At 34.1% G+C, this 72,089-nt stretch overlaps 5 protein-coding genes, 1 long non-coding RNA gene, 1 other non-coding gene and 1 pseudogene across 7 annotated transcripts; 3 read left to right on the top strand and 5 right to left on the bottom strand.

Annotated features, from left to right (window-relative positions):
* Positions 1-13,462: 13,462 nt before the first annotated feature.
* On the bottom strand, positions 13,463-13,535 carry TRNAE-CUC (transfer RNA glutamic acid (anticodon CUC)). Its single transcript has one exon. It is a non-coding gene; the product is annotated as a tRNA-Glu (tRNA).
* Positions 13,536-14,705: 1,170 nt separating this feature from the next.
* Positions 14,706-19,341, bottom strand: LOC108319117 (RING-H2 finger protein ATL74). The gene is made up of 2 exons (XM_017550141.2): positions 18,998-19,341; positions 14,706-14,789 (listed from the first exon to the last, which is right to left on the bottom strand). The coding sequence occupies exons 1-2, from the start codon at positions 19,300-19,302 to the stop codon at positions 14,783-14,785; spliced, it is 312 nt and encodes a 103-aa protein (XP_017405630.2). The 5' UTR covers positions 19,303-19,341; the 3' UTR covers positions 14,706-14,782.
* A 7,223-nt stretch (positions 19,342-26,564) lies between these two features.
* LOC128194904 (uncharacterized) lies at positions 26,565-28,350 on the bottom strand. The gene is made up of 2 exons (XR_008246351.1): positions 28,108-28,350; positions 26,565-26,938 (listed from the first exon to the last, which is right to left on the bottom strand). It is a non-coding gene; the product is annotated as an uncharacterized LOC128194904 (long non-coding RNA).
* Positions 28,351-28,370: 20 nt separating this feature from the next.
* Positions 28,371-32,162, top strand: LOC108319120 (lysM domain-containing GPI-anchored protein 2). The gene is made up of 5 exons (XM_017550151.2): positions 28,371-28,512; positions 28,614-29,670; positions 31,208-31,328; positions 31,452-31,642; positions 31,800-32,162. Exons 2-5 carry the CDS (start codon positions 28,998-29,000, stop codon positions 31,928-31,930), a joined length of 1,116 nt encoding a protein of 371 aa, XP_017405640.1. The 5' UTR covers positions 28,371-28,512; positions 28,614-28,997; the 3' UTR covers positions 31,931-32,162.
* Positions 32,163-46,825: 14,663 nt separating this feature from the next.
* Positions 46,826-47,790, top strand: LOC108319096 (uncharacterized; annotated as a pseudogene).
* A 527-nt stretch (positions 47,791-48,317) lies between these two features.
* LOC108319114 (polygalacturonase QRT3) lies at positions 48,318-50,881 on the bottom strand. The gene is made up of 3 exons (XM_017550139.1): positions 50,601-50,881; positions 50,273-50,497; positions 48,318-49,339 (listed from the first exon to the last, which is right to left on the bottom strand). Exons 1-3 carry the CDS (start codon positions 50,781-50,783, stop codon positions 48,338-48,340), a joined length of 1,410 nt encoding a protein of 469 aa, XP_017405628.1. The 5' UTR covers positions 50,784-50,881; the 3' UTR covers positions 48,318-48,337.
* A 2,816-nt stretch (positions 50,882-53,697) lies between these two features.
* LOC108319097 (cellulose synthase A catalytic subunit 4 [UDP-forming]) lies at positions 53,698-59,122 on the bottom strand. The gene is made up of 12 exons (XM_052871934.1): positions 59,076-59,122; positions 58,772-58,970; positions 58,569-58,657; positions 58,120-58,186; positions 57,861-58,008; positions 56,947-57,559; positions 56,531-56,668; positions 56,157-56,282; positions 55,858-56,070; positions 55,239-55,760; positions 54,772-55,122; positions 53,698-54,529 (listed from the first exon to the last, which is right to left on the bottom strand). The coding sequence occupies exons 1-12, from the start codon at positions 59,115-59,117 to the stop codon at positions 53,948-53,950; spliced, it is 3,090 nt and encodes a 1,029-aa protein (XP_052727894.1). The 5' UTR covers positions 59,118-59,122; the 3' UTR covers positions 53,698-53,947.
* A 6,229-nt stretch (positions 59,123-65,351) lies between these two features.
* On the top strand, positions 65,352-71,868 carry LOC108319088 (UDP-D-xylose:L-fucose alpha-1,3-D-xylosyltransferase MGP4). Its single transcript, XM_017550109.2, has 4 exons — positions 65,352-66,026; positions 67,247-67,408; positions 70,235-70,450; positions 71,306-71,868. The coding sequence occupies exons 1-4, from the start codon at positions 65,541-65,543 to the stop codon at positions 71,513-71,515; spliced, it is 1,074 nt and encodes a 357-aa protein (XP_017405598.1). The 5' UTR covers positions 65,352-65,540; the 3' UTR covers positions 71,516-71,868.
* Positions 71,869-72,089: the final 221 nt, after the last annotated feature.

Raw genomic sequence — 72,089 nt, 5'->3', positions numbered from 1 at the left:
TCATTTCACTACTTTAGACTTATTAGGATGTTAACATTACTTAAAGTTACTCTTCTTTAGGTTAATTGCTAATTTGTCACCCTTTAAGTGAACTGTTTAGGTTGAAACTACTCAAACTTTGAGTTTTAGGTACTTGTTTTGCTTATGAGTAGTTTCCTACCTTCATTTGACTACTTTAGACTTATTAGAATATTAACATTAGTTAAAATTAGTGTACTTTAGGGTATTAAGCATGACAAGCCAACGAAAGCAAAGAAGCTAAAAAGGATAGAAAAATAGGTGACTTTCACTATTTCAGTTTGTTCATGCTAAGCATTTTAATTCTAAATTACTTATGTGCAATGACACTTCCTTTAGTCAATTTGATCACTGTTCCAGTCCTTGATTCATGCAGACTTGATTTTGGTGGTGTTGTAAATGCAAATTCTGCATAATATGGGTTATTAGGTGTCAATTTTCGTGCTGATGTGATTCTGTGTTATTTGGCAGTTTAAACAAGTCCTAAATGTTGTTTTAAACTTGTTAGAACATTCAAATTGAATCCAGATTCATCTATGTGCAAAATAGCATATTCAAACCTCATTTTTTAGTGAAATTGGGAAGTAGAAGGGTGAATATGCTATAAAGTTTGGTTTTGAACCCAATTAGAGTTCAAACAAGTTTAAATTGGTGAATTAAAGTTGCTGAATGTATTACTAGATTGTTAGAATCACTTGTGCACGAATTCACTTTTAAAACCACCAATCTTGGGTCAATTCTTTTGGTGGAGAGCTGAAAAACAGAAACTAATTTGCTATTTTGTCATGCAAATGCAATTTGGATTGTAGCAAGACTTGGTTTATTGCTTTGAAGTGAAAATAAATGATCAAAAGAAGTAATGCAAGGTGTTAAAAGGTTTTAGAACCGTGCAATACAGTTTAGAGCAATCAAAAATCAAAAACACCAAAACTGATTTTCATTGAGGCATTTCATCAAACAATTTCTGATTTTCATCAAACAGTTTCGAAAACACCTGGTTTCAATCTGCATTTCAATTTTCTTACTTTCCTAATCTATTCTAGAACCATTATTAAGATCTAATTGTGTGCTTCCTTCATTTCTACACCCTTTTTCATTACTTCAAAGATCTTTGGCTTCGTAAGTGTCAATTTTAAAACCAATTTTTGGTGAAAAATTTGTTGCAGTTAACTAATCTCTTTGGTGATTGTTTTGGATGATTTCAATGATGTTGTGAAGTCCAATTAGAGCACTCAAGTTGCAGAATCCTTCCCCTACCAAGGTAGCATCTTAAGAAGTGGAGAGGAATGTGAATTTTAGAATTCAAGTGTGCTGTCCAGAATGCAAAAGTGTGAAAATTGGCAACTCCTATAGCCAAATTTTGAGATACAAGCCAAATAGTTGAGTGATGGTGAGATTGAGTGCATATCATCCAAAAGAAATTTGTTAGTGGAGTGAAAATGCCCTGAAACAGTTCAGAAAATGGATTTGAGTGGATGCACGTGAAGTTAAAATAGCTTTGGCCGAGAGAATTCTGCATTATATTTCAATTGTTGAAAAATCCATTTTTGCAAATCTGAGTGCATTAAACAGTAGAGAGAACACTCATTTTTGTGAGCTTTGTGTGGCTAACTTGGCCTCATATCTTTGGCAATAAGAGAGAGAGAGTTATGTGGAGAGTATTTAAATGAATAACAGCCTTTCTGATTTGAAAAGCCAAAATTGTTTACACTAATTTTGAGTGTTGAATTAACTTTGATAAGGTGGTCCATAACCATGCTGCTAGGATCACATGTATCTTGCTTTACACAAGGAATTTGGACCAAAAACAAAACCGTAGCAGCAGTGGGAAGTAGAATAGCTTTTGTTTTCTTTGGATTTGTTTTTGTGTAATCTAATTTGTGATAAGCTAGATTTCTTTTAGTTTCATTTTAAGTTGTAAAAGGCCTTTTAAAAAGTCCAAGTATTTGGAAGAGTCCTTGGTGCTCTTTCAACTCTTGGCAACTTTATTACTTTAAATTAGCATAGCTAGACATGTGAGTGTGTCTTGTTAGCCAAAGCTACAAGCCAAAGGGTCATCTAAACCTAAAGCTTCTTTTGTGTTGTTTTCACACAACCAATTTGGAAACACTCCTTGCAATGTACAAGTAGTGAAATCTATGCTAGTCAAGTTTCTTTGATGTAGAAGAAACTTGGGAAGTGGAACATAATTCATCTCAGTTATTGAAGGCAAATTGCTTTGATGCTAGTCAAGTTGCTTTAATGTAGAAGACATTACTAAACTGAAAAGGGTAATCTAAACGTACACATTATATGATCTTACAAACATGGTAAGAAGTCTCATGGCTAATTCTAACTTATTAGAACCAATGGAAGAGGTAATTGTACATGCTTTATTTTTTCAAATGCATCATTCACAAATTAAAGTACCTGTTGAATATAGTGAAAAACTATATTTAAATTAATCCCTCTTGTGTTAACACACATAGGGTTCTCTATTTATAATAGAAGAAATATGGGCTAAGCCCAAAATACAAATGAGAAATAATAACAAACTAACTAAAAAATAAAAGATATAATATATCTAACACTCCCCCTCAAGCTGGAGCATACAGATTGTATGAACTAAGCTTGGAATAGATGAACTCAGTGTTGAACTAGATGATTTGTCTTCAAGAGTGTGAGGCAAACATAGATGGACTAACAGCAGCTTGTGAAACTTCAACTTCAAAAGTGGATGAAGGAGAGCAGTGGTGGACAATGACAAACTGCAAGGACTGATTCCCAATCAATGATGGATGAGTGACGGGATCAACAGTAGTAGCTAAAAGCTAAGAGCTACAAAACTGCAGGGACTACACTAAATCATCATCAATGATGGATGGGTGACATGATCAACAGTAGTAGCTGAAATCTACAAAACTGCAGGGACTACACCCATATATATGTGACTTGCAGTGTCTTGGAAACGTACTCCCCCTTAGTGTGAAGGGCGGAAATGTGGAATATCACAGTTGCTGGACCACTAAAATAGAAACAAAATACTAAGCTATAATGCTGAAATAAAGGCATCAAAGATCCAAAGACATGTTGGAGGTCCAAAATTCTTTGCTGGACAACTCCCAAGTGTGATACTTAGCAGTGTATCACAAGAAGATTGGGCTAAACTCTAACCCAAGAAGAACTGACGCAGTTGCGTCTATCTGAGGCGGTAGCGACTGCAGTGGCGGTTGACTGCTATAAAACTGTAGGGACTAAATTGCCATCACTGACTGATGGGGCCTGTAGTGGCTGGAAGCGACAAAACTACATGGACTGCCATCACTAACTGACGAGGTGATGGGGGCCTACAGTTGTTGGAAGCATACGGCGCCTGGACAACGGCATACGGCGCGGACAGCGGCATCAGTAGTTGAGACGAAGCAAGGAATCGCAGAAGCGAGAGGAAGGTCCGACGATGTGGAACGTGCGACGAGATGAAGATGCTATGAAGACAGACGAAGATGGCAGCAATGGCTGTTATGGAGGGTCAGAACAGAGAGAGGAAACTCCGGCGAGACAACCAGCAGCGTCGCGGTTTGATGCCGACGCTGGGAAGGCGGCGCGTGACAAACACGTGCCCGAGATCTGACGGAGAAGAAGCGGCGCGTGGAGGCGCGTGAAGAGGAGTCTGGTCTTGTCTCCGGCGGGGTTGGCCGTCGCTCGAGGAGACGCTTCAGATCTGCTAGTCACCGGTCGAAACTGTGACGGCGGCCGGTGACCGGCGACGGACTGGCCGGAAAGAAGCGCTGCGTGGCGGCGCGTGACTGAGAACTGGCTCTCGAAACCGGCGTGGTTGGCCGTCGCTCGAAGAGACGGTCCAGATCCGCAGGTCACCCGTCGAATCTGTGACGGTGGCCGGCGGCGGTAGCGGCGGCGACGGTGGCCGGAGTTAGCAGTGACGGCAGTGGAAAGTGGCGGCGACAGCAGTGGCACACTGGGTCTGGACTGGTGCTGACTGTGGCAGAGATTTAAGAAGAAAAATGAACTGCCCACTGAAATTTTAGGGGCTGCCGGCGGCCATGGCGGCCGGCCGCCGGCCGCCGGCAGACAGTAGAGACCACCAAAAGAGGATCAGAGAACTTGATCTGATACCATGTTGAATATAGTGAAAAACTATATATTAGATTGATCTCCCTTGTGTTAAATACACATAGGGTTCTCTATTTATAATAGAAGAAATATGGGCTAAGCCCAAAATACAAATGAGAAATAATAACAAACTAACTAAAAGATAAAAGATATAATATATCTAACAGTACCAAAACAAACCTCTTACATATTTGACAATCAATTTCAAACCATTCACAACAAAGTTTGACAAACCTCAATGTTTACAATATCATAAAACTCCAATCAACATAACTTAACATTCAAACTCAACATTCACAACATTTTAGAACAAGATAACATTCATGAAACAAGAATGAAAATAATAGGACATAACACATACAATCATGCAATTTCAGTTTAGGTCACCATACCTTCGCCTTTGCTTTCCTTTCCTGCTCAAGTCTTCTTTGTAGACTCTCTTCCTTCCCTTCTAGCCACAATTATAACTCCTTTAAAAACTCACCCTAACACAGCAAATAGAAGTGTATTTAGGTTTATTCATTTTTCATTCCATTAATTTAATAAGCATAGCGGAAATTTAAGCATTAGCTAATAGTATCCAGAATGGAATAACAAGTACAAACTGTCAAACTTAGTTAGAAGAATAGTACGTCCAAGATTTCAGTACTTAGTGGAGACTCATAATCCACAACGAACTACACTTAAATCAACTTGTTAAAGTTTAGAGCTTCTTTATAGATCTGACACGAACTAATAAGCTACCTTAGTAGGTACATGTTTCTGCCTCTGGATGCCTTAAAGAGATGTCACAAACCTCCAAAAACCAACTCAAACATCACCAAACATATTTATCATACTGCTCTAGAATTCAACAAACCAATTGCTTTGAATTTTGACAACTTAGAATCCAAGAATGAGGAATTCAAATGGAACAGGGATGGAATAACAACAAGCACTCAAAAGGAACTTAATAAAGGCTCTAGAACAAATTAAGAAAGCAAGAAAAATCAAAATCACAGATCAAAATTCATTCTAGATGCAAACTGTTTGATATTTTTAAAGGTGTTTGATGAAATGCCCCAAAGAATTTCAGATTTTGAGTTTTTGATTTTCAGGGCCTCTAATATGGATTTCAAGGTTCTATATGCTTTCTATCACTTGATTATACTTCTTTTGATAATTTAATTTCATTTTCAAACATTAAACCAACTTTTACCAATCCAAAATTCAATTTGGGCAAAGAAAAGAATCAAAGAGTAGCTGGAAAATAAATTTTGCACTAGAGAAAGTCCCTAGTTTGGTGGTTTGATACTCAAAAATGCATGGGAGTGATTTAAAACTACAACTGAATGTTCAAGCAACTTTGTTTGATGATTTTAATTGTGTTTAAACTCTAAAATGAGTTATAAACAGCTTGCAACTCAAAATCACTACTCCACTTCCATTTTAACTCAAAAAGTGATGGTTTAGAAAGAAAATCCTCATATAAGCCAAACTATGACCAAATGAACAGTACTAGCAACTTTCAAACACCAATTTAAACTTCTTCAAGCTTTCCAATAGCACAGAAAAAGCATAAACCGAAAATCAACCCTTGCTATTGCCAATTATGCAGTAAAATACATCATCATACCACCAAAATCAAGTTTCAAAGAAATAAAGGCTAGAACAGCAAACAAATTGACCCAAGAAGGTGTAACTCCACTGAACTAAGCTATAATTAAAAGGCTTAGCATGAACGAACTCAGAATGGACCAGTCAAAGAGAATTACAATGAACCAATTCAGACTTTAGACAATGTACTTACTAGCTTCTAATCTTATCATAATCATTCAACAACCTCATTCAGAACACAATCTCATTCACAATTTACATTCAGTTTCAGATTTGATGTCCTATCAGATTAACCAAGTTCCTGCACCTTTTAATTTTTATCATCCAGACATTCAAGCCATTTAACATCAAACCAGAGCACTAGAATTCATTGAACCCCAAAAGTAAAACGTAAGGCTGCAAACAGATTACAATACATGGCTCATGCCTATCACAGACTTGACTTATTCAATCACGAAAAAGTCATGGCTCATCCAATTGTGATCTAACTTCTACTATAACCTCTAATTCACTAGAACTACTCCCAATCATTTCATGTCTTTTACACCCTTTATTAATCTGTTCCAATTTTCAAAACCATAATATGCATCATCACATTTTACTATTGGACACAAAGGAAAACCGAGAGGAAACCTCATTTTCCCTAACCCAAACATCAATTTAACATATTTCTCATACTTAATTCATCAATTTAGAACAGAGCAACATAGCAAGACTACCTATGTAGACCATATGATCATAGAACCTCAACTATATGACACAAACAACCCCAACACATGATCTAAAATGAATTGCAATCATTTACCTGGATATTTAGTGTTAAACAAATTCTCCAATCTGTATGCGAACCAAAAGCAATAGAGATATACAAGTTAACTCATACATGCATCACAAAGAGGGCATCCACCAAAATATACATAATTTGAAGCAATAACTTACCTCTACAGCAGCGACAACCCTAGGTGTATTAGCACCTCTGATAGCCTCTCTCGTGAAGCCCTTATCACACACAGAAAGTCAGTTCGTCACGTAGCCCCTGGATTAGCCTCCCTCGCGAACTCAAAGCTCTACTCGAAACTGCGACACCACCCACTGACCCGACGACGCACCTCCTCACGCTGCCAAAGGACCGTTGTGAAGGAAACCCTAAGAGAAGCATCGTTGTTAACTCATTGGCAAGTGTACCAAATTGTATCAAGTAATATAAAATGGTAAGACCAAGTATCGTATCCCAAAAGACTCACAACACTAAACAATCGTGTAATTACTTAACTAATTAAGACTGAAAAGCTATTTTGTTGGTTTTTTAATTGCAAATGCAAATGCAACAAAAGTAAATATGAATGTAAATTGATCATTTGAGGCTAAAACACAAATGAATGGATGGTGTTGATGATAATGTTGTTGGGGTTTAGATTTCACCGTCCTTACTTTCATGCATATAAGAATTCATCTTCTTCATTAAATTGTTATTGTCACTCTCTAAATTAATTAGAACCCGATGTCTCGGCGTAAAAAGCATATCCTTAATTATTAGACCACAATGTCTTGCATCCCTAATAATCAATTATGCATTATGAAAAGAAGCTTAAGACAACCAAATGTTATATCCCTATGTCTAGGCAATATTCCCTTTGGGTGAAATTCTCCGAATCCTAGTTCCTAGGTATTTCCCAATAACAAAGAAAGTCATACATCATGCTATGAGTGATCAAGACATAACAAGCATTGAGTAAAGGAGAAAATCACTAATAATTAATGAAAGAAGCATAAAATAATTCAAAACATATTCAAATACATGAAAGTTTAGAGGTTACATCTTCCCCAACAATAAATGAGTTTAGTTCTCCATTATCATGGAGAACCTAGGTGTACAATGATTGAAGAATGAGATTAAAACCCTAGAAAACGAAGAAGAGAGCTCCCGCATTCAAATCTGCCTCCAAAGGGTCGAAAGGTGTGTTTCCGAGCTTCAACCGTCAAAATATGTGAACCCTAGGGCGTGCAAGTCCTTAAATAGATCAAAAATTGGCCCATAAGCCCAACACGATGGCACTTAGCGCCCCTACTTAGGGCAACCGAGCGAGCTTGCGAGAGAAGTGGCGCTAAGGGCCTTGAAAGGGGCATTCAGGCGCTCAACGATGCATTGAACTTGGCGCTCAGCGACCCTGGAAGGGCGCCCAGGTATGCTACGGTGCAGAGTGGCGTTGAGGGCCCCAAAAAGGGCAACAAAGCGCCCTGCGCTGACACTGAGGGCCCTAGAAAGGGCAAGCATGCGTGGTTGCGTGAGCTCCGTCCAAGGCCCCAAAAAAGGGCAACCAGGCGTCCTGTGACCTTCTGTAAACTTCTCTTCTGGTGCTTTTTCTATCCTTCCTGGGTTCCAACTCCTTGATACTTCAACTCCTCTTCCAATTCATTCCAATAACCTACAAAATCAAGGGAATTTAGTGATAAAATCATCAAGTATAACCTCAACTCTCTTATTCACAAAAATAAACTAAAAACAAGAGTTTAAGCAAGCTTCAAAGTCAAAAAGGGTTAATTTAGTATCAAAATTGAATCACAGATAACGATATATGCAACCGTTATCAACCTTCCACAATGGAAGGTGTCACGTTAATGCCTTCGTCCTTCAACCACACATGCTTTTGGAGAATGGAGAGAAGCTCGAGAACGGTCAATGGCGATGGCGGAACCGTAATGGACGAGTGGAAAGAATGGTACCTGAGGAACTTGAGGTGCTCCGAACTCTGAACGAGAGAAGGAGACAGATTACGATGGGGGAAGAGGGGAGAGGGGACTCAAAAGAGGGGAAGCTTGCTTTTGCGAATAGGATTTTGGGAGAATGGAAGAGGGAAATCCTAATTCCTGATTTCATTAAGTCCATGCCTATATCGACGGGCAAAAGCCTTCCATAATAACCATCTTAATTGACCGTCGGTATTAATCCTTCGGTAATTAACGCATTTCTTGTAGTGAAAATTGGAATCCATTTTTTTCTTTGTTCATGAGTTCATTTTATAGGGGTACTCTTTTCTTCTCCATCTTCAACCAATCATGGCAGACATCAAGTCCAACAATTGTGCCACCTCTACCCAACGTCACGGTCCACAAAACTGACACAAAGAAACCATAAAAATACAACTACAAATTTTGCCCATCACCATTTTTTATGGGCAATATATAAAAAACAAAAAAAAAATTATAATATCACAATTCACAAAACTAACTCGTTCGAATTCAGACGTCTTCACCCAGAGAGTAATCTTTGGTAGAAGTTCCTCCAAAGCATGTGGGCCCAATTCACTAATCGGTCTAACGGCAGTGTCATGCAACATTGAATAAAAAAAAACAGATTTTGAAGATCACCCAAAATTCAAAATGAAAAAGGGGTGTAAATCACAAAATCAGTTCCTAGTCTTTTATAATGCCTTTAATCATGTTATTAAGAAACAAATTATAACAATTTATAAATTTGAATATGAATGCTTTTAAGTATCTAAGAGCCAAGCAATTCATTAAATATGTTGCTTCAATTCTTTTCAATAAGAGTTTTGGAATGTTCTCGACGCAGAGGTTCTTTAAATAATTTTCTTTTCCATTTTTTTTCTCAAATTTATTGCAGCATAGACATCCTTCATTGCAGAGGTTCATTCGTACTACGATCTCGACACAACAATTGCTCGAAGTCGCGTGGTTCGCTAACAGGGCCTCGTTGGTTGACGTTGTCGTGGATCTAGAAACGAGAAAGATGTCGCGTGAAGTAAGGTGAAGGCGATGCCAGCTTTGCTGACGGTAGCTTTAGGTAGAGGTGGCACGATTGTTGGACCTGGTGTTGGCCATGGTTGGTTGAAGATGGAGAAAAAAAAAGTATCCCAAGAAGATGAATCCATGAACGAAGAAGAAAATAGATTCTAATTTTGATCCTACAATTTAATGTTTTTTCTTTTAATTTTAATTACAGTCAGAAACAAAATTAAAATTGGCCATACACGTGGCACAGGGTTAGCCATGTCATAAAAATATTAACATCGTTGGTCATTGAGGATTAAAAATTACACTTTTATTAAGGAGAAGAATAAAAATAAAACAAACTTTAAAAGAGGAACTGAACTCAAAAACACTTGATAGTTGACAAACAAATAACATATTTAACCCTTGAATAATTAATATTAATAGAATAATTTATATGTCTTTTAATATTAATAAATTTATCTAGTTATATTGATTTGTTTTTATTGTTTACAAAACTCATGATAAACACCAATATGTATTTTACAATATCAGTTATAGTAACTTTACAACAACATATTTATCATTTGTCATTGAAAAATAAACTTTTAAAAAATAAACAACGAACAAGAATCAAGAGAAGACCAAACCAAAACCTATATAAAAAAATATAAAACAAACTTTCCAAAAAAGATGAACAACTCTAAAAATAAAAAGTTGATTCTTATGGAAAAAAATTCAAACTAATAAGACTTAACATAATATCATTTAAAATCTTTTTCGTTTTTCAAACCTAAATTAGTACACTTATGTGCACAATTTCTTCTCAAAAGATATCAGATACCTTTAATTCAATGATAGTACAAATTTTATTTTATTTTTCTACTAAGCATTAAGAAACCACGTAGTGGGACAAGAAAGTCTAACACTCAAGATTCATATTAGTTAAAGTCTTCTAAAACCAGCAGACCAAACATACTCAATAACATATATAGCTTCCATAATTTACAAATTTTCATATAATTTTAATAAACAATATTTTTAATATTCATATTTATTTTTATTTCAAATAATCTTTTTCTTTATTAAAAAATTTAAAATTCTATTAATTTTATATCAAAAAGATTTAGTTACACAAAAAATAAGAATTCTCAAAATAGTGTATTACTTAAAAAGTAAAAAATAGTTATAACGATTATTTTATTATTAACGCCATCTTAACTCAATTTATTATATATCATATGTTCCATAATCAACTCAATTTAATATATCACAATTCCATATCCACGTCAATAAAAATATATAAAAATAAGTAAAATATTTAATAATTTTTGTAAATTTTAATAATTTTAATTAATATATTATTTATTTCTTATTTTAAAACATTTTTTCTTTATTTTAAATTGTCCTTTATCATTTCACTTCAACAAAATAGACTTTATAAATCATTAAACCCAAACAAAATATACTTATTAAATTTTAAAATATTTATTACACTATAATATTAATATTATATATATATATATATATATATATATATATATATATATATATATATATATGGGTTTGCTAACTTATGTAAACTTTTTTTTTTCAATTGGTGTATTTTAGATAAGTGTACAAGTTTTAAAGGACAAAAAAATTCTCATTTATAAAAAAAGACATACTTTAAACATAGGGTAATAATTTTCGTTTTTAATTTAAGATTAAAAAAATCAGAAACATTCACCTAACCCTAATCCACCTTCTTCACTTATCCAATTTGTTTCTCTCTCATCTCCATCCTCTCTCTTACCCACATACAATAACCTGCGACACCACAATTTGTTGCTCTTGTTGTGGTCATTTATTTGTTTGTCACTTTAATAACAAAATAATTGATGATGTTGATGTTGATTTTTGATTGGAGGACTATGTTATATCTTTCCCTTGATTGTTATTAAATTTCGTTTTTACATTTTAGAAATAGTAGTTTATCTTGAGCAAAGTTTGTAATCCCCACAACTCACCAAGCACATTGCTATGGTTGATGCTATGATTTCTGAAATTACCAAACAAATACTAGTGTCGAAAATATAGTCAAGGACGTGTTTTTTGTGAATCATCTAGGAATGAATAAATCATTTTTCCATTTTGACTGTCATGTGTAACATGTCAATCATTTATTACAGCCTATTGTCAACATATTTGGAAAAGGCTATCGTTAGACTGAATATTTGATCCAACATCTTAACGAAGATGATAATCAAATTTAGATTTATAGGATAATAGTAAAACATATTCATAACGGATAGGAAAATAATCTTTAAAATAGATTTGGCTCTTGGTATGAAATGAGTATTTCCCACAAAAATATTAAGGAAATGAATTTTTGAGTACTTAAATACCCAGATTGATTATTTAATAGTTTATTAGCATAAAATTATAAAAGAATTCCATACTTATGCAACAATACAAATAAGCTGATGATTGGTCACGATAATTGTTATCCCAACGTAAGAATCATGCATCTCCCTAAAGATAAACTACTGCTTCTAAAATTTAAAAACGAAATTTAATAACAATAAGATGGTAAAAGATATAACACAGCCCTCGATGCAAAAATCAACATCAACATCATCAATTATTTTGTTATTAAAGAAATAAATTGTAACACCTCCAATTTCCAGGGTGTCCCAGATTATTCAAAAATCGTAAAATTTCAAACTTTAACATAACTTGGAAACGTATTTTCAAAAACCTCAACATTTAAAATGTGCATAACATAATATTTCAAAAACATTTGTCCAATGAAATAACAGAGAAAATAAAATGACTTCAATTACATTGTCTCAAAGTTCAAAAGTAATAACTATAAATAAAATATATTATCATAATTTGTGTCTAACATCTTACTAAGTTACTTATAATTGGATATTATTGGTTCTACCTTTAAAGTATTTTTGCCTTAAACATTTCTAACTCGTTTCACACTTCAAACATCTTTAAATTAGATTTACATTTAAAATACTTTTTTATCGACTCTATACATAGAATATCTCTAGCTCAACTCTATGCTTAGAAGATCTCTAATTCAATTTCACACTTTAAGCATCTTTAACTTTCATTAATAGAAAATTGACTAAAAAGTCCTTATCCATATTAAACTTTAAATATAAAATATATCTATATTGATTGATGATGATTTATATTTGTCAAAACACATAAAAAAACTTACACTCGTACTCATGATAAAATGTGTCTAACTATCAAGCTTTATCACATAAAAATTGATTGAACTAATTCGCTTTGTTATACTATGAATTTTTTTTTCTTATTTTATTTATTTTTTATCAAAAAGTTAAAAAGTGTAAAAATGGTATGTCACTTTATTAAGACTTGATGATATCTAACAACTTGTTAACTTATCTAACATTGAATATTTATAGCTCAACTCTATCTTTAGAGTCTCTCTAGCTCTATTTCATGTCTTCGTATTTTTAACTTGACTCGTGCAATCAACCAAAAATTTTAAGTGAAAAGATTCGTTCCAAATGTCTTTAAAGTAGATACAATGAACAACATTCATTCATGAAAATTCTATATAAATTGCTTTAAAGCATATAAAAAAAAAGAGAACTATGTGGTGACAAACAAAGTACTTAAATGTTATAATTCACAAATATTTGAAAAGAAATGAAGAGTAACATGGTAATAAGAGTTGAGATTTGATTGATCGATCATTTATGCCTATAGCTAACAATAACTATTAACATTCTTGGAAAAAATATCATATTTTTATCCATCTTCACGACAATATAAATGTAAAAATGAAAAAATAACAAAAATAGAAAACAGAACTTTTATGTGAACTAATCATACATACTTGGGACTAATTTTATGTAACATTCTCATTAAAATTTTAATTCATGAAACCAATAGTGCAACTTATCTAATTTCGATGTTTGCCCCGTAGATATGACTAAATAGCAATACAAAATTAGAAAAAATTGAAAAAATTGAACCATTCCGTTGCCGGGACTTGAACCCGGGTCTCTCGGGTGAGAGCCGAGTATCCTAACCAACTAGACTACAACGGAACTATGAATTAGCTCAAGTTACTTTAACATTTATTAAAATTGCACAGTTCGACACTACCTCAAATTATTCTGCTATTGACTCCATTACAGTTGAAGTTAAAACTAGTCATTAAGATTTTTGTCTATATTTGCAGGAACTTGGTTTTTGATGAGTGATGTCGTCTCCATTTTGATCATGCATACTGTCGGAATTGTTTTAATTTGTTCATTATTGTGATTATGGTGGGCCCAATCTATTATCCTTTCTATTTTGTTTGAGACAAAGCATAAATCTTTCATAAGTGGGAACTTTTGGTCATTGCCTTTCATCTTATTCAAATGTAAAGTTGTAGGGTTTTATTATTTTTCTGCTCATAAAGTCACCAAATCTTAATCCTCACTAACTCACAGGATCAATGTGGCTTTATCACACACTTGGATGTGTCGGAGAGAATATCCACTTATAGAGGAATATGTCATACATCATATGTTTATTTACTATCAATTTAATTATAAAATGTATTTATAGTGTGAAAAAATATTATATATTTTCATCGTCAATTTCTGTTCAACTTAAAATAGTTGAGTTTTGTAGCAACAACTTTAAATAATTTGTAATTATAATTGATGCGATACATTTTTTTTATATGGTATATGTCATAATTGAATTTATTTATTTGCGAGCAAATAATTTATTTAGTTTCTGTTTTCTTTCTACAGTGTCATTTTGAGGATGTGAACAGGGACACTTATATCAGTGGGAGATAAATTTTTAACAAGAAAATTATCGAAGTATATGAATTCTCTAGTGTTATATGTTTGAATAGCCTTAATGGTATGACCTAGATGGTTTTCAAATAAGGTTTTAAAACTGATGAACATATCAAGAGCTCGAGATTGAACATGCAACATGTAAACCCATGTATATCTGAAAAATTGTAACATCCCAAAATATAGATTAATCACATATAATAATATGATAGATCAATTCTTCAAGAATTAGTAAAGTATTTAACATTACACTCATCCAAAATAACCATAAAACTAAAAAAAAACTTTACAAAGTACCATAAGTCTGATACAAAACATAGGAAATAAATCGAACGGTTCTATTACTAGATTTAAACAAATCATCCTATATCGACCGGTTATACAACAACCTGTATAAACCGATCGTCTTACAAAAGATAAGCTCAGTCTAATGACCGAACGATCTTAACTAAGCTGCAGGACCATCGTCTTCCAACGCTTGCTCCACTGAACACTCATCACCTTCTGCTCACATCCACAGGATGATCATTGCAAAAGAAGAGGTAACCGGACGTACAATACAAGATAAAACAAGAGAGTAGGGTAAGCTAATGTAATTTAATTATAAAACACATTTAAATATTTCATACAAGTTCAAACAATACGATATCGAACACTACCTCATGCCAACACCAAATACAAGCAATCATATACAAAATAAACATCATAATTCATATATAGACCGAACACTATGACTTGACCATCCGGATTTGTATGAATATGTAGTTACAGTCGTTCTTGCACTTGTGGTAGTGTAACAGTTGACACCAATCAAGCTACTACCCAAGGTTAATCCCATAATACCTACCTCGGCACCTTGAGGTGGTAGGACCTCCTGCTATTCTCACGAATGAAATATCTCTCTCTATGTGAGAATTCGTGAGAATGATCCACATAATTTCAGGATGAATGCCAGCTTAGTATATCCATATTCATACCTTACAATTCAATAACCATCCACGAGACATTCCGCCTTGGAATTCTCTTCCACAGTATTTGAACATCAAAATTCTCATATTTAACATAAACAGTCATTCATCAGTTATATTTTCATTCATAGAACAAAGAGAACCTGTGAACGTTGGAGACCGAACACCTTCACACCACTCAACCGAGAGGACCGAACGGTCCATAATAAATAAAATTAAAGAAATACCCGAACGTTATTACTAACCGACCACTATATAAAAACCAACTACTAAGAATTTAGCCCATATCTGAAGAGCTTAAACTGAACACTCATAGCTCAATTCGAACGCTAAAAGATTTTATATCAAATGTGTATATGACCAAACACTACCAAAGCAATACATGACTGAGCGCTACAGAGAACATCCAACACACCTAAAACCAAACGTTCAACATCGGTAACCCTAAAGAGACCAAACTCGGTAAATGACCAATCACTATTAATAACGTATACTATTACAACCGAACGCCAAATATAATACTACTAGGGATGAACGTTAATACCAACTCGAAGACTACTGAGGTTGAAAACAAGTATTTTTAAAACGGAATGCCAATACTAAACCAACAACACTAAGTTAAAATATCACTGAAAAACCTAATATTACTAAACCCGATTTTATGACTTGACCGAGCGTTCGATAATGAACACTCTATTCCCTACAATTCTACAGAACTTCTCAACCAGTTCACAAGTCTCGGCAATACACAAAAAACAAACAAATAGCAATTTATTCACACATACACACGTTCAACCAAGCATTTCAATCATAAATGAACATAATTAAATTATTAGCTTCCCTTACCTCGAATAAACCAGACACTTCCTAAGCTTCCACTATGTTGACTAACCAGAAAACAGCTTCTAAGGCAACCTACTACTTTCTGATCGGTGAAAAGGAACCAACCAGAGAATCAAAGATAAAAAACAAACTCAGAGAAGTAGATGATGAACACATGCAAGCTGAACAGTGCTTGCATTTATCAGAAAATACAGAAACTTCAAGGAACGAGTGAATTTAACTTACCAACTCCAAACAACAATTTGATTGGTGAAAAGAGAAACTCTTGCCACCAAGAAACTCAGACACGGTCTAAATTGATGATCAGAAGAAAAAGAAGATGAGAATTTGTAGAGAGAAGGAGGAGAAAATAAAAACTCAGAAATTTGGAGAGAAGAGGTACATGCAGAAAGTGGTCCGAAATTTTGAAAAGTTTACTTATATACTACCGTCAAAAATCGATCGGTCCAACAAGCTGCATACACCTGGATTCCACTTTTCTCTGAATTTAATGGTCTTGACAAAAATACATCAACAAACAAAACGTAATAATGATCTCCATTAACAGAACAAATATGATAATATGAAAATCAAACTTTACATCACTTCTCAAACTACAAATTGTTTATCTTTTACAATGTCTTATCGGATCTTCCTTTCTTAAAGTTTAAAATCGAGTCACTGAATATATGTTAAAGACAATTTTCAATTATATCGATAAGTTATTACAGTTAATTTTTAAATGTCTAATAAATGCAACTTCTTACCTTCTTATTTTATCTTTTGTATTTATAAATTTCAAAACAAGTTTTTATTAAAATTGACTTAATCATGCCCAATATCTCATAAGTATATTTTTATCTTCTTAATCAAGTTGTAACATCTTTAATGTGTAAAATACTAAACTACTACCAACTTAATTAATAACCGTTCTGTTGACATTGTTTTGGAGTCATCAAGATTGACATTTTAAGTGATTGAGCGATCGGATTGCGTTGACCCATCGGTCTATAGTCTACACACAGGAATTACAAAGGGAAGAACTAGATTGAGGTTTATATGAAATATTGCATGTATGTAAGACACGTTTAACTACTGGTAAAGACGCATCGCCAAGTCTAGCATGCCATAAATCCAAAACAGGACATGTAGAAGAAATAGTATTGACCGAAGGAGAAACAATCTTGGAAGCATGGTGAAGATATGTATGAAAGATGATCACTGATGTCAGTTTGGTTAGAAGTAACCTGAGAGTTGTTGACATAAATTGAAGGTTGATATTCATGATCAAACCTATGCCAGTTGAAGGCGGCGAAACTAGGCTTTGAACAGATTTGATAGCGTAACCTGGAGTTATTTTGAGAGGAGGAAGATTGTTGGGATGAGTTTCTTGAATTAAGAAAACGATTTCCTCTTTCAGAAGCAGCTTGTCTCGTGAATGTCTTCGACGATCAGAGTTGTTGCTGCGATTGTATTGATTCCAAGAAGACGTAAAAGAATTGAGTTGAATGGTAGATTCAACGTGAATATGCTTTTCCGAACGTTTTGTGAGACAGAGCAGCGCCTCAATTTCTTCAACACTGTAGGGATCAATGCGAGAGAGAATAGACGTGACAAACACATTATATTCAGTTGGTAAGCCATCAATAATTGCCTCTATATGATCTGCATCAGAGATCGGATAACCTATGGCAGCAAGAGAGTCAAAGATTTTTTTAATCTCAAGAATGTAAGTGGAAATAGGCTTATCTTTCTTGAGGTTCTTGTGTTGTAATTTTAACTTCTTTACACGGTTGGAAAGCTTCTGCCATATAGCACATGAAGTGTTTAGGCCAACCATCTTTATCAAAATAGTGGAGCTGAGATTGAAGATAGTATCCCAGCAACAGGAAGATTGTCTTGTTGTTGATGATGGATGTAAGCAGGGTTAACTTGATTTTGTGATTGAGCTTCTTGCGTGAGAAAATGTGGTGGCGGAGGAGAACCATCAAGAAATCAGGAGAAATGCAGCCCTCGAATTGTGGCCAAAACTTGGTGTTGCCACACCAAAAAACTTTCATCATTAAGCTTGATACTGATTTGTGTAGTAAAGGTATGAGGAGTGAAGGTAAGGTGGAAGGAATGATGAAAAAAAGAGAATAAAAAGTAAGATAATAACTGATCCTATTTTTGTTGTAAAAAGTAATGATCTACTATTTATATATAAGCTAGGTTAACATCAACTATAACTGATCCTATTACAGAACAGCATAACGAATATATGTCTAACTTAATAATTGAAGTGGATATTAACTTAATAATTTATTATTTTTTATATATAAAATTACTGTATACAATCTTTAGATTAAATATTTTATTAAAATTAAATATATCCTTTTAATGTTTAAATTTACTTTTTTTTTATATTTTTTTTCATAAGATCATTACTAATACAATCACATCCCTATATTGTTAACAAGTTTGTTAATCATGAGAGAGGTGAAATAAGTATTATTAAGAAGAAGAAAAATTTACTAATATAATAATGATGATTCAATTTGTATGTTTTTGTTTGCTAAAATTACATCATAATTTGTTCACATGTCCTCATATGCAGGGCTTGCAAAATGAGAACTCAACGAAGATAGCTAAACAAAATAAACTGGAGAAAGTTTTGATAGATACTTGTGCAAGAATGGTCTCATATTTGAGTCCAATTCTACATTGAATATCCAAAAAAAGAGGTATGTTAGAAACAATATATAGTTGTATTAAATGGAAGATAACAAAATAGATGACTAAGTTGTTATGACAGTATGTAAGGAGTGAAGATGGTGATGATTAGGGTTGAGTAGGTGTCTGCAAGTAGGGCAAGAAGAGTGAGAGAGGAGCCACTTGTCAATGCAAAGAACATGGAAAAAGTGTTTGCAGTTTGGGAGGAACCTTATAGGGTCTCCATCAGAGAACTCAGCCAAGCAAATGACACAGGTAGAAGGTGAAGATGGAGAGGGAGAGTTTGTGAAGGTTGAGGTTGGCAAACCCACCATTTCCTTCCTCTTCAGACCAGAATTCAGCCTGCGAGAAGCCATCCATTGGCGAGGTTGCGTCAGAACACGAGAAGCACATTGGAATACACATTGCAGCATCGTGTTGAGGCCAAGAGCACACACCAAGGCACATAGAATGGCTGCCACAAGGACCATCCAATCAAACCCACCAACTTGGTCATCACATGGTATGCTTCTCATGGGGCCAAAGGACGAAGGTGTAGGAGATTCAGAGTTAGTTTCTGCCATGGTGATGAAGTGATGAGGAAATTTGACTGTAATAAAGAAAGTGAGAAACAAGGAGTGATCGACACATAAGCATAAAATAACCTAATTGGTGTGTCTTTTTAGAAAGTGGATTTATATCTAATATAACTTGATAGAATCATATCTATTGGTTGGTTTTCAAGTGATTATTATTCATTGAAGTTTCACATCAAGTATAATATGAAAAACAAAGTAACAAAAAAAGCACTATAAATATAAAGGGTTGTTTTCTGAATTATTATTACTTGGTTAGTTGTCTGTTCAAAAATTTGCATTTTTTGTCAGAAAAATTGTATGCAAAGAGTTTGCAATTTTTTCAACAAAAAAAATTATACTAAAAATAAAATTTGTATTTTTTCTCAAAAAATTATATATTGAGTAATAATACTTCTGTTCTGTAAAGTATGGAAGGATGTAAACCTTAATTAAGACGGGGAATCACATCAAATTTTTTGTATTTTTATTTAAATTTATACTATTATTTGAATGGGTTTTCTTTAAAAAATTTATTTTTCTATTGTGTAATTCTTGACATATTTATATATTATAATTTTTATCTTTATTCTTAATCGATATAGAATTTATAACTTTTTTTTAAAAGTTAGTATTAATGAATTATGAACCATTTTTACAAGAAATTATAAAGAGAGGAAAAGGAACAATTTGGCATGCTCACATGTGTGATTTCTAACTTTGTGTGTTGAGCTTTTGAAGAGAGGTTGATCTTGATCATTATATATATATATATATATATATATAAATGTGTGTGTGTGATTGAGTTTGGCTTTACCAAAGTCATGTTGGTGATGGATTCACCTTAAGGAATGAGTTGTTAGTTACAACAATGATGTGAAAAGTTTCCTACAACGAGTCTAATGTACAAGGCGATACTAATGATAAAGAAAAATTGTCACCATCAATAAATTTGTGCAAATCACTAGTAGCGAGAGCAATTCAAGCATATATGTTCCCAGTGTGTCAAATGTTTGTTTTAGAGCATGTGAAGCTTTTGATGAAGTGCGATAAATTGGTTCTCAAATGGGTATTCATCATAGTTCAATATAGAGTAATATGAAGAGGACAACAATAAAAAAAATACTATAAAAATAAATAGTTGCTTTTGAAGTTGCCACCACAACTCAATAGATATCTTAGGTGTATGAAGTGTATGTCATTGAAAAGGTTTGCAATTTTTGTAAAATAAATTTCATGAGAAGAGTTTTCAATTTTGACCACAAAAAACTATATGAAAAGAATTTAAAATTGTCCAAAAAAATTATATGAAGGTTTGTAATTTTTGTTAAAAAAAATTCAGATTAAGAAATAATACTTGTTCAATTGGTGGATGAAGACCATAAGGTATTAAACTTAAGTTTTAAATTTATTGTGTGTTTTTATTTAAATTTATATTCTTATTTATTAGTGTGTGTTTTTAAAAAATTATTTTTCTATTACCTAATTTCTAACATATTTATATATTATAATTATTATTTTTATTCTTAATCGATATAAAATTTATAACTAACTTTAAAAAAAAGTTACTGTTAATGAATAAACCATTCTTGCAAAAAAATTATAAAATCATCTCTTACGAATTTAGATTCTCTACTTGAGTTTTCAATACTGTCGCTTCAGTCTTCAAAATACCCTAATATATTAGCAAAATTAATGTTCAGTGTGTTTTAAAAACTAAACAGATTACCAACACACAAAATTTACTAAATTCTATTTATTATTAACCTTGAAAATATTACATTTATGAACTTTACTTTTTATGTATTACTTAACTTTATTATTTTTAATAAATATCAAACTTAAAATCACACTTTAACTTTTACCTAATAGCTAAAAGAAAATGATGGCATAAATTGATACGGTCTTGGCATATATGGACACATAATATGCTTACTTGATAATCCACTCCTCACTTTCCTTTTCTATAAAGCAACTCATCTTCATTTTGATTCTTCTTCAATCTTGTCAAATGATTTTAGTTTTAAGATACTTGTGCCACTCTTTAACTTAAAAAAGTTTAAGTGATTTGAGTACCTAAACTTCTTCAGAATACCACATGTTTCAACATTATATATATATATATATATATATATATATATATATATATATATTATAAATTCTTTACTGATTTAAGTGTAAAAGGGTCTTTTATAAAAAGATCTTTCTTGGTTTATCTTTTGAATTTTAAATTTTTCCACTAACAAAAAGTAACTTCTCGAATTTTGAGAACCTTATAATCGACCTACCTCAATTAAATTCAGCAAAAGCATATTAAAGTTATAATTTAGTTTTAAAGTTAAGTGTGATGTTATAAATTTGAATTATAAAATTATAAAATAATTAATTAAAATGTTTAATCATTTTGAATGTCTCTATTTATGTATATTCGTGCCAATTAGGTCTTCTTATTTTCAAAAAGCTGAATTGGATTTTTTTTATGTAAAATTGAGTCAATAACAATCTCACCGTTAATTGTTGTGGATAATGTTAAATTTGTTGTCTAGTAACATGATAAACTAATCTCTTACTGTTTGTCATGTGGTTATTAAATGCTAGCTCACCATTTTATCAGATAACAAATTTAACATCATTCATAATAATTAACTGTGAGATGGTAATTGATTTATATAAAAAGAGATAATTTTTTGACAATGCAGTGACACATAGAGAAATAAAGACCTCCAAAGTTATTAAATCTAATTAAAAAAAAAAAGAAGTTTGATGAGTTTGGGTCTGAGAATTATTGAAGAAAGAAGTGTCGTGATGTGATAGAAGTGCGAATGATTGAATCTACTAACGCTAACAATTATTTTCTTCACTTTCTTTTTTTTTTTTTGCAGTAAATGCGCGGCGTGAGGTTGCCGCTACTCATTCATCTCAAATGTGTCTTTTTCAGGAGAAAGATGGTGCTGGCTTTGTGGCTTATCTTTAGTATCATTTCTTCATATAATATTAACAAAACAATTACATTATCGCTTTCTTTCTCAATCTATTTCTTATGTTTGGTTTTTCTTCGGTCTTTGATTGCACTATTCATTAAAGTGATTTGGAATTAATGATTCATGGTGTAACGTTCCATAAAATATATACAGTATCAAACTATATTAACGAGATATCACATAATAAGTAGAAATAAAATTAAATTACAATTATTCTAAAATAATTAAAAAAATTAAAACTTTACAAAATTCCTATGCTGATACGGAATGATGTACAAGACCAAACGGTGTTATGCTAAACAGATGGATTCTCACCTTCCAGCGCCTGCTCCAGACGAAAACTCTTCTCTCTCTGTTCACATCCACATGATGATCATTGCAAAGAAAAAATCAAACAGACCAACATGACAAGACAGAAAAAAAGGGTAAGCTAGAGTAATTTAATTGATTATACTAATCATGCAAATTAAACAAATACATAAGCATGTGTCAACCAAGCATTTCAAGCATACAATGACCAACCATACATTACAGGCAATGACTGAACACTTGACTTGACCGTCCGGATTGTATGAATATGTAGCTTGAGGTTGTTCGTACACCTGAGGGTGTAGTAACTGGAAAACTATCAGCTGTCACCCGGGGTTAATCCGTTATAACTCACCTAAGACCCTATAGGCTAGGACCTCCTGACATTCTCACACAATGCATTACCCATCTCTACTTGAATTTTTGGTAATCATCAAAATTTCAGGATAAACGCCGTGGATTTCGCTGTCCATATTCATACTTTACCACTTTGATAACTAGCACCGAGATATGTCTCCTTGGAATTCTCTTTCATACCAATTGGAACATAATACCTTAATAAAATAACCACACCATCACTTATGCACAAAAAATTCATATAACTAAATTTATTAAGTTCTCAAACCACAATGGAAAATCTCATGTAAGACCGAACCTCCTGTGAACATTGGAGAACGAATGGTCAATACTAGGTACAACTGAAGAGAGGGCCGAACACTATTAATGACCGACAACTAGAGAATTCCAAGTACCACAACATGACCGAATACTACCACTAGGTCAAGTACTAAGTCAGACCGAACGCTTATGGCTTAGGCCGAACACCTATAGCTTAGGCTGAACACTTAGAGTTGATATCGAATACTAATATAAGACTGATTACTAAAATATCACAGAATGGTTATTAATAGGTAAGGCTCATCAAAGACCGAACACAGTTAAGACCGAATACTTTTACAAGACCGAATAATGGTGCAAGATTGAATACTACTGTAAGACTAAGGACTAAGGTTAGACCGAACCCTATAACAAGACCGAGCACTACTAAGAGACCGAGTGCTAGTACAAGACCGAACACTACTAAGAGACCGAGTGCTAGTACAAGACCGAACACTACTAAGAGACCGAGTGCTAGTACAAGAACGAGCACTACTAAGAGACCGAGTGCTAGTACAAGACCGAACACTACTAAGAGACCAAGTGCTAGTACAAGACCGAGCACTACTAAGAGCAACCACCTACCTAAGACCGAACGGTCATGAACGTGTAAGACTAAAGAGACTGAACCCAATTAATGACCGAGTACCTGAACATGATCGAACGGTCAACAACGAACGCTCAACTTTCTGCATAATTCTGTAGAACTTCTGCAGAATTATGAACAAGCTAGATTTTACCAAAACTAAACATTTTTCCCAACTTCTAATCCTCCAAACATGAATCATACATATCTTTACATTTAACTAAGAGTACCTAAACCTTTCTAACATCATTTAGAGAGTTTCATCTCAGATTTGAGATTCAATTCTACAGAATCATGAACTCAAGGACCAAAAACCAGATTTCTCTGTTTTAGTACAGTTTTGAGTGACTTAAGGATCTCAACGAGTCCTAAATAACTTGCCCAGATTCTCTATACAGACCAAACTCACACCGAACACAATTTCCCCAATTTCACCATCACACTTCCTCACAAATCACTCGGCCATTGAACCAAAATTCTGCAAAAACCCAACCCTCATGAACATAGCATCTAACAGTCCACACAAGCATCACCGAACATCAAATCATTCAATTTCACACACATGCAAAATCATCAACAACATTTTCATACATCATCAACCAAACAATTAAATTAACTAGCTTCCCTTAGCTCAAAGCAACTTGATAGATTTAAACCTCTCCATAGTTTTGCTAAACCGTAAGTGACCTTAGGACAGGCTATAGACTTTGGATTGGTGAAAGGAAACCAACCAACAAACTAGAAACAGAATCAAAACTCAAATGAACACATGTAAAACCGAACAGTGCTTGCATGTACCAAAAATTGCAAAAATTTCAAGAATCAAAGAGAGACAAACTTACCGGCTCTAAACACGAAATTGATCGGTGGAAAAGAAAGTTCTTGATCTCAGGATCGCCTAGGGAGGTTCTGATCACTGATCAAATGAACCAACAGTGAGTAACTTTAAAGAAGGAGGAGAAAAGATAGAAGATAGTGTTTTTAGAGATAAAACGTATTGATATAATGAGCTAAATGTTTTAAAATTTCTATTTATACTGTTAGCTTATTTTAACACTAAGTGCTCAATATCATTATTTTAATATATCTATCTACTCTTAATATTCTATTTTCTAGGTCCATGGGAACTTCAAGAAAACATCCACAATTATATGTAAAAAAGTTGTTTTGATGACAATAACAACTGTATGTGGGGAAATAATACACGCCCTTTCTTTCTTGTCTAGTTTCTTTATGGCAATAAAAATTGTCCCAAACTAATAGATACCCTAGTTTTTCTAATTTTTTAAGTTTTTTTTTCTTGAAAAAATTGTATTATTCATTATTTTAACACGTACTTTCGTTACAAAAATGATATTAACATTAGAAGTGTCATTGTCTCAATTAAAATATATATATATATATATATATATATATATATATATATATATATATATATATATATATATATATATATATATATATATATATATATATATATATATATATTATTTCGGATAATCGAGTTTCATTTAAAATAATTTTTTGACTTCACTCTTTAACGTTGTCCTTTCTGCTTAAAAATAATCTGATAATAAAGTTAGCTCAAGATTCATCTATTAAAATAAATAATATTATAAATATAATATATGTATATACTTCATGTCATTGCAAATATTGACATTCATGCAAAATAAGTTTTAAAACAAAAACTATCTTATTTGATGAATTTTTTTACTTTGTGTGTTCTTTTAAAAAAAGGTTTAAACCCTTTAGTTGTCCTTATAAGTGCTAATTTGAATCAATTGAGTCCCTACCGTTAAATTTAGTTAACGAAGTTAAGTTTTTACACAGGTGGGAGGATGACGTGTTAATTTCTTTAAACGTGACATGTTTAGAGTTGAAACGTGACATTTGACTATCTTCTTCTTTTTACATCTTCTCGCCATCCCCAATCCCAATATTCTTCTCCATTCTCAGCACTCTTTGTAAATAGGTACGCTCCCCTTCTAAATCTACCAATCCAATAATCTTCCTTTCATAATGTTCCTATGCTTCAATGTTTTCAGGAGATGAATTTCACAATAAAGCCTCTCAAGATCTTCAGGACTTTGCAGAAAATCATACAGCTTGACCTGGTTCCAAGCAACTTCAATCCCTTGATACTCATCAAATGCCCTATATCTGCATTAATTAAGAAGCAAAACCACAAACAAAGAAAAAGTAGATTTATCATATGCCCTTCTCCACAAACTCGATGAAAAGCGTCAAGAAGTTCAGTTTTTAAGGAAACCAGAACTAGGCCTGAGATACAATAAACTTGAAGGGAAAAAAAATCCAACTTTGAGAAAAAAAAATGATGGTAAATGAAATAGGATGAGCTTGTAAGCATACACTGTCTTTGAAGCTCCTTTTCCGAGGATTTCATTGTAATGCAATAAATAGGGAAAATCATCATGAAAGTGGATGAGCTTGTAATGCAATACACTGTCTGAATTTGCTGCACTGGATGTCTCTTTTTCTATGCTAGGATTAGATTTCTCTCCTATGTTCCTTCTCTTTAGTTATGGCACGAACACAACCCAAAAGGGAGGAACAGGGAGGAATAATATTTTTTTAAAATAATACTTTTTTAGTAACCTTTGAAGGAGATTTTTTTAACAAAAAAAAACCCATAAAATAATTCAAGAGAAAGAGAATAAAAATAGGGGCCGAGAGAATCTCTGATTTTATTCTTAAAAAAACATTAATTAATCATATTTGTCAATGGAAACCAAGGGGATGTGTTGCTCTGGTAGTGTGAGAAGCTCGAGGTGGCTGCTCACGATTTGCAGGTCAACGAAGATGATGGCTCGCGATAAAGGAGGAGTTGCTCCATCACGGTAGTTGGAAGATGAGCGAAGTCGCAATTTAGGGTTTCTGGTGTGAAGAGATTTGGGGCTTTCTGTGTTTCAAGTTTTGCAGATTGCGAGGAAGTGTTTCGCGATAAAGGAGATGAAGCGAGGAGCTTCATCTCGCGATGACTTCTTCTTGCGATGGCGTGAGGGTTTGCGTTGGTGGTGGAGGGGACAATGAACTCCAATGACTGTATGAAAATTTGGAAAAAATAATCAGAGATGTTCACAAGCACATTACTCTCACATTAGCATGCCACATTTCAAAAAATTGACACATCAACCTCCTATTACAAAAACTTAACCCTGTTAACTAAATTTAACGGCATAAGCTCAATTGATTCAAATTAGCACTTTTAAGGACTCAATTAGAGATTCTAATAAGAAGATAATCAAAATGAAAAAACCACACATAAATAAGGACAACTAAAGGGTTTAAACCTTGAAAAAATGAATTTGAAAAAAAGTGACTAAGTAATTTAGACAAATTTGAACAAATTTAGAAGTAAAATGAAAATAAATTTCCAAGAGTGATTTAACTCATTTGATAGATTAAAAAATAATTTAAAAGATAAAAAATAAAATTACAAAATTACCCTTATATAATTAATCTATATAAATTAATAATTATAATAAATAATAATATCAATAATAATTGTAATAAATAATAATATCAATAAAATTAATAATTACAATAATATTATGAACATCTTTTTTAAAAATTAATTTTAACTAATCTAAAAATGATCTTGTATTTTTAAGTTGAACATATCAGAGACAAATGTATAATTTTACTCTCAAGTTTCCTCTTCCACGCAAAGATTGTATTTTCTGTCATTGAGCCAATTTGTTCTCACACATCCACTGAAATCACTGTATGCAAACATAATAATTATTCGCAAATTCTTTCCTCATTACATTACATCTTCGCAAATCGGTTCACGCCAACGTAACCTAAAATTTGAACTTTCTTCCTAAATATTCGTTCACCATCTTTCCATAGCTGGAAACAAGGACAGCATTGATGTAAATTATAGTCATATTCACATGGAATTTCAAATATTGAAGTATCGGTGCTCCTCAAGATATTTTCGTCACCAACTTCTTGTGAATTTTGTAGACTCTTGTTAGTATTTTTGTTTTTAATTAATGGTACAAACTAATATTTGTATTTTCACTATCAAATATAAATATATATATATATATATATATATATATATATATATATTAAAAACATATAATATTCATATTTATAATTTGATATTTTAAGCTTTCATCAATTAAACTTTATTTAACTAATAATTAAAATAAATAAATAAAAATTAATAAAAATGAACGTACTGGACACAACAGAACCCACCATAAAGTCTCGCACCCGAGATTCTGGTTTCATACTAACTTTCCTTGTTTCTTTGTGTTTCTGTCGTTTTCATTCTTTCATCTTAGGCGACTTCCTGACAAGGGAAACTGTGAACACGCGTTTGCGAAGATAACTCCAGTGACGTCCCTATCTGCTCAATATTTTTCTAGACAAGAGTTGAATGGTCCAAATCTCAATATAGACAAATAAATGATGATCACCGTTGCAAAACCATTTTAATTTCTAAACCATCTTTGCAACAGGAAATTCCCTTTATCCTTCAATTCTCATTCTCACACTGCAAAACTTGTCAAAATGTTAGTCTAAGCAAAGAATTGTAAAATCACAAGGACTCGGAGTCAACCCCATGTAGCCACACAATGCTTGATTTTGAATTTTCTAAAGGTAACATGCCTTCCTTCTTAGTACAACTATTGTTTTCTTAAAGAATCAAATAAATGTTAAACGCGTAAATTAACTTTAACTTGTGGCACCAACTGAAATAGTATGCGCTGAGGAACAAAAGTCATAGTAACAACACTCTGACGCAGTGTTGTGTGAGCAAGTGAGAAGTGCAGTTTCCAGGATCTATCCCCAATCGTTCCAACTTAGGACAGAAGAAAATTCAACACCACATGATTTCTATTTTTCACAGCTACAATCTCCCTAAAAGCTTCAAATTAATTGCCTCCTCCTAGCTATTTTATGCATATTCCTCAATATTTTATTAGTTGAATAACTTTCTGCCCACACAGCACTTATGTGGAAACCACATCACACGTATGAAACCAAGACCCAACCCAAATAGAAAGTCATAGACGCATAATTCAGCTCGTACCTTATCTTCATAAAGTCTGGAAAACCCTCTCCTTGAGGCACAGTAGAAGAAAATGGGTGCTCAAAAAGGGGTTGTTTGGATGGCGAGAGTTGTAGCGGTGGTTGCAATCGCGGTGGTGGCGAGCGTAGAGGCCCAACCGGAGGCCCAATTCGTGTGCAACAGCGCGAACAACTCAAGGTGTGGCGCCCTCATAGGGTACTCTCACACGAACGGCACCACCCTCGGCGACATCCAAACCCTCTTCACCGTGAAGAAACTTGTGGGCATCCTAGGCGCCAACAACCTCCCGAGCAACACCACAAAGAGCCACGTGGTGGGGCCCAACGAGGTTGTGAAGGTGCCGCTCCCGTGCAGGTGCAGCAACGGGACTGGACTCTCGGACGGGGTTCCACTGTATAAGATAAAAAAGGGGGACACGCTGTACGACATAGCGACGACGACGTTTGGGGGTTTGGTTAAGTATCCGCAGATCACGGCGGCGAATAAGTTACCGGACGAGAATAACATCACCGCTGGGGCCACGCTTTATATTCCGCTGCCGTGTAGCTGCGATGCGGTGGATGGGAACAGAGTGGTGCACTATGCGCACCTGGTGTTGTCGGGGAGCACGGTGGAGGGAATTGCTGAGCAATTTGGCACCACTCAGCAGACCCTCCTCACTCTGAATGGCATTTCCGACCCCAAAACGCTTCAGGCCGGTCAGATTCTTGATGTTCCTCTTCGAGGTAACCTACCACTTTCATCTATTTTCTCTTTCGATTCCATCCCATGCAAACTGTGATTGCGCTCTTTGCAAACGCATTCCCAATCCCAATCTATGATAATTAGGGATACATCAATTGAAAATGAAAGATTTGTTGATCCAATCCAAATATACACCTTTGCTACTCCCTAACCATGATTCTACGTTTATATTTTTTGAAAGTGACTTTCTTTTCTTTTCTTTTCTTTTTTTTACTTAAAAGATATATGATTATAATTTCTTAAATTTATTATTTAAATACTAAAAGTACTTTTTTCAAAATATTACTTTAGTTAGTAATATTTAAAAATATGCCATATTAGTCTCTTGAGTCTGTTATTTAGGAACGAGAACTTTTAATTTTAATTAGAAATACCAATGATAACATTTTTTTTTGACAATTTTCTTATTGATTGATATTGATGTTTATAATTATTATTATTAATTATAAAATAATTTTGTATGAATTAAATATGTAAATAATATTAAAATGTTATAAAAAAAATATTGTCACAATTATTATCCTTTAATTAATATATATGATATTAATATCAAATTGAATTCCTTTTCTAAATTCATCTATTAGTAAAAAATACATTTTTACAAGCATTTAATGAGAAGAAATAAATTATCAATTTATTTTAAAATGGGGAGAAATATAGAAGAAAATAATAAGGACTAAAATAATATTTTTTTTTTGTCAAATTTAAGTTATTACTCGATTTTTTTTTTCAAAAGTCATAGCCAAATCTATCCAACTTTTTCAACTAAAAACATAAGTTCAGTACCTGTTCTACTTTTAAAATTAATCCCGTGAACTTAATTTTTATAAAACTACTTTTCATTTCGTTTCTCTAAAATTAAAGGTATAAATTTATTTTAGTTTTGAAAGAGCTAAATATATTTAACTATTCTTTTCTTATATCTATATTTTTTCAAACATCTCTATTACTTTTTTATGCAAACAACTTTTTGTTAGAAAACTATGATGCAGAGATCCACTTCCTAGGTTTCGATTTAAAGTGATTAAAACAAATGAATTATTATGTAAATTAGATATACGAAGAGTGCAATTGTTTTTCTTTGGTATCTGGATAGTGTTAATTTATTAGGATTGATCCAATCTGTAAGTATAATTAAGTTGGATAATATATGGGTACGGAATTTTAAATTCAAATCTCATTACACGTTATCTCTATTTTACACAAAGAAAACATGTCTACGCTACCTCCCGGTCCCTGATTGATGTGTTGTCGTGTACCTTGTCCCTGATTCATCAAGTCAACAGAAGTCCCTAATGTAATTTATTGAAAAGAGTCTTTTTGATTGATCAGTTTTTTTCATGATACAAAAACCGGCCTGTGAGATTTGTAAATAGATTTAACAAATAAGAAATTTTAATTTGTACTTATTTTATATATTATAAATTAACTTTATTATTGGTTGAGACTTTTAACAGTATCTACCGTTTATTTCCATCGAATAAATGTTAGGGTGATTGAATTTGTTGGTTGTGGCAGCTTGTTCCTCGAGTGTGAAAAATGATTCCTTGGACTATCCATTGCTTGTTGCAAATTCTTCTTACGCCTATACTGCCCACGAATGCGTCAAATGCAGCTGTGAGTCCAGCAACAACTACATGTGAGTACCCATATTTGGTGTTCACATATTATGTTAATACTTTTATGTACCTTTGATTTGTGTTCCTTGTTTGTTGGTGTTAGATACGTGTGATGTCATTTCTTATGTTGAATATGTATTTAGATTACAATGCGAGAAATCCAACCTCAAACCTACCAACTGGTCCACCTGCCCTCCTGCGCAATGTTCAAGCAACGTCTCCATTGGCAACACCACTTCCTCTACTGATTCCTGTAACCGCACAGTCTGTGCCTATACTGGTTATACATTCAACAATATCTCAGCAGAACTTGTAACGCAGAACACTTGTGCAGGTTAGACCCAATAATCACTTCAGTTTCTTGTTTGTCTCAATCCTGAGAGAAAATTGCTTCATATATGCATGCATAGATACATATGTATATGGTAAATGTGACTTTACTTACTCACAGCTAATGACACGCTTGATTGTTTCTGATTGTGTTCAAATAGTGCCACCGAGTCCTTCAGGAGGATCTAGTGGTTCTGGTTCAGGAGCTCCCAGGAGCACTTTGCAAGGCTTGCTTTGGAGTAAACTTTTCATTGTTATTCACTTTGTTCTCTTTCTTGTCTATGTTTTGTAGTAAAATGAAACACCCTACACTCCTGTTGCCATTTTATTTTTATTTGATTAAACCACCATGTAATTTTGTGAGTTAAGATCGATTGTTTTGTGTAGCGAGTGTTGCCACAGCCCAACCTTCTTATGATTTTTCTTTATAATGTTTGTGGCTTAAATAAATTTGTTGGGAATAATAAGAGTGATATCTGAACTATTTTGTTGTAATTAAAATAGTTCACATGTCTTTTGTTGTATGTCTTTTCTTGTTTTCTTGCAATCTTTATAACTTGAATTCACACTCATCCGATAATGCAATGTAATATCAGTAAGAAACCTAAAAGATAAATTACATGAGAGCTAAATTTTCCATCAATCGCACGGTTTTCCTGCTCCTTAGTACCAGATTTGCTCTGTTATGTATCAGAAAATGGTCTGGCTGCAAACTTTTTGTGCAGTTTGGATCTGTTTAAAAAGCAAATTACCATATTCTGTACAGACAAATTCCTGAAACTAAACTAGGATGGCGTTTGCTTCCCTAATTGATCACATGATACAATACAATCATTTAACCACAAAGCTCAAGTAAAAAACATAAAATAGAAATCCCTGCTCTGCTAAAAGAAAAGCTAAATTTTCAACATATTAATGGCATCCACGTAAGTCCATTATCACAGGTTGATTACATTCGATTGCACACTTATGACTTCAGGTTTTTGATCGAAGCTAACCATGATGTAGTGGAGACTTGCCTAATACTAGTATTAAGTTTCTCTTTTCGTTTGTAATCATTTTCTTCCACCATTATTACTACCACGTTGTCTCGGTGAAATGTCCGATGGAAGGAGCAAAAGAAGCCGAATCAGGCTTTGTTGTTCTTTCTTCCACCATCTCCATTTCCAACAGCCACAACACAAGCACCTTGCTCAAAGGCACTGCCTGTTGTTTTCACACCAGACAGAATTATGTTAAAATACTCATAAGAATAGTTTTGAAACAGTAACAGTTTTTCCAATTTCGATGTATTAATATGGGTTTTATATTTTAGAAGGTACTCCTGTTGTGTTTTATTCGAGCAATTTTAATTTTTCAATTGCAAACACTCTTGTAACATATATTGATCGAGAGATTTCTTCCCACACACCTAAATTAGTCCTGTAAAAGACAAAACAAAAATAACAGTAAATAATATTGAAAAGTATAAGTTATTGAAAAGTATAAGTTGCCACTTTAGTCTAATCATGTTAAACTCTTTTAATTGGTACTAAAAGTATTGAACTGGATTTAAAATTCATAAAAAGGAATACTTGAATAATAATATGTTGTATGTAAAGTTTTTATTCATTATAAACTTAAAAATATTAATATAAAAAATAGGCTTAATGCCACTTTTGTTTCCTATTTTCGTCAGTTTTTTGTCAGTTTTGTTTGATGTATGTGTTATAAAAACTATGCCGTTACACTGATATTGCAAAATATCTAGTGTTGATTTTTGACTGTGCATGTTCTGCAATACTCGATGGAATGATGCAGCTTCAAGTCTCGTGCTTCCATCGAATGCGAAAGAATCTTTCTGAGCTTGGACTGCAAGCTTCTTGCCTCCAATATTAACTTCCCGCAAGGCTCGCTACAACGTTATAATTTTGCTTCAACGTTCTTTATTTTATTAAAAATCATTTATTTTAATAGAAGATATTTTAGGTGTTTTGGATAGTGAGCCTGATCCATTAACTCTATAAATAGAGCACTTTTATCCTTTCCAAACACACAGACTTACACACTTCTCTTTCTCTCAATATCTTATTATTCTTTCTCTTCTTTCTTTTATCTCTCCAAATTATTCTGGGTTTATTTTTATTCTTTTTTTAAGAGATCCTTGCTAGTTCTGAAATCCTCAGAAATTCTGAGAAGTTCCTTTTGTATCCTGGGGGCTTGCGCAATACACCGTGGATAAGTCCTTAAGGTCAGTGATCTACACGCCTCAGGAAGTCTTTTGTTCGTGATTTTTATTCTATTATTGTCAGCTTCTACAACAATCTTAAGGACTTATGGTTGACAACAACAACAACTCAATCCCGGAGAATCAGAATATTGTTTCCGGAACTCAGACGGTCTTCGCGAAACCTTTCCCAGATGTATCAAAAATTGAAGTCTTCTTTGGTCAGAATTTTCGGCGTTGGCAAGAACGCTTGTCAACCCTCTTAGACATGTACGGAGTCGCTTTTTCTCTTTCATCTTCAAAACCCGACTCCAGTCTCCCTCCAAATTTGAAACAAGTTGCAGACTGGGTTCATGCGAACAAGGTATGCCGTCATACTTTACTTAGTGCACTTTCTAACGATTTGTTCGATGTATACTGTTCCTATAAGGAAGCAAAAGACATTTGGGATTCGTTGATTCTCAAATACACTACTAAAGATATAGTAAGACAAAGATTCATCATTGGGAATTACTATCGTTGGGAAATGGTTGAAGACAAGGACATAAAGTCGCAAATTAATGAGTACCACAAGCTACTCGAAGATATCAAAGCGGAGAACGTTCTTCTACCAGATGAATTTGTTTCAGAGCTTTTGATCGAGAAACTGCCACCTTCCTGGACTGATTACAAGCAACAACTAAAACACAGGCACAAGCAAATGTCACTTTCAGAGCTGATCACTCACATAATTATTGAAGATACCAACAGGAAAGAATGTGTTGCTGTGAGGGCCAAAGCATTGTCTGCAAAAGCAAACATGGTAGAAGACAAACCTGCTCCAAAAAGGTACGAACACAAACCTGATCACAATAAGAAAAATAATTTTCGAAAATATCGCCCCAATACATCTAACCCCACCTTTAAGAAGAAAGGAAATTGCTTTGTATGTGGCAAGTCGGGCCATCATGCACCGCAGTGCAGGCGCAGAGTAAGAAACGACAATCCTCCTAAGGCCAATATAGTCGAAGGAGATGACATTATTGTTGCGGTCGTTTCTCAAGTAAATCTGATGACAAATGTGAGCAAGTGGGTGGTAGACTCTAGTGCTACTAGGCATATCTGTGCAAACAAAAGTGCCTTTACCTCTTACACTAGTGTAGGGGATGGAGAAGAACACGTTTACCTCGGTGATTCCAGGACCACTCCTGTTATAGGAAAAGGGAAAGTTCTTCTCAAACTCACATTTGGAAAGACTCTGGCCTTGAGTGATGTGCTACATGTGCCATCAATCAGAGTTAATTTAATCTCTGTAGCACTATTGGGAAAAGTGGGGGTTAAAGTGTCATTCGAGTCTGACAAGATTGTAATGACAAAAAATAATGTTTGTTTGGGGAAGGGATATTGTGATCAAGGTTTCTTTGTACCTAACATTTCTGAAAATATTAATGAATCATCTTCTTCTGCTTATATTATTGACTCATATGATATATGGCATGCTAGATTAGGACATATGAATTCTTTCTATGTTATGAAATTAAAACAACTAGGATTAATTAATATGCATGATAAACAGAGTAGTAAATGTGATATATGTGTAGAATCTAAAATAACAAAGAAAACATGTTTTTCTATAGAATGTCAAACTGAATTGTTAGGGTTAATTCATACTGATCTAGCTGATATGAAACAAACCATGTCTAGAGGAGGTAAAAATTATTTTGTGACCTTTATAGATTATTATTCTAGATATACCAAAGTATACTTAATCAAACACAAAGATGAAGCCTTTGATGTGTTTTTAACCTATAAAGCAGAAGTAGAAAATCAATTGAATAAAAAGATTAAAAGAATTAGATCAGATCGAGGTGGTGAATATGTTTTGTTTAATGACTTTTGTGTTAAAGAAGGTATCATCCATGAGGTAACTCCACCATATTCACCTGAGTCTAATGGAGTAGCTGAAAGAAAGAATAGAACTCTTAAGGAGATGATGAATGTTATGCTTATTAGTTATAGTGCACCTGATAACCTTTGGGGAGAAGCCTTGCTTACTGCGTGTTTTTTACAAAATAGAATACCTCATAAGAAAACTGGTAAAACTCCCTATGAGCTGTGGAGAGGTTATCAACCTAACCTTAAATATCTAAGAGTGTGGGGGTGTCTAGCTAAGGTGATGTTACCCGATCCTAAGAAAAGGAAAATAGGCTCTAAAACCTTTGATTGTATGTTCTTAAGTTATGTTGAACATAATGCTGCCTATAGGTTTCTAGTTCTTAAAAGTGATACACTTGAAAGAAATTCTATAATGGAGACAAAAAATGTTGATTTTTTTGAACATGTTTTTCCTTTAAAGGTTAGTGAGACGTCTCAACCTATAGAGAATAATAATAATAGTGATGCCTTGTGTGAGGAATTAAGAAGAAGTAAAAGACAAAGGAAGGAAACTTCATTTGGTAATGATTTCTATACCTATCTAGTTGATAATGATCCAAGTAACTTTGTAGAAGCCATTAGTGCTCCTGATGCAAAACAGTGGGATAAAGCCATTAAGACTGAAATTGAATCAATTCAAAAAAATAATACTTGGACCTTAGTAGATTTGCCTAAAGGAGAAAAACCCATTGGTTGTAAGTAGATCTTTAAGAAAAAGTATGATCTTGATGGATCTATAGAGAAGTATAAGGCAAGATTAGTAGCAAAAGGTTTTACTCAAAAACCCAACATAGATTACTTTGATACTTTTGCCCCTGTGACTAGGATTTCCTCTATTTGAGTTCTGTTAGCCTTAGCAGTCATCCATAAGCTAGTGATACACCAAATGGATGTTAAAACTGTCTTTTTGAATGGTGATTTAGAGGAGGAAATTTATATGACTCAACCTGAAGGATGTGTAGTACCTGGTCAAGAGAATAAAGTTTGTAAACTTTTAAAATCTTTGTATGGGTTGAAACAAGCACCAAAACAGTGGCATGAAAAACTAGATAATGTATTGCTATGTGATGGTTTTTCACCTAATGATGTTGATAAATGTGTGTACCCTAAATCTGAAAATGGATATTGTGTCATTATATGTTTGTATGTGGATGACATGTTAATTTTTGGTACATGCAATGAGATTGTTACTAGAACTAAACTGTTTCTAGGATCGAACTTTGAAATGAAAGACATGGGTGAAGCCAATGTAATTTTAGGTGTTAAAATCATAAGGAAGGGAGATAATATATTACTATCCCAAGAACAATACATTAAGAAACTTCTTAAGAAGTTTGGGTATTATGATTTCAAACCCGTGAGTACCCCTTATGATGCTAACTCTAAATTAATGAAAAATAGAGGAGAATCATTATCTCAGCCTCAGTATGCCCAGATAATTGGGAGCTTACTGCACTTGATGAGCTTTTCTAGACTTGATATTGCTTATGCAGTAGGTAGACTGAGTAGGTACACTCAATGTCCAAATCAAGAACATTGGGATGCACTTTCCAGGCTTATGAGATACTTAAGAGGTTCAATGGATTATGCCATTGAATATAGTGGATTTCCCGTTGTACTAGAAGGGCATAGTGATGCTAACTGGATCTCTGATTCAGATGAGACAAAATCCACTAGTGGTTATGTATTCACACTTGCAGGTGGTGCGATTACATGGAGATCAGCCAGACAAACTATTATTGCAAGATCAACAATGGAATCTGAGTTTGTCGCTCTTGAGATGGCTGGTAGTGAGGCTGAGTGGTTGAAAAACTTCTTAGCAAACATTCCACTAGGAATGAAACCAACTCCATCGGTGTCAATACACTGTGATTGCCAATCGGCAATAGGTATAACTAAAAACAAGAATTACAATGGAAAGAATAGACATATTCAATTGAGACATAATTTGGTGAAGCAGTTGCTAAAGAGTGGAACTATTTCCATGACTGTGTGAAGTCAGAACAGAATCTAGCATATCCTCTGACAAAACCCTTGGGAAGAAATATGATATTAGAAACATTGAGGGGAATGAGACTTAAGCCACTGACAAACAAACAAGTGATGGTAACCCAACCTTTGTGATTGGAGATCCCATGAATAAGGTTCATATGGGTAAAAACAAGTCACTTGTTAGTTCTGATAGCACTAATTTGATTTTAAATCAAATATATTCATTCCTATGGTGTGTGTGAAAGTGCTAGAGACTGCATTATTGAGAGGTTAAACTTTGTAATTAATCAAAGTTTTAATGATCTTCATATCCCTTATGGGTGGTGTATGATTTGCAGCATACACTTGATGAAATCACCTATATGAGCGCTTGCATGAGATCTTGGAATGATCTCTAGAGCACTCATGAATACCGGGCACGCGCATGGCCTAGTAAGCGCATTACAGCGATAACAACAAGGATTGTGAGGGTGTACTGTGATTGATAAACCTCTAACACACTTAAGTGTCTTTGGTTCATATAGCTTGCTATACCAACTACACTGTGTTAAGTTTCTTGATCTAAGACTGGTTCATATAGCTTGCTATACCACTTCTTATGCATTACATCTTGTGAAACCCAGAATAATTTCTTTTCTCTTTCATTTGTATATATATTTTGCAATATGTGGGGGATTGTTATAAAAACTACGCTGTTACACTGATATTGCAAAATATCTAGTGTTGGTTTTTGACTGTGCATGTTCCGCAATACTCGGTGATATGATGCAGCTTCAAGTCTCGTGCTTCCATCAAATGCGGAAGAATCTTTCTGAGCTTGGACCGCAAGCTTCTTGCCTCCAATATTAACTTCCCGCAAGGCTCGTTGCAACGTTATAATTTTGCTTCAACGTTCTTTATTTTATTAAAAATCATTTATTTTAATAGAAGATATTTTAGGTGTTTTGGATAGTGGGCCTGATCCATGAACTCTATAAATAGAGCACTTTCATCCTTTCCAAACACACAGACTTACACACTTCTCTTTCTCTCAATATCTTATTATTCTTTCTCTTCTTTCTTTTATCTCTCCAAATTATTTTGGGTTTATTTTTATTCTCTTTTTAAGAGATCCTTGCTAGTTCTGAAATCCTCATAAATTCTGAGAAGTTCCTGTTGTATCCTGGGGGCTTGCACAATACACCGCAGATAAGTCCTTAAGGACAGTGATCTACACGCCTCAAGAAGTCTTTTGTTCGTGATTTTTATTCTATTATTGTCAGCTTCTACAACAGTATGTATAGTATGATATTCAAACCGAGTGGTTAGCAACCAAGACCGATCGCTCTATCCACTGTAGAAACGATCGCCAACTATATCAAACGCTCGTCAATTCAACCAAAGTTAAAAGCGCTCGTCAAACCACGATAATCAGGTCAGCGCACGCGACACTCAATCAATCCGACCAAACCGGGTTCAGCGGACGCTCAATTCAGTCAAGCGACATTGGGCCAATTAGCCCAACATTAGAGTAATTGGATCAATAATCCAGCAAAAGAGGAAATAGTCAAAAATAATAGACGCGGATTACGCGGGCAACTAACCGGATTTTAAGAATAACGTGGATCGCGGCAACTAACCGGATTTTAAAGTAATCAGTTTGTTTTACATTTTTTCGTTAAATACAACAAAGACGTGGGAAAAAAGGTACGTTTTGCTCTAAGACTAAAAAGACCATATTGTGAGAAAGATTACTGGTTTTGAGAATTGAGGTTCCACAACTCATATCTGACTTTAGCATCGGAGTATCTTCGCAGGTATCCCACCAAATCCATTGAGGAGGATGCATTACACCAGTGAGAGGAGTACGAACAAGTTACAGGAAGGTGAGCATCTGATATCATTGGAGGAAGAGCAATTATCCCAGATGTTCAGAAGTAACAAAGCATCATCAGCAAGGTTCGTATCTCGGTCCTAAATAATCATACCGAAACAATGTGAAACTCTTTTTTTTTAAATGTTCAATGTAGTCTCTTATATCGTAATTTATGTTTAATTTGATCCTTTTGACGACGTTTAAATTGTTAACGATTATGTCCAGATGACCAATCAGTGAATGACATGGCCGTTATTGGCTGATGTAAGACCCAAAATAATTACGATAAATATTATTCTCTTTTTCCCATGAAATGTATAACTCGGTTTATAAGAATCTCTTGTTGTGTGACAATATTCATAAAATCATGTGTTAATATATGATTATGTTGGTTTATTTATTCGGTTAAATTACATAGTGATGTTTGGTCTGAGTATATGGAATCTAGTCATGTTACCATGGATACTGAATAATATGGTTGCTTGATGTTTCGATGAAATTTGAAGTAATACTAATCTTGTCAATTTTAAGATTAGAAAGTAGTGTAGATATTCTCTCACGGTACTAACAAAATTTATACTCTCAGCAGTTAAGTCATTTGTTACGTTAGAAATTATTTTTATGAATCAAAGTTAAACTAAGTGATATTATTTTGAATTAATTATTTTTCAGGACTTAGATGTGGAATATGTTGGATAACAAAATTTTCTGATGTTGTAATTGACATCAATAGGTAGGCAGTAACATTTTTCTCTTCAAAGTTCATGCCTGGTTACATTTTTTTATTGCCACTTGTTGGTGTTTTCTGAAAATTATTTGTGTTAAGCCATCTTACTCGTAATAAAGGCTTATTGAATGGACGTTAGACTTAGCCATTTAAAGACTAAACCTTATTTTAATTTTCCTTAAGCTAAGTTTCCCTATGCAATAATTTTCGTAGTAAACCGGACCTTATCCTTCCATTCCTCCATGATGTATGATTATGTTTTGGTTTCCCCACACAAATAGTAGTTATTTGCTTTCCAATGTAGCATCTTGACCTAAGAGGAATAAGTCTCGCATGTTGGAATAAGTTAATGATCACCTTATTATTTTCTATTACTAAGTTTCCTCGGGAAAATATAAATTCTCGACAATTTAACCGTTGGATGGATCGGAAATTTAGATATATGATTTCTAAAACATAGATATTGAATTTGACCGTTCGGATTATCAATCAAACTTCTAAAGTTATAGATATAGATTTCGCATTTTGAGGTAGCTGATTTTCTAGCTTAGTTTTATCCCTCAACCATCTAAAGAGAAATTACGAGTTTCACCTACCCGTTATATCGACTTGAAATTTTTACTATAGGTTTTAGATATGTAATTGTTTCTTTTTGACCAGTCGGATCATGAATAAGGAGTTTGAAGTTATGACAAATGTCTATCTAACATTTCAGTAATTTAAGTAAATTGAACTTTTGTCATTTGTTTATTGTGTAAATTTTTCCACAATTAACCATTTGAGGTAATTCTGGTTATACTTCATTACTTATTCATTTATCCCTTTCCACCCTTTCTTTTATGTGATGAAAATATTGTAACCATATCATCATAAATTAAGAAATATATGAAACAAGAAGTTGGAAACAAACCTAATAGGAAGTATAGCAAAACGCTGACACTGAAAATTTTGCTGCAGCTAGTCTAGTGTTTCAAAAATTACAAATTAATAGTCCTTTGAAAGATCAGTAAGTCTACTGTCCGGCTCAAAAGGAATCATCTTATTTGAAGTTATGTAGAGAAAGTTATTATCAAAATAGTCAGCAAAGGTCATAGCTGAAAATACAGCAAAACGAGATTAAAATGTTGATTTTAAATTTTTTTACTGCATGTGATCTGAAAATTACGAGTCTAGTGCCCTAGGAAATATATTTGAGTCTAGAATCAAACAAAACAAGAATAAACTCATTTAGAGTTCTGTAGAGAGAGTTATAAGTAAAACACTAAGCAAAGGTCAGAATTGACAACAAACAGTTTTGAAGAGAATTTTTGGATTTAATGTGAATTGTCATATGGATGGTTTCTTGAGATTATTAGAATAGCCTTGGATGATTTTCTAGTTTTATCAATGGAAAATTATGTTTTATCTCGGTAGTTAAAAGAATAATTCCTTTTACTCGTGAAAGGCGATAGGTGGATTCGAGTCCTGTTATTTTCCTCTTAAGAGAGAATATAGATGTCTCACCTTAGGTTTCTCACTCGTGCTGAGTATTGTGCTTGGTGAATGGATGTTACTCACCAAAGGTTTTACTCGTAAGACCTTGAAGAACAAGGAAGATATGTCCGAAGCTGCGTGTGGAGGACGACTCTTATCCGCAGTTCATATGAGGGACCGATTTTTATATATGTTTATCAAATGTATATGTAGGATAGAACCGAGATAGGTCCAATAGCTGCATGTGAAGGGACAGTGTCCATTAGCTGTGTGTGAAGTACAAAAACCGATAATTCTAATATCCATGTGTGAGGAATGGAAAACGAAGTGAGACTCGTGTCCATTTATTTTTATACGATACAATATCAGGAGATAACATTTAATGTTATTATTTGATGTTTGAACTGTGAAAACAAGTTTATTTATAACTTATGTCTCTCTGTAATTGGTTAGCTCACCCTATTTATGTGTCTACGATGATCGTATAACTCGTATCGTTATATGGGAGTAGATGATGTTTCAGGAAAAGTTGAAGAAGTTTAGTGTGAGGATGTGATGGGAAAATCTCTATGGGATTTTAGAATATGTATTTTAAATTGTGAAATGTGTGGTTTGTAATTCTAAAGAGTTTTAATATTTGGTTTGTACTTCAATAATTACTCTTGAAAAATTTGATGATATTATTGTGTAATAATATTAAATGTTGTGGCTTTAAATGTGAACCAATGCTTTGTTTAAAAAAAAATTATTGTGACACTCTGAGAAGGGGTGTTACAGCTAATGTAGCCACTTAAACACATAGTGATGTGGATTTTTTATATTTGGAAGTGATTTTCTAATATTAGGGTTTTTATCGAATTGACGACCCTGTGACATCCATAGCCACCTCCATCTGTGCCTCCCTTGCCACCACTCGCGCAACCAGAAAAAAAAAACCAATAATCAAATATAGAACATAACTCTCAATCCCAAAGACAACCCCAAAACGTAGCCATCAACCTCAATCGCAAACGCTAAATGATTAGGAACATAAATCTCGCAACCGAAAAACCCTAAATCCCCATTTTCAATTTTGCAAACAAGATCAGTAAAACCCCAAAAAGAAAACCAAAATTCCCTATATGATGCACCACCTAGTGGTCACGAGAGCGCTGATGAACGAAGGCCGCCACACCTCGAACACCAGGTCAACTCTTCCCCCTCCACGATAACACCATCAACAAGTTCTCTCGCAGTGCGTCGTTGTCACTCGCATGTCTGTGCCCTACCTACACAAAACCCCAGCCAGAACTACGAAGGAGAAGAGGAAAGGGGAGTTCTTCCTCCTTACGATGCTATCCAAAATGAGAAAAAAGAAAGGGAAAGAAAATTCCTTTGCATGAAGGAGAACCCTCTACAGATAGGGTTGATGTGTGAGCCTGAAGCAAAGAAGAAAAGAATGGTTCCCCTACCTCAACGCGAACTTGAATCAGAAGAAAGAAAAGCAGAAGAAAACCCTCTCTTGCATGACCCTAAGGCTGGGTTCCCAGATTCTAAAAGAACAAAGTCTTGACCCTTATTTGGGTTCTCTAATAAAATGCCCCCCTCCCCCCAATTGAAAAATTAAAATCATAAATGTAATTTTATTTAGATTTAAAAAAATCTAATGTTTTCACGGTGGTAAACTATTATGTTTGAGGTTGAAGATGGAAGATGATGAAGTGATTAGGATGAAGATAACGAGAAGCAACCACGTCAGATAAAATAGGTTACATCATCTACTGATTGTTGACTTTGATACTTAGCCGTTAACTATTCAAACGTTCTTAGCCAAAAGAACCAAATTGAACATAAATAATGATATAAAGGATTACGTTGAACATTTGAAAAAAATGAATCTCACGTCAAAAATAGTTGACACAAATAGGGACCAAGCCTAAAAAATATTATATATCTTATATGTAAAGTTTTTATTCGTTATAAACTTAAAAATGTAAAATAAAGAACTACGTGTGCAATAGAAGAAAACTACTAGTTAACAATAAAAGGGAATATGGAAGTTAATTAATGAATATAGGAAAATAATGTGATGAAATATTATGAAATAAAAGTTAGAAAGTAAAGTCCAAAGATTAAATTTCAAAAACGATAGTTTGAATAAGAAAGGGAGACGGTTATTGGGTCTAGCCTTCGTTTTTCTTTTTCGGATACTAAAAAGAACGGTTATTGCATTTTAATTTGGTCATTATATCTAATTTTTTTATACTTACATATTTATGTTTACAATGAATAACAATTCATATACAAGAGGTATTATAATTAAAATATTTTGATGAGTTCTTAAACTTGATTTTTAATTTTAATGTTAAACTAAATGTTAAATTTTTTTAGTACCAACTAATAACCCCACGAGACAAAAAAGAAAAGGTCATGATTTTCATAATTGATATACACTTTAGCATAAATTTCATATTTCTAAAAGAAATTTATATTTCATGTCAAACATTGGTAGAATAATTTTACACGAGATTAGCTAGGAACTATTTCGTCACAATTAAAGTACACAATGAGATAAAATATTATACGGGAGTCATCAAAATGAATTAATTTTAACAAACTTGTGTGGATGGCTTCTAATAATTTACATTGACTTAAACTTAATCAAATTATGATAGAAAATACTACGTAATCTTATATGAAATTCTATTTGTGTTAGGAAGTTAAAAGTATATGAGAGGAGGAATAAAAAAGGAGGAAAGTAAGGGTCGAACCGTGTATATATATATATATATATATATATATATATATATATATATATATATATATATATATATTAATATCGAACGGTGGCTGCAAGGGAGGAAGGAGTGAAGGGTCAAACGGTATAAAGTGATAATACCAAATGATAGAAAGTTAATATTAGGAAATTAATAGTGGGAAAGTTTGTTACTTTGTTACGAAAGAAAGTATAAATAAAGGCTGAGTTGGCTTAGGAGGGTATCAGATATTTTGTTTTGGTTTAGACTAGACCTCTTGGGTAATGGAGGAAGGAAGACTTCCTTGGGAAACATTTACTTGTATTTTCTTCTGGATATACGTTACAGATTCAATAATATACATACAAATATTTTCATCTTTTACTATTTCGAGTATTATTGTGAGAAAAGTGTGTTTTGTTTGGTCTCTTGAAGAAAGGAACCTAACAAGTTTGGTCCGACCTGACGGATCTTTCTCAGAGGAAAGAATAGCGAAGAAGAATGGAGCGACGAATGGCGACGATGGAGTCATCAATGGAAGAATTGAAGGCAGAGGTGCGAGCTATAACTCTCGAGTTCCGACGAGCCTCAGGATGACGCTTCAGGAACCAGGATCGGAGCACCAAAGGGAGTCGAGATTCTGTCAATGCCAAACGAGAGCGACGACCACCAGAGAGTTCGGAGGATGAATCGGAAGATGACCGAGGTGAAGTACAACGTAGTTGGATGAAGCGCGTTGAGCTACCAACTTTTGAAGGTACTGATCCCATAGGTTGGATCGCAAAGGCTGAGAAGTTTTGCGACATCCAGAGCGTGACGGAGAAGGAGAAAATGAAGTTGGTTTATATATGTATGGAGGGAGGCGTTAGTTACTGTTCCGCTTTTAGCGGAAGAAAACTAGACATCCAAATTGGAAGATGTTCATGGAGGCACTAACGTGGAGGTTTGGCGGACTGAATCGGGGCACTATCTCTAAGAAATTGGTCGTCGTGCGTCAGAAGGGGAGCGTTGATGAATACATCCAAGAGTTCAAAATCCCGGTGGTGCAGGCTTCGAGAGTAAACAAAGAGCAATTGCTAGGATATTTTTTCGCTGGCTTGCAGGAGGGATTGCGAAATCTGGTGCGACCACACGACCCGCGCGATTTGTTGACGGCAATGGAGCGAGCTCGAGACGTCAAAGAAGCTGGGTTGGTATCGCAAGGGAGTGACAGAACGAGAGAAAAGGAAGAGCGACATGGGGAAGATATTCCGCGAGTTTCAGGACAGTCGCGGAAACGTATCGAAGATCATCGGAGGCATTCGTGAATGCTGGCGAAGGGCATGGTTTGAAGAAGGAGGGAATCTCTAGTAATACGAGCTCCAAAGTAGGTAGCAATGGAAGGGAAACAACCAAGGCCAAGGGGTAAGAACTCTACCCTATCCAGAGTATATAAAAAGACGAGAAGAAGGGCGTTGTTTCCACTGTGGAGGGCCTTACAGCCTAGGCCATAGGTGCGCCGAAAGAAACTTGCTGGTGATGATTTTGGCAGAGGAAGATGATGAAAATGAAGTAGAGGACAACCTAGAATTGGAATAGAGGAACATGGAGTTGTCCGTGTTTTCGGCAAGAGGGCTCACTCCATCGAACATGATGAAATTGCAAGGATGGATGCAAGGGAGAAGAGTCCTAGTATTAATTGATAATGGCGCGAGCCACAATTTTATTTCAAACCGAATGGTGGAGGAATTGGGATTGGAAATAAGAGAGACACCACCTTACAAGGTGAGTCTAGGGGATGGGCAAAAAAAATAGCCTAGGAATGTTGTACGTAGGTTCCACTAGTTTTGGAAGGACTGGAAATGATAGAGAAATTCCACCTCTTTGACTTGGGAGGAGTAGATGTGATATTAGGGGTGGCATGGCAAGCAAGACTGGGAGAAATTAAGGTAAACTGGGGAGAACTTACAATGCAATTTGAGTCAGAAGAAATGGAAGTAGAAATTTAGGGGAATCCAACATTGACACATAAAGTGGTTACTCCTGAGGCATTGTTAAAGGAGAGGGAGATAGAAACCATGACTCTAGTTTGGAGCTTAAGCCAAGCAAAAGTGACTGAGGGAGACTAGGAAGCAGAGAGATTGGCACCAGTGTAGGAAGCGGGGTTGCAACAGATTTTGGCAGATTTTGAGGGGGTGTTTCGAGAACCCCAGGGGCTGCCACCTGAGAGGAAAATAGACCATCGAATCACATTGAAGGAAGATAGACTTCAAGCTCAAATTAACTCAATATAGTTTGTGCGTGCAATGAAGGTTATGTACACGAAGCTCCATGACAAGTACACCGAAGTCAAGACTAAGAAACTATCTTATTTGGAACACCTTAATGAAGAACAACAACTTAAATTCATCAATTGCTTGTCCGCTGCAGAAGAGGTCATTGAACACTTAAAGACCAAGAAGGAAGAGCTTCTTGGACAAGTCAATGATTTGAGAGTCGAGCTCGCTTCGCTAAAGGCTGCCAAAGACAACCAAATAGCGGACTATCAAATGCTTTTGAGGAAGGAAAGCCACAAAAATGAAACTCTTTCTGAAGAAGTGGAGAAATTGCAGTAGCTTTGCCAGGAAGGAGCATATCATGATTTGAATAATAGCAGAAGGATCGTAGTTGTAGATGATCAGTTTAAGGCTAAGTCTAACAGATCAGATGTGAGAATGACTAGAAAACATATAAGACATAATGCTTTAAAGAACGAAGCAAGGTTTATATCTTTTGAAAATGATCAAGTTAATTCTGTTGAGAGAGAGTCAATGCACAATGCCTGCAAGGAGACAACATTTGGTACGTTGTTGGAGTGCGATAGCAAGGCTAATGTTCTATCAGGCCTTGAGCTACAGGAAACTGGCCATGGTGACTGGCTTATTCTAGTTCTTTGTGAATATGCAATGGGAACGAAATTTTCCACTTATTGTCAAATTGGATGGATATGCCTTCTGCACTACATCTATCAAGTGGCTACTCCTTCAGTTTATCATGGATTTGCAAAGCCCCGGAAAAGTGCTATAGCGAAGGAACCAGCAGCAGCAATGGGAGGAGATACCCCAAGTCTTGGCAGCAAGGCGGATTGAAGGATGTCACTTGGGAAGAGGAGTATTACATCAGACAACAGTTCCCTGACTTCAACTTTGAGGACAAGGTTGATGTTGAAGGGAAGGGTAATGTTAGGAAGTTAAAAGTATATGAGAGGAGGAATAAAAGAGAAGGGAAGTAAGGGTCGAGCGGTATATATATTAATATCGAACGGTGGCTACAAGGGAGGAGGGAAGTAAGGGTCGAAAGGTATATATATATATATATATATATATATATATATATATATTAATACCGAATGGTGGCTGCAAGAGAGGAGGGAGTGAAGGGCCGAACGGTATAAAGTGATAATACCAAACGATAGAGAGTTAATATTAGGAGGAGAGAGAGAGTATAAATAAAGGCTGAGTTGACTGAAGAGGGTATCAGATATTTTGTTTTGATTTAGACTAGACTTGGCCGGAAGGAAGGCTTCCTTTGGAAATATTTACTTGTATTTTCTTCTAGATATACATTACATATTCAATAATATACATACACATATTTTCATCTTTTACTATTTTGAATATTATTGTTAGAAGAGTGTGTTCTGTTTAGTCTCTTGAACAAAGGAACCTGACAATTTCAGTTGCAACGAACTACATAGTTGGGAAAACACTTAAATTACTAGTATTACAATAATTACTAACTAAAACATTATTTATCGAATACAATATAATCGCTCTTTCTTATTGTTCAACTGTGAAGGAAACAGACCCTTTCGCTTCTTTCTCACTCTCCACAACAACAACGTTATCTGACACATTGGTCACAGAAAATGCTACAAACTTAGGCTCATCTTGAGCGTAAAATGAAAATTGAAAATTGCTAATTTTCTTAGGAAACACCAAAACCGATGAAAAATCAGCCACCCACTTTGTGCCATTTCCATTGACAGTTAACTTCCCAACCGTTGATCTCAAGCCCATCCCATTGACAAGGTTGTGATCAACCAGCGCTTGATCAATGCTACTGAATTCCCCGTCTAGACTTACAATAGGAACCTTTCTTTTGGGGTCACCATTGAACATGTTATTCACTATATTTAGACCCAAAACTTGACCTTTAACAGACTTCAATACAATATTAGCATCCCCTAGAAACAACCCATTTGTGACATGAACTTGAACTGGATCTTCCATCACTATTCCAGTGTAATCCATATAACAGTTGTCAATTCTTGTCAGAGAATTACCAGGCAATTTCACTAATATCCCTATGCCACCAAAACCTGTTGCCTTGTTATAGCAATGCACCCCAGTTAAAATGTTAGCTTGACCCCGTAGAACAACACCAATGGCTGCTGAGAAAACTACAACATCTGTGATTGCATTATCATTGCTAGCAAGATCGATGGCCACCCCTGAGAAGTGCTTTTCATCTTTGTCTCCTCCGACGGTTGAGTGTTGTCCAAGAAAGCAATCTGTGATGAAGGTCTCGTGTCCTTGGTGGACCAGAATTCCTTCTGTGGTGAAGTGAAGGAAGAAGCAATTGTTGATCCGGATTCTAGCAGAATCAATGATCAATATCCCTCCTCCTCTGTAGCTTGAATCAAAGAGAATGTCCCTGAAAGTTATGTCTTCATAGTAAATTCCACCATTGCCTTCTTTCCCAGTCTTTGATGACCATAACTCAACTAGATGTCTATCACCAGGAAATTTATCAGATGCTCTCAACGTTCCTTCTCTTACCTAATCAATAATACTCTTTGTGAATTTTTCAGAACCAAAGCTTTAACATATAAAAAATACGAGGAAGTTGTTTTTTCTTTTTCGAAAAAAAGGTTGTGCCAAAGTTACACACTAAATTGGTTGTTGCTCACAAAAAGAGAAGTGCAAGATTCATCATGGAAATAACTATAGCCACTATGTAGATTCTATCTCAGCACAAAATTAGAAAATTGTTGCTTAGTAATAGAGAGATTGATTAATTTGAATGTGGTAAAGAATGGTACGTAGTAGGGTAGTAGATCAAATCAAAAGCTTTTCTTAAGATTGGTCACTGATTCTCTGACTTCTTTTACTTCTGCTGTGGGCTAATCTCTTGCAGATTTCGTGATATTCTTCTCAGGAAAAATCTTACTATATATATCGGAAGTATCATAGGTAATCTACTTTACATATGTAAGTAAACAGTAGCAACATAATAGTTGTTTTTTTAATGAAAGCTTTAAAAGGAACGTGGCAAAAATGGTTCCAAATTTCTATGATAATACTATTTTACATAAACATCTTCTAAGAAATTGTTAGTTGTCGGTAGGAAACAGAGACAGATAATTTATGACACCGATCCAGTGATGTGCCTCTTTTTTTTTTTTCTTCTTATATTTGTAAAAGGACAATTTTATTTTTAAGTTTAATAGTAAGCATCACATTTCAAAAGACTAATTAAAATAATAAAACGTACTTTTAAAATTAACTAAAATACTAGTATATATTAAACAAAAATGTCCTCAGTTAATGCCCTGGTTTTTCATGTGAGTTATTATTTGTAAATACTAAATAAAAAGTGTATTTAAAAATATAATTTGACCAAATGCTTCAACATTGTAAAAATATGAAAAGAAAATAATATTCTCCATGAAAAAAAACACCACAGAAGAGAATAGATGGATAGATACTAACCACAATATTGCCAACACCTGAAGGGAATGTGATGGGTTTGCTGATTTTGTAGTTTCCACCTTCCAAATCAATGACAACTCCTCCAAGGTCATTCACCCCTGCAACCATCTCATAACCCTTCTGCAAACTAGAAGCATCTTCCACTGCTTTCAAAATGGCATCACCACTCTCTTCATTTCCACTTGGATCCGCACCATACTCACTCACGTACAACACTCTCCCTCTCTAACACAAACAACACCAAACAATGTCATTAACTGCTTGTCACAAACGGTTAAAACAAGAAAAAAAAAACACTTTTTTTTCTGCAATGCATTGTCTTAGTTACCCTCTTTGTTTCTGATGAAGCGGGTGGTGATGCCAAAGGACTTGCAGCTAAATCTTGAATCTTTCGTTCAAGTTTGGCCCTGAATTCTGACAGCTTTTTCTCCTTGCTGAAAGTGAAACATGTAATGTCTGTTACTTGTAACACCAGAAATAAGAAGACAAAACACACCGCTAAGAATCTCATTGATCTTGAAACACTCAAACACACTGTTAAAATAAGCAAAAGGAAGGAGATTTTGTTCTGGTTATGGTAGAGAAGTGAGAGACTAGTTGGTGGGCAGAATGAACATTTTGTTAGTTTGAAGTATGAGTATTTATAATAACATGTGTTGGGTCATTGAATAGGTGGGTTCAGGTCCGTCGTATAAATGCCTTAAAAGTGAGAGCAGTTATAAATAGAATCTCTGCAACTAATAATTAAATAAACTTCTTTCTTTTATTGTTAATTGATATAATCAATAAATAAACTTCTTTTACTGTTAACTGATATGATCAATAAATAAACTTCTTTTATTGTTAATTGATATGTATATAATATGAGAAATAGTTTTTAAAAAATGTATATAGAAATCATAGGTAATTGTACAGTTAATATAAAAATATGTATTTATTAATTAGAATTTTATATACATAGGAATATTTAATGTACAATATTATATATCTTATGATTCATTACATTAATGTATATAATCTATATATTAATGTACATTAAATATATACTAATTGTATGTTAATAGTAAGAATCGGTATATGTATATATTGGTTGTACAATTAATTGCATATTCAAAATTCATACGTATAATTAATATTATTAATATATTTTTTTATTAAAAGTTATTAGTTGTACGTTTAATAAATGTAAATTTTAAAAATATAATTAAAAGTTTGATTAAAAATTAATTTTAAATATTATTTTTAAATTATATAGGAGTCATAGTTACATTTTCTAAAAAAAATTAATTATATTTTATATTTCAGTATTTCACTTAATAAATTAGTATGTGTTGTTTATATGATAATACTATATTGGAGTTTTTATATGGGTATATATGTTATGTGTTTTATAAGTGTATTAATGTATTTCAGAAGTATATTCGTAATTTTGTTAAACTCACATGAAATTTTTAATATAATTTGTTATATTTCTTTGTGATAGTATAATTTTCATTTATGTGTACTTAATAATACACTTAATTTGTTCTATTGTTTATGAATATAACTTAGAAAAGGAACATTTGAAATAAATAACTTTGAATATTTAAAATGGTTGGAAAAATAACTAGAGGGTAAGTTTATTAGTACAAAAATAGCGTTTAACGTCACACGTTTAATCTCTAACGAAAGAAAATCCAACATAAAAAATGATCGGTGATAATTTTGTAAATGAAATGTCATTATAGACGTTGGTTCTCCCGGAGTCAGATGTCAAATAAGGTATAAATGTCAGTTCCACCATGGTCAGATGTCAAATAAGGTATAGACGTCGGTTCTCTCAGGGTCAGACGTCAAATGATTTGCATAAAGAACTAAAACGTCACTATTTGATTGCCTTTAGACGTCGACTAGAGGACCCTGACGTTTAACTCGAATTAGACATCGGTTCCCCTTTCACGAACGTCAAAAAGGTCCAAAAATATCTCATTTTAAGCGACAATATTAATTTTTTTACGACATAGACGTCACCTCCCAAACTATACGTCAAATCCTCTGCTAGAAGCTGCAAAATAAGAATTGAAATGTTACTTTTTCAGACATTAGACATTAGATCTCCTTCCTTGAACGTCAATAAGATGCGAAAATACCCCAAAAGTAGCACAAAAATGGATTTTTTTAACAATTAGACATTGGTGGTGGAGGGGGGCTGACGTCAAATTCTCTTTTAAACCCCAAAAACTTGAAACGCAAGCCTCACTTTCTTTCTTTCTTTCGCGTTTTCATTTGGATTTTCGTTTCATTCGCGTTCGTCATTACTACTGCAAGGTATGTTTGATTGATTTTCTTCCATTTAATTTATTTTTCACCGATTTACTTTAGTTTGCATCGATTAAATTTCATTTGCATCGATTAAATTTCGTTTGCACCGATTAATTTTGGCTTATGGTGTAGTTTTGTGTACGAGTTGACGGATCTCGACAGCAACATTGAGTGTCCAATCTTCATTGCTTGAAACTCATAGTATATACAATTTTGTGATGTGTTGAAATCGTTTTCTATATTTTAGGTGTGATAATATTGTAAAAACAAATTAATTTTCTTTTAAAAGAAATGGACATCGATTTAAGAGGGATCCAATGCCAAAATTGACGTTCGGGAAAGGAGATCCGACGTTAAATTGATGTCTCCCAATACGATATTGAATCTGATTTTGATGTAAAAAATAACATACTTTAAAAGCTTTTTTGGAGTAGTGGTTTTTACTTGTTTCATTTTTAAAAATAAAATGTTAAATATCGAATATGTTTGTAGAAACAAATTATGATATTTTTATTGATAAATTTATGTATTGGTAACAACTTATTGGTTCACTGGTAAGGAATTGACCTTAGCTCATGTTCATGTATTTATAGATTGTAATGAAATTAAATCTTACCTTTGAGTAAGCAAATCAAATGATGATTTTTTTGACAAAGAAGTGTGGTTATGCAAAGATCAATTGAATCATAGTGGATTGTCAGAAGAAGCTCCAGGTGATGGACCAATGAATATGCCCTGTAACAGTAGATTCTAAAAAACATAAAAAACAACTTTTCCAACGTCAACAACCGTTTTTAATTAATTAATAAAATAAATGAAAATCTAATTGATAATATTTTTTATTTTCCTTTTCAAAATGTTTTATTTTCACTTTTATTTTAGAAATTTCTTACCGATCTACTTTTAAAAATTTTTAAATATATTTTTTTTTGACGAAATTAGAGATTAACAATTTCACAACAAAACTTTAATTAAAAAATTCTTCACTAAATATATTATATAATTTTATGATTTTATAATTTCATAAAATTTTATAATTTCGAATTATTAGTACTAATAAGGTAAAAGGAATAATAGTGACTAACACAAAAATGTATATTTATCATTAAAATATGATAAGTATGTAGCATAAATTTAAAATCTCTGGTTTTTCTTTAAAAATAATGAATGAAACAACAAAGTATTTAGTCCTTGGACTCTTCTCTCTTTTAATGGAAGTAATTGAATTGAAGCCCTATTCTAGTGGTTTTGATGCAGATTTTTTACATTTATGTGTGTACACTACTATGAATAAAGTACTCTTAATCTACTTCCTAAACACGAGCATGGTGAATATGAAGTGGTCCCTTTGTACACACATGCAACTCCAGTGCCTTAGCATTCTACTCCACATTGTTTGAGAACTGGGCCAGTTTGTTTTGGCAAGAAAGGATCAATTCTAACCCAAATCAAAGAGAAAATTGATGCCAAAAGAATTGACCAAAGGACAACAATAGTAGGAGTTCTGTTTTGCCTTCCCATGAGACCTTTGAGGAAAGGATATAAATGGACAATAACCCAGAAAGCAAAGAATACCTTCCCAAACAAAGGACCCCATGAACCATACCCATTGTTAATGGCATCAGAGACTCCAGCCACAACTCCCACCATGTTCAAGATTATAAGACTGGTTGGTGGGATCAGAAGTGTTGTCCACTTGAACAGGTACAACTCTCCAAATTCACTATCATCTGCTGCTTTGGCTGTCACTGTGAAATTGGTGTCCACTCCTCCAAGAACCTTAAGGAGACCTTGGAATACAGCAAAAAGGTGAGCAGATACACCTCCAATCACCCAAAATTGTTCATTGCGCCACCAGTCTTCAAGGCTCACACCACTCCACCTCAGCTCTAGCACACCAGTTAAAATGATGGAGATGAATAGAGCCATGAACCATACGCTAGCAAGGTTCGTCAACTGCAAAGAGTAGCACTTTTGAGCGACTTATATTTACATTCATTTATTTATATACTGTATGTAGAATCTCTAAAATCGATTGAATTTAAAATCTCTATTATATGTCGTGTTAAGATTGATAACAACCCAGAACCATGTGATAATTTCTGGAGCACTAGGGATGAAAGTGATCACAATAAAGCAAAGAAAACTAGTTATCCATGTAAAATGATGAAAAAAAGGATGTATAGTTGTGTACTTACAGTTGGGATGATGAATTTTCCAGTGAGAAGACAAACTGCTGGAATTGTGCAGTATGCAAGTAGAGGGATGGAAGTGAATGGATAAACAATGGTATTAGTATAAGCCAACCGCTCCAGCCATTTCAGTTTTCCTCCATAGCCATACCACAATGGACAATGGCGACTAAGGAAAATTTCAACAGAACCAAGGGCCCATCTCAGAACTTGGTGTAACCTATCTGATAGATTTATTGGGGCAGATCCTTTGAAAGCGTCTCTTTTTGGCATGCAGTATACTGATTTCCATCCTCTACAATGCATCTTAAACCCTGTTAATATATCTTCTGTGACTGAGCCATATATCCATCCAATCTGCATGCAAACAAATTTGTCAAAAGGACTAACAGAACCAAATGAAGCATCAAGCAAAACCAAAACTTCCTTCATCTTAAAAGATTAGTCTCATTGTAATTAATGAGATCGATTACCTCTTTTCCCCATTCAGTCTTTTCTTCATAGCCACAACTTATAACATGAATAGCTTCCTTAATTAGCGATTGACTGTTGGTGCCTTCAGGAAGTCCACCATTTTCCATCAAAGTGGACTCAATGAAAACTGGTGACTGCCCAAATCTCTTCTCAAACTTTTTTTGGGACATGAGGGATGATTTCTCTAGCTCGCCATACCCTTCACGCCCTTCTTCAATCTCTTCAAGATCAAGATCAAACATGTACTCAGACCCTTTCCTAACGTAGTTCTTCCCCATCATTTTCTTCTTCCTGGTGTATAATCTACTAAAGAGACCCCCTCTTCCACCAGATTTCTTCTTTAACTTGGATTTCCTCGAACAACCACAACAACAACACCATGAAGGCCAGCAGTCACAGGTCATCTTTGGCCTTTTCTCAGATACTGGTGGATCATATCCATATAGTGCCTGCCTATTGAACACACATCCAGTTCCAACATAAACTGGACCCTGAATCCCGTCAAGGGCTTTCATATTTATCTAACATGTAAGAAACATAGAAAACTCACATCAAATGTCATCATTGAAATGCTGTTTGCAGATATTAAGTAACATAGTTTAGATGAACGCCACTTACATCAAAGAATACAATATTGCGATTAGCATATCTATCATGACGATCAATACCATCGAATCTTTGTGGAAATTGGACATAGCAGAGCTTCTTTCCTATCTGGGGGTCCATTAAAAAGCACATGGCCTCTCTTATAGCCTTGCTATTGTTTATGTAATGGTCACAATCCAGATTCAGCATGAAAGGTGCATTTGAAAGCACAGCTGAAACTCGAACCTTTAAAGTATAGACAACAAAGAAAAGTCATATTCTAGACATAATTTCTACTCTTCTGGTTATACATGTTACTATTTTGTACCTACCAAAGCATTCATAGCACCAGCTTTCTTGTGGTGGTTATAGCCAGGACGCTTTTCACGTGAAATATACACCAGCCGTGGCAGTTCCTTGCCTTCTACGTCCAGTGCACCACCACTTCCTAAATACACCTGCAATGGTAAGTTCATGAACCACATCACCAGAGAACCAGCTTTTCCAATCTAAGGAAAGAAAATTTGTAAATCATAAGCGTTATTATATTTTCCTTTTCTCTATTTTCTCGAAGAATTAACCAAGAGGGACAAAAATTATAGATATTCAAATGTTCCTATATTATGGTTTATTTGTTCCTTCATGATTAGACAATGAAGAATGCACAACACAAGAACTAGCAAGAGGATTTGAATCATAGCCAAACCTGAATCATTCCTGGATGATCACGAGTATTGTTGCCAGGCCAAGGGGTTCCATCCTGCATCACCCACCCGTCCTCCGGCTTCTTCTGAGCTTTTGCCACTAAGGAGTTAATTTTTACTTTAAATTCTTCATATTCTCTCTGCAGTGGAGAAAAAAAAAACAGAAGAACAGTTATAAATGAAGCAAGAAAATGATAAAGGATTTCCATTATATATCAAGTAGAGATTACCAACATCATGTTATGTTAGGTCTTTCGAAGGGATTCATAAAGAGATTGAACAGCAACATATACGAGTCCTTTTCATTAAATATTGTTTAAAATTTTCATTTCCACTCCATATAACAGATCATAATAGTTTGATCATGTAATAATTTATTAGAAACACGCAACCTTTTTGTCCTATCTTTATGGCCTACCTTCATGGCCCTTCGTTCCTTCACAAAGGTAGGCTGCACCTTATCTTTCAAGTAATCAATCTTCTGAGAAAAATAGAACTCCGGTGCCCTTGGCTCTATGCTATACTTCTTACAAAAAGGAACCCATCTTCGTGCAAACTCAGAAGTTTCTGAAAGTGCATCAAAAAGGAGCATAGACGCACCATCATCAGATACATAGCAACACACCTTGTCAACCGGGTAATCAACAGCCAGGATTGAAAGAACAGTGTTTGTTGTTATAATGGGAGGCTCTTTCAAAGGGTCCACAGTACTCACATAGACATCAACTGGGGCTAGAAGGTTTGGCTCCCCTTCACGCTCAAACCTCATGGACAAGCGATCCAAGTAAGTTTCACGAGTTATGGGGAACCATTTGGGGAACTGGTCAAGTATCCATGACAGTGCAAACCATACTTCACACATCACAGAGGCAAGCCACAGTGGATATGCATCATATGCTGGAGTTAAGACACGGAAACGGAGGAAGAAAACGAGGATAAAGAGCCTCATGATTATGATTATGCGATATGGGTTGATTAGACTTGAAGATATTGGAACCTTACGCCACAATGGTTGCCTAGCTTCAGCCAAACTGCAAGGTGCAAAAATGAAATTGCATGCATCATGTTTCAAGGTAATAATTGTTCTACAACATACATTTGAAGCCATAACTTACATTTTGTAAGGCATTGTAGATTCATGAACTCATAAGAAACTAAATTTATCACACTGCATAATGTGACACGTAACTATTTTTTATATTCTTACAAAATTGAACTGTATATGGTAAGTTCCTGAATCTTTCACATATTTTAAATGGATACCAAACTAGACTAATCTCATGTATACAGAAGAATGAGATATTTTCAACTTATACTGAAAAGTGCACTTACAGGTAATCATCTTCTCCCTGGTCATCTTTGGCTTCATCTTTGTTAAGAATACCTCTCTTTTTTTGCCTGGCTTTCCATTGCTCTAATCTTTCTTCCCATTCTCCATTACTGAAGAATTCCTTCTCCCCTTCAAATTCCTTACTAGCCACTGCAGAACAATAGATCAACTCAGACAAGCTTTCATAAATTAAAGATTATGTCCAAAAAAATCACCTACATTGAACATAATTAGCGATTGATCGTAACAGTTTTGACTTACCACTTCCTGCTGAAGATAAAGCTTGACCTTTCGGATGCCACTGCTGTTCCTTGTGGTCTTTATTTTCCTATAGAAATCACAGACAACCACTCAGATCTCTGGTTACTTCTATTCAATTAGAATAGCCACAGCAACACTCATTCATTTTAATAAATCCTAATCTGTGAAATTACATGAAAAGGGAAGGAACAATGTCTGCATTGCACGTATCATTGGAACTTTGATAAAAAATAAGAGCACAAGATTAGCATTATTGTACGATAGCATATAAAGCGGGAGTTTGTGATGTATTATTGAATGTGATTGTATTATAATGCATCACTGTGCTAGTTTTGTGTTTGTATTATAAATTTAACGTGATTTTCTACTTTTGTTATTAAAAATCATGTGAGATATTTGAAAAATCGTACAAGAAGTAAGATTTTGCCATCATATTATTAAAAATTTACCCAATGATTGGCATCATGTTTCTCATCTGGATCATGAAAATCATCTGCATCAGAATGCTCCTCATCATCACCAGCTACTCTAGGACAACCTGCAGGGAAGCCAATGCCATATTAGCACATTAGTTTTTCCAAAAAAAAAAATGAAGTTCTTACAATAACAACAACAATAAAGTAAAAAACCAACGATCATAAGCTAAGTTAACCTTCGTGGCGCTTATAGCGGGTGTTGCACTGAGGGCAGCACTGGTTCCCTTCACTCCTCTCATACTCATAGCAGGGTTGACAAACGGGAAAACTACACACATGGCAAGCCACAAAAAGCTTTCCATTTTCCCCATGTCCAATCTGATCACTACAAACTCGACACACTTTTGATGCAGATTGACGAGTAGGAGGTCGATGCTGTTATATTAGAACAAACATAGTAAACATCATAAGAAATAAGTGACTTTCTAAGGTTCATAGTAACAAAACAAGTTATTTTCACCAAAGGGAGGAGTTCAATACCTGGCCTGAGTCACTTGGGAAATGGGAATGAGAAGCAGCCATGGAGTTCAATGCCATGGTGAATCTGTTGTAGAAGTGGGTTTTATAAGAAACGGTGAAAGAGTTTATGTGAATAATTATAATCATACGGAAGAGTAGTGTGTGTATCTACCAAACTGTGCGTTGGAGAGTGGTTGGTTTGAGTCTAAGAGACGTAAGGGAGCGATTGGTGAGAATGTTATTTTGGTTTTCTTGCTTGGACTCAAAGGAGGCTTCTTTTCTGTTCTGCTTCTAAATACATCAACATGAAACATATTGAAACACTGATCATGCACTATGCACACAACTACGCAAGTTTACATTTGTTTGTTGACAACGCCAAAAACAGAAAATGCACTAGGAGAAGGTGAAAAAGTGCAATGTGCACATGGAAGAATAGAGAGAGCAAATCTTATAAAACAATCAGTAACTTGTGACTAAGTCTAGAGTTCCATGTTATACATTATTGGCCTTTTTTTCTTTGCTTTGGTCCTACTTCAACTGTTCACATACTGGTGTTTTAGTTAGAAATAAGCCAAACCATCTCCTATCACATAGAAAACTCATTTTCTTTATATATCATACATAATACAAATTTCTATATTAAAGTGCACATAAAAACTTTTAATGTAATTGCGTTTTAGGTATCTTGAATTTGAAACATTTTGATTATAAAAACACTCACTACATAGCTGATTCAGATCATTTATAGCTTGCCCTTTAAATTAAATGGATTTTGACCCTTAAAAAATTATAAATAATATTATATTTATAGCAATTTATAAAGGAGATATACATTTTTGTATACAACTTTTTTTAGTTTATCCTTTTACTAATTAAATATTCTAAGTAACATAATTGTGTTGTTTACTCATGTTAATAAAAGTTTAACTAACTTACCGTACATTTTATCAAATTCTATTTAATTTCTCCTTTTTTTTTCAAATATAGTTATCCATAATCATCAGATTTTATATATATATATATATATATATATATATATATATATATATATATATATATATATATATATGAAAGGTTGTATCATTATTTAATTTTAACATATCCGACATTGAAAGCATCATAAATGTTTTAGTTGGATTTTTTAAATCATGTTAAACATTATTAATATGAAATTTTAACATCTCAAGACTACGATTCAATCATCATGCGACATTTATAAATTACGAGAGTAGAAATAACAAATAGGTGTGGACTATATGTTTTTGGTAATTTTTCACGAAATATGTGATGGCATACCCTTGTCATGACCTAGAACATTCATGAAAAGTTGGAGGCATCTATGGAAAATGGACCTAGACTCTTTTTCTTGGGTCATCTTAAGTCATTATGAAAATTTCGTAGAGTAAGAATAATTTTGGGCCTTGTATTTTGGGCTAAGTAGTATAGATTTTATTTGGGCTTTGTATTTTGGGCCAAGTAGTCTAGATTTTATTTGGGCTTTGTATTACGGACCTAGTAGTGTAGGATTTCAATTGGGCCTTGTATTTTAGGCCAAGTAGAATAGGATTTTGACCAAACAAGTCAACAAAGGGCCAAGGCTCAAAGTTGACTATGCTTGGACATCCAAAATGGGTGTGTTGACCAAGGGGTCAACATTTTGGCTAAGCTTTGAGAACAAGGGAGAAGAATTTCGTCCTAGACATGTGGAAGCTTCCCATTGGAGAGTTTTCACCTAGTTAGTGGTCATGTGTCACTCTAGGAATGAAGAGTTTTTCCATAGGTAGTGGTCACTTGTCACTCTCTCATTTGAGAGGCTTTTTGCCACTTGTCTCCCTCCTATTAGAGAGAATTTCTCCTTGCTCTCCAAGCCAACCAAGGTAGCTCTTTTAGGTTAAAGTTTCAGCCCATTTTGAGACACCTTAGCCTATAAATAGAGGTGCTCTACATCATGTAATCACCTTTGATTTAGAGTAAAGTTATACTGTCATTTTTGTGTCATACTACTCTTTTAAGGTCACCCTAGGCTAGAGCAACCCAAGTGGCCTCCTCTAGCCACCTTCCTCCAAGAGTTGGTCCAACCTCTCTTAGAGAACCACCAAACACACCTTTCATCACCATTCAAACACCCAAAACCATGACAACCTCCACCTTATACCACTACCATTTTGCATTCCATCTAAAACCTTGAGCATCTTGTTCTTGTTGGCTTGGTTGCTTCTAGATTTGGCTTGTCCTACCTAGAGCATTGCCATCAATATATTAGGGAGATTCAATATCAATGAGTCACATGTCAACATATATAAAAAATTACAATACAATTTCTAATTTAAAATTTTAGAATAATAAATTTGAGTTTTTTTTTCTCATTTGTTCTTTAACTTTCTTATTTTTATGAGATTCAAATTCACATTTAGATTTCTAGCAAACTCTCCATTAAGTAAGAGTTCTTCCCAAATTGGTACTTTCTCCATCAACAAAAACAATTTTTATCTAGTATTGATATTTATCTTAACAAGACATTTTTTTTCTGCCTTCCAAAAAAACTTTGAATACAAGGAATCAACAAACTTAGGATTCTCTATCTATATTAGATCATACTTGAAGAAAAATCATTAGTTGTAATATCACTATTAGTTATTTCAAGGGAAAATATATTAAGGAGATTAAAAAACAAAGAGTCATGAGTTGATCTATATAAAACATTACATTACACCTCTAACCAAAAATATTAAAGTAATCCAAAGCCTAAACTTATCAATTATGACAATCTTGGTCAACATATTAGTTGGATTATTTGATCATGAAATCTTCAACAAAGACAAATTTCTAACACTTATCAGGTCTCAATATAATACTTCAAGTAATATGATTGTATATAAAATGAAGGCTTAGATTTTAGAAAGACATATAACATTCTAACTATCACTAAATAATAAAAAATCATCTTGCCTTTTTTCCAAATTTTTTGAGAAGGTTCTTCAATCATAATATCTCCTTGGCTGCTTCTAAGAAAGCTATGTACCTGACTTTAATGATTGAGAAGGAAGTGTACCAATGTATAAGAAACTTAGTCTTGAAAAGGATATTGTAAGGATCCAAGTGTTATTTTGAATCTTTCGTTGAATAAAAATGAGAAAGTTAAACAACATATACAAAAGAAAACATCCTCAAAATGTTATATGAGTAAAACACTCATGGGTAGAACACTTGAATTTCAAGGAGTACTTTGCAATTTGTAATAAAGACTCAGACTTGAGAGAAAAATTATAGGAAATTGAAGGTGTGCATATGGTCACCCACTTTAGGTAGAAATGAGTGAGATAAGCAATATAAAAAGAGAATGACTCATAAACACATTGTCTCAAGGAATTGAGTTGAGATATTGTTTTAGCATCTCATATGGTTTACTCTTGACTCATTAATGTCGAATTTTCCTAGTGTATCCCCCATTAAAAAACCTAACAATGTCCATTTCTCCAGTGCTAATAAGAAAAGGTTTCATTATGTAAAACAAATGGGCTATTATTAAGTGCTTCTAGCTATGACAAAAATATCTATGACAAAAATATCTATGACAAAAATATATATGTTCATGGGTTGCAAAAAAAATTGCAGCAAATAATTGGTACTCGTAGGTATTTATTACTCACAAATAGTGGGTATTCTAATACTCACTTATAAACGGGTTGAGTGCGGGTATCATACTATCCGTAGCCGCGAATATCCATTACCCGCAAAAAATTAAAATAAAAATTTAATTTTTATTTTATTAAGTTAAATTTAATTAAAATTAAAATTAATTTATATTTTATTAGGTTAAATTTAATTGAAATTAAATTTTAATTTACATTATATTTTATATTTTTTTGTAATTTCATTTAGATTTATTTTAAAAATTTATAAAATATATTTTTTTAAATATTTGCAAGTATCTACGAGGATTTGCAGGTTTTAAAATACCCAGAAGTATTTTTTAAGTGGATATCCGACAAATAACAAGATAGGTAACAAATAAATTTTTTTATTACGAATCAGAATTCATATCCGACACGACCCATCGTCATCCTACTTCTAATAAAGTTATATGTTAGTATGAGTTCTTAACATCTAGCACCACATTTATCTTATAAAAGTTAAGGGCATTTATTCTTCAACTTTGTATTACACTAGTGCTCTTTTTGACAAATGTTTAGAGAATATTACTTCAACAACATGTTTAAGATATTTTATTATTATTTTCTTACAAGACTTACATCTATTCCTTAAGCCTCTGTTCACTTGAGGATAATTTCCTGTGCACGATGAAATGTAAAGACGGATTTCAGATTACTTTTGTGTTCGTTTTTAAAGATTTGTGCGCATTTGAAAGCGCAGATTTACAGGATAAAAGAAGGCTTAATACCCTATTTTGTCCCCAGTTTCGCTCGAAAATGTCAAATTAGTCCATCCTTTAAAATATGCGTCAATTACGTCCTCACTTAATAAAATTTGCATCAATTAAATCCCTTCCGTTAAATCCGTACAAACGGCGTTAATTATTTGATGCAAAATAATTAACCCCGTTTGTACGGATTTAACGGAAGGAATTTCATTGATGCAAATTTTATTAAGTGAGGACGTAATTAACGCATTTTTTAAAGGATGGACTAATTTGACATTTGCGAGCGAAACTGGGGACAAAATAGGGTATTAAGCCATAAAAGAATTTTCCAATCTTTCATCTATGCACAGATTTGCAAGGATTTCTCAATATTTACAATTTCACCCTTGAATATAGTGTGTTTAACTGAAATGATCTACAGGATGAAATAATAATAATAATAACAATAATAATAATAGTAATAATAATAATAATAAAATAATAATAATAATAATAATAATAAAAATAATAATAAAATAATAATAAAATAATAATAATAATAATAAAATAATAATAATAATAATAGTTAACATTAATTTTTTACTCTTTATAAATATTTTTACAATTAAATATAACATTAACAATTATCATTTTATATTACTTTAATAATTAGGGGCATTTTGGTAATATTTAATTTTTACTAATTAAATTTTTTTGTCAGTCACATTAACGAAATCCTACACTAATTCTCATAAACTTTACTTCCAAATCCACTCTCATTTATTTCCAAATCTACTCAAATAAACAACAATTAATTCATCTCCAAATCTCCTCAAATCCATCCACTCACTCTCCCTCAATTTCTCTCCCCCAAGTGAACAAAACATAAAAAATTAATTTTAAAATGAGTCAAAATAAAATTGTAAGTGGAAGCGAATGTATATTAAAGAGTGCCTATTGATAACATGGTTATCTAAACTTGTCAAGGTTATTATTTATCACTTCTTGAAAATCTATATATGCTCTACAACCCTATCTGACATCTATTGAGGACTCCTCTATTCATTTATAATATTCATCTAATATGAATTCATTTGTTACTTGTATTTCAAACATAACTTATATTTTTTTGTCAAATGACTTGATTTGACTTTTCTATAATACTAGTTGAATACATGATAGATTATATTAGACAAATCAAATTATTTTGTTTGTTATGATCAAAATCTAAGTATAAAATGACAATACTTAAGAGATTAAGATTTTCATAAGAGTTTAATTTGTTCTTTTTTTTAACACATTATTGTTGTGAAATAATATGAAAGAAAAATATAAATGTGTATAATAATAAATTTTGTTTAGAGTTAATTATCGTATTTGAGATATTATTATTTTGGAATTTTTTTTAAAAAATGTATCGAATGAAAAATTGAGAAATGAGTATTTAATGAGAAGATCTTGATGGAGTTTTGAGTTTTAAAATAAATAATATTTAAAAATATAATGATTGACATTAATAATGTTTTAATGAACCTATTATCGAAACAAAGAAGGGGGAGTAAATGAGAGTGTAAAAATATTTCGTGTAAAAATATTTCATTGTATACATATGTTAAAAAGTGATAGAAAAATAAAGAAAGGAGATGTGAACATTATATATTTTTTATAAACTTTTATTTTTAAGTTTAATTAAAATGTCGTGTTTACAAAGCAAAAACAACACTATCAATCTACACAAGTTCTCTTCAATGCTCCGAACCGGTACACGCACGAAAACAGCACATGTGTAAAGTATTGTATCCTTAATTTTAATTGTTGCAGAAATTAAAATGGTATAATTCATCTTATAGAAAAGTTAATTGACACAATTTAAATTTAAAAGATTAAAATCAAATATGCTTAAATTGTTGTGATAAAAAAAAAAGTAACGACAAGGAAAAAAATAGGATTAAAGATGCAGAGTGAAGTTTGTGAGTGAAGATTAGCAACGAACCGAAGCGATAGAAAGAAGAAAGAAAGGCAGTCGAATCAGCAGGGTTCTGATCCGATCTGAGTGAATCAGAAATCCGTCGTTCTCATTCTGCAGAAATTCCCAATCTTCTTTGTTTCTGCATCGATCAGCAATGTCCTCCTTCCTCCACCAGAGAACTTTGCAGAACCCTTTCTCCAACCCATTTCCCGTTTCAGCTTCATCTTCAACCAATTCCAAGAGACCCTTCTCCTCCGTTCTGGGCCCCACCACCCTCCTTGCCCTGCTCGCTCTCGTGGTCGTAGTGGGCGTCTTCTGCCCCTGGGTCGGCATGCCCCAAGCTCTCTCCTTTACTTTAACTTCAACCTCAGCTCCCAAATGGGACCACTACACACTGGAACAAGCTCTCTCCTTTGTGGCCAAAAATGGCTCCGTCATCGTCTGCATTGTCAGCCAACCCTACTTGCCCTTCCTCAACAACTGGTTGATTAGTATAGCCATGCAGGATCGCCAGGATATGGTCCTTGTCATTGCCGAGGACTACGCCTCGCTCCACCGGGTCAATGATCTTTGGCCTGGCCACGCTGTTCTCATTCCTCCCGTTCTTGATGCTGAAGCTGCCCATAAGTTTGGCTCTCAGGTTTCTTTCTCACTGCATTTAACTTGATTCCTTTATACAGTAATAACAATAGGAAATGTTAGGAGTTTCACTCTGAATACAATAACTACATCATGTGTTACTTAAGGTTTGAGACCTTTCCATCCAATGGACTATTCTTTTGGTTTGGAGTCCCCTACTGCTCTTGTGCTTTAGTTTTAACTACTGGAGCTTTCATTCGAGCGGGGTTGTATAAAAGGCTACTTATATGTTAGATTAAGGTGCAAATCTAGAACCGGTAGGTGAGTCTATTGAAGATAAAGGGTTCATGAGCCTGACTTAGTCTTAAAGTTCATTTTAATAAGACCGAATCAAAATCTATTACAGTGAAATTTGTTGAGTCTATTATGTTATCTGCAATTGGGTCTTCTTTATTCTCACGATGAAGATATCCAGTCCTCATGATCGACTTGTCCGGTACTCGATGGGTGAGGGGTTGTTGGAGATCTCGCATCATTTAGAGATAAAGACGTGATCAAATTGCAATATATAAGTAGAGTGCTAATCTTATTGGTTGCCAACACATTGGGTGAGAGATGATATGGTGAAAGTCACTATGAACATCTGATTTTTAAAGGGGCTACCCTTCAGTACTAATAGGAAGTGTATGCTAGTTAAAAGTGTTTGCCTTGGAAGCACTTGTTTAGAAGTTGTTTGTATAATCAAAGAGTAAGTAAGTGGATGTGTGGATCAATTTTTCAATAAATATTTACAAGATAAGAAAATAAAAAAGGTAAAATGAATTAACTTTTTTCATAACTTAAAATTAGTTTATACACAAGTTAAAATAAGTTTAGTGTTTCCAAGTGAAAGAGCTCTATATAGTAATTTATGCATGAGTTAATTTAAACTTATGGGAGAAGCTTAATTCATTTTGTCTTCTTATTTTATTTATCTCTAAGTTCTTATTAATAAGTTTGTTTAAACAGGAATAAAATAGGGCTAAACTAGTTTCATATAAGTTGTAAGTTGTTTTCATAAGTTATCTTCAAGAGTTTATTGACATTGCCCGAAAATAGTTTATCAAAGTGTATCATTTACTTTTATAAGCTTTTCTAAGTTTCAAATAAATTGTAAATAAGTTCTTCCAAGCACAACTTCTACGCAATGTTCTTAAACAATAATAAGAAGTTGATTTTATTTATTACTTTTTTGTGGCGCTTTGCTTTTCTGACCTGTGCTTGGTTTTTTTCGCTATATAGGGTTTCTTCAACTTTACAGCCAGGAGGCCTAGACATCTGCTGAAGATTTTGGAGCTTGGATATAGTGTGATGTACAATGATGTTGATATGGTTTGGTTGGCTGATCCATTTCCTTATCTTGTAGGGAACCATGATGTGTACTTTACTGATGATATGACTGCAGTGAGTGTTCTCTTATAAGTTCATTTCCTTCTGCCTTGATTTCAATTATTTTATAGAATAAGAAAGAGTTACATCAATGTTTTTGTCTAGGTTAAAGCAAGCAATATATATAAATTCATATTGGAAATCATTTTTGTGAAAAATTGGTGCTGGGGTTTTTATAGTTTCACTATGTTTGATTTGATGACACATGATGCATGGCTTATCTTTTACAAGATTGTCAGATATTGGATTTGTTGAATATAGTGAAAAACTATATTTAGATTAATCTCCCTTGTGTTAAATACACACATAGGATTCTCTATTTATAATAGAAGAAATATGGGCTAAGCCCAAAATACAAATGAGAAATAATAACAAACTAACTAAAAGATAAAAGATATAATATATCTAACACTCCCCCTCAAGCTGGAGCATACAAATTGTATGAACTAAGCTTGGAATAGATGAACTCAGTGTTAAACTAGATGATTTGTCTTCAAGAGTGTGAGGCAAACATAGATGAACTAACAGCAGCTTGTGAAACTTCAACTTCAAAAGTGGATGAAGGAAAGCAGTGGTGGACAATGACAATCTGCAAGGACTGATTCCCAATCAATGATGGATGAGTGACGGGATCAACAGTGGTAGCTGAAAGCTAAGAGCTACAAAACTGCAGGGACTACACTAAATTCTCATCAATGATGGATGGGTGACGGGATCAACAGTAGTAGCTGAAATCTACAAAACTGCAGGGACTACACCCATATATATGTGACTTGACTTGCAGTGTCTTGGAAACGTACTCCTCCTCAGTGTGAACGGCGGAAATGTGGAATATCACCGTTGCTGGACCACTAAAACAAAACAAAATATTAAGCTACAATGCTGAAACAAAGACATCAAAGATCCAAAGATACGTTGGAGGTCCAAAATTCTTTGCTGGACAACTCCCAAGTGGTGATACTTAGCCGTGTATCACAAGAAGATCGGGCTAAACTCTAGCCCAAGAAGAACTGACGCAGTTGCGTCTGTCTGAGGCGGTAGCGACTGTAGTGGCGGTTGACTGCTATAAAACTGTAGGGACTAAATTGCCATCATTAACTGATGGGGCCTGTAGTGGCTGGAAGCGACAAAACTATAGGGACTGCCATCACTAACTGACGAGGTGATGGGGGCCTACAGTGCCTGGACAGCGGCAAACGGTGCCGGGACAGCGGCAAACGGCGCGGGACAGCGGCAAACGGCGCGGGACAGCGACAAACGGCGCGGGACAGCGGCAAACGGCGCGGGACAGCGGCAAACGACGCGGGACAGCGGCAAACGGCGCAGGACAGCGGCAAACAGCGCCGGACAACGGCAAACGGTGCCTGTACAGCGGAAAACGGTGCTGGAACGGCATCAGCAGCTGAGACGAAGCACACAACGCAGAAAGGAAGGTCCGACAATGCGGAACGTGCGGCAAGATGAAGATGCTTTGAAGACAGACGAAGATGGCAGCAATGGCTGCTCTGGAAGGTCTGAACAGAGAGAGGGAGGTCCGGCGAGACAACCGGAAGCGTCGCGGTTTGATGCCGATGCTGGGAAGGCGGCGTGTGACAAGCACGCACCCGAGATCTGACGGAGAAGAAGCGGTGCGTGGCGGAGCGTGGGAAAGAGTCAGACGCCGGCACCGGTGGGGTTGGTCGTCGCGTGAAGAGGCGAACCAGATCCAATGGTCGTCGGACGAAACTGTGACGGTGGCCGGCAACAAGACGGCGGCGGACTGGCCGGAAAGAAGCGCTGCGTGGCGGCGTGTGACTGAGAGGTGGCTCTCGAAACCGGCGTGGTTGGCCGTCGCTCGAAGAGACGGTCCAGATCCGCAGGTCACCCGTCGAATTTGTGAAGAAAAATGGACTACCCACTGAGATTTTAGGGGCTGTCGGCGGCCATGGCGGCCGACCGCCGGCAGACAGCAGAGACCACCAGAAGAGGATCAGAGAACTTGCTCTGGTACCATGTTGAATATAGTGAAAAACTATATTTAGATTAATCTCCCTTGTGTTAAATACACACATAGGATTCTCTATTTATAATAGAAGAAATATGGGCTAAGCCCAAAATACAAATGAGAAATAATAACAAACTAACTAAAAGATAAAAGATATAATATATCTAACAGGATTAATGCAATAAGTGAAGGTTGATCCAAGATTGACAGACATAAGGATTAATACATGGTTTTTGAAGTGATGGTTGATATTATTATTTATTACTAGATATTTCATCGGGAATACACTTCAAAAACCAAATTGATTTTGCTTATTATTCATACATAGTTAGTAATTCCATATTGTACCGCCAAAATTTTTAATTTTAACACAAGACTTGGGTTGATCATGCTATAGCTTCCTTCACTTCATCGTCATTGCCTTATGAATAGTGTATAGATAGAGTGATAATGTTTGTTATGATTGATAATTGGAATAAATATTGTTATCTGTTGTCTGTTTTTGGTTTAAACCCCATTTTTAGTGAATGTATGAATCAATTTTGCAGAGAAAACATCATGATATCCATGATAGTACTTGAAATGAATATCCAGAAATTCAATGATATAAATATCCTCCTTGTCTGGTCCGTTGAGGATTTTCTTGTCTCTGAATGACTGAAGAAGATAATCATAAATTTAATCAAATAATGTCAAAGGAGATTCCATTGTAATCCATTTGGGTTTGTGCTGATGTTTGTAAATTGTCTCTTATTCTTTATCATTTTCCCTGTTTGAATATGTTTGCAATTTTAGTGTGAAAGTTCATTTTATTTTTGTATTATTGACTTTATCTTTTAATTTCTTTCTGAGATCAGATCAAACCATTGAACCATTCTCACGATTTACCACCACCAGGAAAAAAAGGCCGTCCTTACATTTGTAGCTGCATGATTTTCCTCCACCCTACCAATGAAGCAAAGCTAGTTTTGAAAAAGTGGATTGAGGAACTTCAGATTCAACCGTGGTCTAAAACTGTGAAATCTAATGACCAGCCTGCTTTTAACTGGGCTTTGATGAAGATTGCTAAAGAGGTTTGTTGTATTTTCTTACTTCCTTCTAGTCTATATAGCTTATGTAGACAAATTATACTGATATATGGTAGGAACTTGTTCGGATAGTCAATCAGGATTCAGGATCTTTTGTTTCTAATAATGGCGCATAGGCATAAAGGCCAATCACTAATAAGTAAAGTCTGTTTTTAAATTCTGATAAATTAGCAAAGTGCATGCTATTATAAACTTAAGTAGAAAGTCTATCCTTGTGACTTGACAGTTTAATTGGTGTCAACTATCTAGTCTGTACCTTATTGCCTATCCAGGTGCTACTTCTATTTTCTATTCATGACCATGTTTTGAAATTCCCTAGATCTAAAACTTCAATAAGTATGGTCCAATGAGGCTTTGGTCTCCTTCCAATATGGGGTTCGGTGGAGGCTTAGAAGTACGTAACCTTATCCTCATAAAAATGCTGTTTTTTTTTTCGTATGTTGGATTATTTGTGTGGCATATTACTATAAAAATAATAAAGAAATAAATGCACTGGTTGATTATACTGTAATTTACTATAAAAATTCTGTTTTCCTTTTGGTTATTGATTGTTCTGTGGTTTATCAGGCATTACAGAGTAAATCATATCTTAAACGTGACTTTGACTTTTAAGGCTTATGTTTCAGTGTTTCATTATTTTTATCTGTCATTTTGGTCTCCAAATGTTCTTCAAAGGTTCTTTGTTCTAAAGCTTGATATCTAGTCTGATATATAACCATTTTAAATCATGGATTTATTTGCCACCTAGAAGGAGATGGTGGGATTATTTTAGTTTTTAGAACATCTAAAATATGTACATGGTATATATAGTTCTTTTCATGATTAGTTTTTCCATTTCAGGTTGATATGTACCTGCTGCCACAGGCAGCATTCCCCACCGGTGGATTATATTTCAAGAACAAGACATGGGTGAAGGAAACTAAAGGCATGCATGTTATCATTCACAATAACTATATAGTTGGGTTTGAGAAGAAAATAAAGCGGTTTCGTGACTATGGATTGTGGTTGGTAGATGATCATGCACAGGAGTCTCCTCTAGGTACATTATGATCCTTGGTAGATAACAACTTTCTTTAGCTTTGGTCCAAGCACTTCTATTCAGAAAAATCCCTGCTCTGCTTGCTTAAGTGGGTGTTTACTCCAGATTACAACCGTTGCTGTCAACAATGCAACACTGACTAAATGATGGGTTGGGAGAAAATGGTCTCTTGCTTTTAATTTTGTGGAGAAAAAACGGAGCTTGTAAAATGTAGAAGGAAGAGAAGGGTAGACTTTTATTTGGTTTTTCATAGTTGTACCTGATGTATAATGTTTACCAAGAATATTCTTCCATTGTAAGAATTATTAATTTGGCATATATATAATATAATACGAAAGGGAAATACTGGATTGAGTATAACAAACATGATAGTCAAGACCGGAAAGACAAATGTGGATTCAATAAATTTTATTAAATTTATATTCACACGTACAAAATCATTGTCACTTAAAATTGGGCTTTGAAAGAAAGACAAATTGGGCTTTGAAAGAAAAAGAAATGGGCTTTAAAGAGAAACATGGGCTTTTAAAGAAAAAAAGGGGCCATTGCTCTCTGCACTCCAACAATTACTAATTGCATCTAAAC

This window comes from Vigna angularis, chromosome 1 (genome assembly GCF_016808095.1).
Source record: "Vigna angularis cultivar LongXiaoDou No.4 chromosome 1, ASM1680809v1, whole genome shotgun sequence".
NCBI lineage: Eukaryota > Viridiplantae > Streptophyta > Magnoliopsida > Fabales > Fabaceae > Vigna > Vigna angularis.
This window is presented reverse-complemented; position numbering and strand designations above follow the sequence as displayed.

Bases quoted from the DNA above. Each gene is read 5' to 3' on its own strand.
- LOC108319117 (XM_017550141.2), bottom strand. From the start codon at position 19,302: ATGAGAAGCATACCATGTGATGACCAAGTTGGTGGGTTTGATTGGATG.
- LOC108319120 (XM_017550151.2), top strand. From the start codon at position 28,998: ATGGGTGCTCAAAAAGGGGTTGTTTGGATGGCGAGAGTTGTAGCGGTG. The intron at 29,671-31,207 runs GTAACCTACCAC...TGGTTGTGGCAG, and splicing joins TCTTGATGTTCCTCTTCGAG to CTTGTTCCTCGAGTGTGAAA. The intron at 31,329-31,451 runs GTGAGTACCCAT...ATATGTATTTAG, and splicing joins GAGTCCAGCAACAACTACAT to ATTACAATGCGAGAAATCCA.
- LOC108319114 (XM_017550139.1), bottom strand. From the start codon at position 50,783: ATGAGATTCTTAGCGGTGTGTTTTGTCTTCTTATTTCTGGTGTTACAA. The intron at 50,498-50,600 runs GTAACTAAGACA...TGTTTGTGTTAG, and splicing joins CTTCATCAGAAACAAAGAGG to AGAGGGAGAGTGTTGTACGT. The intron at 49,340-50,272 runs GTTAGTATCTAT...ATTATTGATTAG, and splicing joins CAGGTGTTGGCAATATTGTG to GTAAGAGAAGGAACGTTGAG.
- LOC108319097 (XM_052871934.1), bottom strand. From the start codon at position 59,117: ATGGCTGCTTCTCATTCCCATTTCCCAAGTGACTCAGGCCAG. The intron at 58,187-58,568 runs GTAAATTTTTAA...TGATTTCTATAG, and splicing joins AACATGATGCCAATCATTGG to GAAAATAAAGACCACAAGGA. The intron at 55,761-55,857 runs GTAAGTGGCGTT...CTTACATGTTAG, and splicing joins GCAATATTGTATTCTTTGAT to ATAAATATGAAAGCCCTTGA.
- LOC108319088 (XM_017550109.2), top strand. From the start codon at position 65,541: ATGTCCTCCTTCCTCCACCAGAGAACTTTGCAGAACCCTTTCTCCAAC. The intron at 66,027-67,246 runs GTTTCTTTCTCA...TTCGCTATATAG, and splicing joins CCCATAAGTTTGGCTCTCAG to GGTTTCTTCAACTTTACAGC. The intron at 70,451-71,305 runs GTTTGTTGTATT...TTTCCATTTCAG, and splicing joins TGATGAAGATTGCTAAAGAG to GTTGATATGTACCTGCTGCC.